This window comes from Numenius arquata, chromosome W (genome assembly GCF_964106895.1).
Source record: "Numenius arquata chromosome W, bNumArq3.hap1.1, whole genome shotgun sequence".
In the NCBI taxonomy this organism is placed as follows: domain Eukaryota; kingdom Metazoa; phylum Chordata; class Aves; order Charadriiformes; family Scolopacidae; genus Numenius; species Numenius arquata.
Window position 1 is genome coordinate 7018057 of NC_133615.1, and position 72089 is coordinate 7090145.

General features: G+C 43.1%; 1 protein-coding gene and 1 pseudogene across 2 annotated transcripts; one reads left to right on the top strand and one right to left on the bottom strand.

Moving 5' to 3' along the window:
- Positions 1-32766: 32766 nt before the first annotated feature.
- LOC141476749 (serine/threonine-protein kinase NIM1-like) lies at positions 32767-34788 on the top strand (annotated as a pseudogene).
- A 187-nt stretch (positions 34789-34975) lies between these two features.
- LOC141476629 (hydroxymethylglutaryl-CoA synthase, cytoplasmic-like) lies at positions 34976-47721 on the bottom strand. 2 transcript variants are annotated; one of them, XM_074165408.1, is made up of 9 exons: positions 47270-47721; positions 46805-46930; positions 46116-46280; positions 45222-45390; positions 44948-45118; positions 43387-43493; positions 42916-43041; positions 42475-42638; positions 34976-38564 (listed from the first exon to the last, which is right to left on the bottom strand). In XM_074165408.1, the coding sequence occupies exons 1-9, from the start codon at positions 47715-47717 to the stop codon at positions 38472-38474; spliced, it is 1569 nt and encodes a 522-aa protein (XP_074021509.1). In that variant the 5' UTR covers positions 47718-47721; the 3' UTR covers positions 34976-38471. The 2 variants fall into 2 exon arrangements, with proteins under 2 accessions (XP_074021509.1, XP_074021510.1); XM_074165409.1 differs by lacking the exon at positions 46805-46930 and having other exon boundaries at positions 38472-38564; positions 47270-47717.
- Between the last annotated feature and the right edge of the window lie 24368 nt (positions 47722-72089).

Below are 72089 nucleotides of genomic sequence, written 5' to 3' on the forward strand. Positions count from 1 at the left end.
GAATCTTGGTTTAATCCGTCACCATGGCTGACTACCTTAATTTCTACTTTGGCGGGACCCCTCATAATGTTACTATTGGCTCTGACTTTTGGACCCTGTGTCATTAATAAACTTGTAACCTTTTTTAAAGGCAGGTTAGAAAAAGTGCAGCTAATGGTGATGAAGCAATCAGAACTGGAAATGAAAATTATACCGAACGAAAATCCTGAATTAGATGCCGCTTGTGAGGTATTGTCTAGGTTTGATCAGCAAATCACTTATAAATAAAAGAAGGGGGGATTGTAATAAGTAACTAAGGGTAATTTGCTGATCAAACAGGTTAAGCAAGAGGAACGAACCCATTGTAGCAGTCTTGAGAACTTCCTATTTAACCAGAAGATACACGTCCACAATGTTCTCTGGCAACACCAAACATGGGAACACCCTGTTTGACAAGAAAGGCTTAACCACAATGTCATCAGAATGTGTTACCTTGAGCGAATGTTAAACCGTTAATGTCTTGCTAACGTGCGCCATTGTACCAATCAACCCTGAAAAGAATAGATTGTATAAGCTGATTCTGTGACGATATCTTATCGAAATTGCCCCAAGCAAGAAGCCCCTCGGAAGAAGCCGAGGGGCGTACCGAAGATGTTGCAATCTTCACCTCTGTGAAGATAAAAGGAGTCGTTTAGCTTGCCTGAATTTGCGAGTCTTTGGTGGAGCTGCGACTCCCCGGCCGCCCAGCGCTGCTTTTGCTTTCCTACCTTAATAAATATTTAATAAATCTATTTCGGACTCGATTTGTCTTAAAATTCAACTATAACAATGAGTTCTGGGAAATGTAATGACTATGCATATTCTGTATAGATATAAATCTCTGTGAATCTCACATTCGGTGGACATGTTGGGTGGAGAGATCCCCCATGTCCCCAGCACCGAATAAAAGAATGCCTGCTTCTTAAGACTACATTGGTGTTAAGGAGTTTATTCCCGATTTCGGTGACATTCTCAGGAGTCTAGGTGTGACTGGATCCAATCCTAGTCCCAGACTTGGTCAACAGTTTATGTCTAAAGGATTATATGTGCACAATCACTCTAAAATATAATCTTAGTGAAGCTTCAAAGTTTAGCATGCTATTAGTCACTTACCAAGGAGCTGTTGCAGCAAGGAATCTCTCAACCTTGAGTAACCTTGAGAGGCATCCCTACCCAAGGGGAGATCCTGGCATGCAGCCCGATGTTGTTCAGGAGAGCTCAAAGGGCTCTTGGGCTGTTCACTATTTCTGGGGGTAAAATGACTGACTTATAGTCATATTTGCATATTGACCACAGTACCAGTATTGTGGTTAGGTGAGCACATTGCTCAAGTTAGCCCTTAGCTATTGTGTTGTTATCTGTCTTCCCCCAAATCCACTTTGAGCCGGATGCAGCCATCATGATTAGATGCACCCATTATGACCACCACTGGTAGTTATCACTTGAGCAGGATTATGGGAGATAAAGGTCAGGTTGGGGGATGGGGGGAGCACACCGTCACACTGTTATATAAAGGTTTTAATGACTTTCTTCCTCTGTCTGCTTAGGAACACCATATGGCAAAATTTTGAGAATGCTCAAAGCATTAAAGAAAGCTCATCTAAATAAAGGAGGGTTAACATGACATTGCAGTTACATAATCCTATTTTGTCCTGACGTGAGACTGCAGGGATACTGAGATGAAGAATTTCTTTTGCCTGGTGCACAAATTATGCTTTTCCTGTTATCTTCCAGGATCAGTTGCTTTGTTAAACCCACCATGGGAAGGAACCAGAGGGGCAACAAACATTTTACAGCAAGGCTTCAGGGCACAGTGCCATTTCCAAGTGAAAGGAAGCCACCTCTGAATCTTGTACATTGTGATTAAGCGTGCTTTGAGTTTGCCTTGATGACCCTACTTAGCAGATGCATTGTTTAAATAATTGGTCTTATGACTATGCAATTAGTTCTGGGAATAGGTGTGATTTTTGTTAATGATTTCAGGGAAAACGAATGAATATGTAATAATTTTGTAACTATAAACAGCTCAGAATAGCACCATTGCTGGGAGTGCTCATGGAAGAGAATCCCCAGCGCAACCCCAGCGCTGCTAATAAAGAATAGCGACTTAACAGTCCCATTGGCTGTTGAGTTCATTTCTTCGTTTCAGTTTGGCACCCCAGATGGGACATCCTCTGCCCAGCTGCAGGACCCGTTGAGAACAGGATTCCCTAGGGCGCCCCCGGAGAGTTTTCTGGAGGGACTCCTTGCCTCAATCGGATCACTGCGGGGACAGACAAGGACCATCTGGTAAGAGGTATTCTTTTGGGGAATTTTTGTTTTGGAGACAATTGCAGCCTTAGGCCAGCAAAACCAGGGACCTCCGAGACCTCCTGGAGGGGGAGATAGAGGAGGATGTGCAAAAGGGCACGGAGGGTTCAGACCTCACTAAGATCTAATCAATGTGCTAATTGTGGAGGATTTGGACATTGGAAAATGTCCAAATTTCACAGGCTTCACAGGCTGGAGAGGTGGGCCCAGATGAACCTCATGAGGTTCAACAAAAGCAAGTGCAGGATTCTGCACCTGGGAAGAAACAATCCTCAGTATAAATACAGACTGGGGGATGAGGTATTAGAAAGCAGCCCTGAGGAAAGGGACTTGGGGGTGCTGATTGACGAGAAGCTGGACATGAGCAGGCAATGTGCTCTCGCAGCCCAAAAGGCCAATCACATCCTGGGCTGCATCAAAAGAAGTGTTGCCAGCAGATCCAGAGAGGTGATTCTGCCACTTTGCTCTGGTGAGACCTCACCTGGAGTACTGTGTGCAGGTCTGGAGCCCTCAATATAGAAAGGACATGGACCTGATGGAGCGGGTCCAGAGGAGGGCCACCAAAATGATCAGGGGGCTGGAGCACCTCTCCTATGAGGACAGACTGAGGGAGCTGGGGTTGTTCAGCTTGGAGAAGAGGAGGCTCCGGGGAGACCTCATAGCGGCCTTCCAGTACCTGAGGGGGGCCTACAGGAAGGCTGGGGAGGGTCTGTTTACAAAGGCCTGCAGTGACAGGACGAGGGGCAATGGTTTTAAGCTGGAGAAGGGGAGATTTAGATTGGATATTAGGAAAAAGTTCTTTACCATGAGGGTGGTGGAACACTGGAACAGGTTGCCCAGGGAGGTGGTTGAGGCCCCTTCCCTTGAGATATTCAAGGTGAAGCTCGACGAGGCCCTGGGCAACCTGGTCTAGTTGGGGGTGTCCCTGCTGACTGCGGGGAGGTCGGACTAGATGACCTTTGGAGGTCCCTTCCGGCCTGGACCAATCTATGAATCTATGAATCTATGAAAAGGGAGTGTCCAAAATTAGAACAATTGAAATCTGCAGCATTGGCAGAACTTGAGTGACGGGGACCTGGGGAATCTACTTTAGCAGATCCACTGGTTAAAATAAAGCTAGGGAATCGGGGTAAAGAGGTCGAATTTTTGGTAGATACGGGAGCCTCTTACTCAGTATTGAATCAACAGCTAATACCCGTAGATAAAGATTTTGTGACTGGTAGGAGCCACTGGCCAATCCGAGAAAGCCTTTTTCATGCAGCCAATTAAATACAAATTGGGAAAACAAATTGGAACACATAAATTTTTGTATTTGCCCGGATCTCCAAAATCTTTGTTAGGGAGATATTTATTGGAGCTATTGGGAGCAGAAATTGTCTTTGGTAAAGAGGGGATTGAATTTAAAGTAAAAGAGGACCAATTAATTAAAATTTTAAGCTTGTCTTTAATACAATGTGGGCTTCCAGAGTACCAGGTAAGGCTAAAAAAGCTGAACCAGTAAAGATAAAACTGAAACCAGGAGCTACTCGGGTAAGAGTCAGACAATATCCCTTACACTTAGAAGACTGGAAAGGGATAAAAGAAATCATTGATAAATTTTTACAACACGGCTTGTTAAGAGAGTGTGAATCAGAATATAAGACCCCAATCTTACCAGTAATGAAACCGGATGGGAAAAGTTATCAATTGGTACAAGATTTGAGGGCAATAAACAAAATTGTGGAGGATTTGCATCCAGTGGTTGCAAACCCTTACACTTTATTGACTAAATTGAAAAACGATCAGGTATGGTTTACCGTACTGGTTTTAAAGGATGCCTTTTTCTGTTTGACCCTGGCTAAAGAAAGCCAAAAGTTATTTGCATTTGAATGGGAAACCCCAGAAACTGGTAGAAAAACACAATTAACCTGGATAGTATTACCTCAAGGTTTTAAGAGCAGCCCAACCATCTTCAGGAACCAGCTGGCTCAAGAACTGGAGACCTGGAGCCCTCCATCTCAAACAGGAACCCTGTTGCAGTACGTGGATGACCTGGTGCTATGCAAACTAAGGAAGACTGTGTGCAGTGGACCGTAAGTTTATTAAACTTTTTGGGATTGAGTGGGTATCGAGTCTCTCAACAGAAAGCCCAGCTCATTCAACAACAAGTTACTTACCTCAGATTTGAAATCTCCGGAGGACAGAGGGAGCTCGGGACAGACTGGAAGGAAGCCATTTGCCGCACACTCATGCCAGAAACGGTAAAAGAACTCTGAACTTTCCTGGGAATGACAGGTTGGTGCAGACTGTAGATATATAATTATGGAGTTCCGTTAAAGCCATTGTATCAACTATTGAAGGAGAACCCGTCGAAATTAATCTGGACAGGGGAGGCGAAGAAAGCCTTTGAACAACTGAAGAAAGAATTTATGAGGGCCCCAGCTTTAGGCCTCCCAGATATATCCAAGCCATTTTGGCTATTTTCCTATGAGAGACAGGGAATAGCCTTGGGAGTGCTGGCACAACAACTAGGCCTCTATAAGAGGGCTGTAGCCTATTTCTCCAAGCAATTGGATGATGTAAGGGATGGCCTGGATGTTTACGGGCAGTTGCAGCTGTAGTTCTGAATATATAAGAAGCTCGTAAGTTCACTATGGGCCAGAAAATGACCCTAATGGTGTCACACACAGTCTCAGCGGTGTTAGAGCAGAAAGGGAGTCATTGGCTCTCCCCCTCTAGAGTTTTGAAGTATCAAGCAATATTGGTGGAACAGGATGATGTAAATATAGTCACCAGTAACATTGTGAATCCAGCATCTTTCCTTAGTGGAGTAGCTTCGGAACCAATGGTGCATGACCGCTTGAAGACAATGGAGACAGTATATTCCAGCCACCCAGATCTAAAAGAAGAACCGCTTACAGATGTGGAAGATTCCTGGTACACTGACGGAAGCAGCTTTGTGAAGCAGGGACATCGCAAGGCTGGGTATGCTGTGACTACCACCAGAGAGGTAATTGAGGCCAAACCATTACCTCCAGGAACATCAGCCCAGAAAGCTGAAATAATCGTCTTAACTCGAGCATTAGAATTGACAAAAGGGAGAAAAATTAATATTTGGACAGACTCAAAATACGCCTTTGGAGTCATGCATGCTCACAGTGCTATCTGGAAAGAAAGCCCAAGGGAAACACATTAAACATGCTGCGGAGATCTTGAAGTTGCTGGAAGCCATAAATCTTCCAGAAGAAGTGGCTATCATGCATTGTAAAGGACATCAAAGAGGTAATACTGACCAGGAAATTGGTAACAAATTGGCAGATCTTGAGGTCAGGAAGACCGTGGAGAAGGCCAAGGTAGTAGCAGCCTTGATTCCAAAAAGTAAGCTCCAAATTCCCGATTTTGATTTAAAATTAGACAGATACTTGAAAAAAGATAAAAGTTTGATTGCTGATATGGCAGGTAGTGAAGGAAAGAATGGATGGTTTTATGTTCCAGATGGACGGATAGTAATACTATCAGGAGTACTATGGAAATTGGTCTTAGATGAGCATAGAAAAACCCATTGGGGCCAGATGCTCTGTATAAACAATTAAGTAAGAAATTGGTGACTTGAAATTTATATACTATAGTGAAGCAAGTCACACAAAGATGTGAAAATTGTCTAAAGAATAATCCAAATACAACAAACAGAACACACGTTGGAGTAATTGGAAAAGGTAATAGTCCGGGGCAACAATGGCAAATAGATTTTTCCAAACTCACAAGAAAAAGGGGGTATCAGTATTTGCTGGTATTGACAGACACTTTCTCGGGCTGGCCAGAAGCTTTTCCCTGTAGAACAAACAAAGCTAGAGAAGTCACAAAAGCATTGTTGAATGAGATCATACCTCAATTTGGAGTACCAGCAGTAATATCATCAGATAGAGGTACACACTTTTGCACATGTGTTGTGCAAAAAGTCAGTAAAATTTTAGGGATTGAGTGGCAATTACATATGCCATATCGACCACAGGCAGTGGTCAAGTGGAGAAAATGAATCATTTGATAAAGCAGCAATTGGCTAAAATTTGTCAAGAAGCTAATTTATATTGGTATCAGGCCCTCCCTTTGCCCTTGCTGAGGATTAGGACTAAACCAAGGTCTAAGGAAGGCTTTAGTCCCTTTGAAATTTTGTATGGGAGGCCATATCAATTGCAGTATACTGGGGAAGACATTACACAATTGGGTGAAAATTATCTACAACAGTATTTGATTGCTTTGGGAAAACAATTGGACCTAATTGGTAAATCAGTCTTGGCGGCACGGGTCAGAGATCTAGATCAACCTGTGCATCCCTTTAAACCTGGGGATTAGGTATATATTAAAGCTTTTACAGGTTAGCTGTCAGGAGAGAAGTGGAATGGACCATACCAGATGTTGCTGACAACCTTTACAGCGATCAAGATTAAAGAGCAACATGCCTGAATTCACTACTCCCGAGTGAAGAAAGCGCCTGAGAAACAATGAATGTCGGAACCTGTGGGACCAACAACCTTAAGATTTCTCCAATGTTAATAATAATGACTCTGATAAGTATAATTGTTGTAACAAATGCTTTTACCCCAAGTTGGCCTTTAGTGAAGCGGGATAACCTTGCGCTATGGAAAACACAGCAAATTGTGAGATGGGGACAGCTTGATATGGCTAATAAAACTTGCACTCATCACTCTTGGGTAAAAATCAAAGGCCAAAATTGCAGTTGGTATTGGCCTAAAGAGAGAAACAGTCCATTGACAGGGTTTCAAGGAAGTTGGTTTCTAAAATGTGCTAATATCACCTCATTGAAAAGTGAAACAAGAATAACCATAAGATGTTGTTTAATGACAGGAGTCACCTTAAGTGGAGTATACTGTAGACGGAACCCCTCTCTTGGAATTCTGGTCAAGCCAGACAAATCATTACAATTAACATCTTTTAATTAAACTTGGGAATCCATGTTTTGTACTAGCGCTGCTAAAGTCAAATATTTGGCTGGGCCATGGAGTCAGATGATCACTATTGAATCCTAAACCTATTGTCGGGACTGAGCAAATTCAAAGGTTACCCTCAACCTGTATTAGTGTAGCTCAGCAACGCCAAAAGCACATTTTGCAATTCAATATTACATTTCCTAAAACTCCACCCTGTAGAGTTAAAAGAGCATGGTATGATACACTTTTAGGTGGAGTAGGAACTGGCCTATTAAATTCAGTAGATTTGAAAACAATCAGAAACAAAATTGGCCGGACTGGGTTTGATGTTGGACAATCTATTCGAATACAAGCTGATTGGATGCCTACAAGTTTAATCCCACAATTTAGGATTTTGGATTATGACAGCAGGTTTTTTCAGTTGTTTAATCGAACTGTGATTGCCTCCTTACAAATTGGTAAAAACATTTCTATGTTGTTTGATTGGACAGTCTGTACTATGCAAACTATATATCAAATTCAACAGAAAGACAGAGTGCAGTCATATTTGATGAGTAATAATGTCTTCGCTATTTTCACATGAATATTGGATTCCCCAATTTCAAGGAAATTTTGTGGATACACAAAGTAGTGAAACAGAAAATAGAAGGATTAACCATGACAGGGACGTATATCTCAACCTTGGAGGGGAGGAAAGAAAACAAAGAATTGCCCAATTAGCGGACATGGGCCTCAGCCTTGAAAGAACACTTCGCAGGCAAACGGGAACATCCCGACCGATAACAGGAGAGATAACAAGAAACTTTACGACCCCTGTCAGACCACTCAGAAGACAAACGGAACATCCTGATCGATTACAGGAAGATAGCAAGAGGCTTTACGGCCTCTATCAGCAAAACAATCGATGGGAACCGGCTCAGTGACTGTGGAACTTACTCCCTGAAATGCCCCCCCAAAGAAAAACATCAGGAGAAGATACGCACATGCCTGGAGGAGGAGACTTATTATAATGAGGCCCTGGAAATAATTAACATAGTCACACCTATTCTTAGAACTAATTGTATTAGTCCATCCCATAGTTTGCATATGTATGATTTACCTTATAAGTAACTACGGGTTCAGCATAAGGGTGTGCAAGTTTGGAGGAGCGATCCCCCTTGCACCCGGCGCCGCAATAAACATACCTGCTTTATAACTCTCTGCGAATTGTAGGGTTTGTTTCCGCGCGTCAATTTGGCACCCCAGATGGGACCCCCTCTGTCCGGCTGCGGGACCTGCTGAGGACGGGACTCCTCTGGGTACCCCCGAGATTTCTCGGGAGGACTCCCCCACTCATCCAGATCACCGCAGGGAAAGACAAGGACCATCTATTGCGGACCAGGTATGTTTAGAGTTTTCTTAGGGGGGACCTGTAAGTCGTAAGTAGACGTCCTACGCGTGGTAAAGAGTCGGCGTACTCGCCCCAGGGTATGCTCAAGCTTGGGCTAATGGTTGGGTTATGCTTGTGTGGGATCCCTCGGTTTTGGGTTTTGTGTCAGTGTGTGGAATTGTAATACTGTTGGTTACTTGTTGTATTTGTCATAAGGTACCACTACCGTGTTATTGTCTAATATAAGGTGGAAATTATTGTATGAGTGAAATGAGTGATTGAGACGCGGCACTGCTGCGGAGCGAGTGTGGAGTTCTGATCCGCGGTTCCATGTTCTCCGCGAGGAGAGCGGCCGGAGACGAACGAAGTGTATGACAGACTGTAAAGAAACATTGTGTGAACCAAATATTGAGAATATTGAGTGGCAGTGTCTTGGACATTCAGATAACGTTTGTGATCCTATTTTTATCTTAAAGTGCTTTGCTTGTAATACGGAGGTTTGGGTAGATCAGGAGGATGATTTTTGGTGTCCACAGTGTGGTAGCTGGACTGAGTGGGAAAAGATCGAGCGGGCGGGAGAGTTGAAACAAGTAATCTGTGGAGACATAGCCTACCCCTGGAGATAAAGGTAGCGACAGGGATATAGCTGTACCATTTCCCGGGAGGGAAACAGGAATAACACTTAGGTGACACACGGAGATCAGGGTCACCTCTTAACCAAGGGGGTAAGGAGGACATAAAATGGGCAATAATCAAGGAGGCGAGATACTGAAAAAGAGTCCCCTAGGGTGTATTTTAGCACACTGGAAGGAGATCGGAGGCTCACCGGGTGGCAGCGTGGACAAGAAAACCTTAATTAAATATTGTAATCAATGGTGGCCCCTTTACAAGTTAGATGATCAGGAGAAATAGCCCTTTAACCGGACCCTCAATTACAATACTATATTACAATTAATGCTATTCCTTAGAAGGGAAGGAAAGTGGGATGAAGTCACATATGCGGACATGTTTTTCACCCTTCGGAACCACCCCAAATATCAGCAGGACTGTGGACTAGTGGCTCCACATGACCCAATAGTGTAATAAGAAAGAAGGAAAAGGAAAGTTGAAGAGATGTTGCAGCAAGTGATATCCGGAGAGAGTTGAGGCTGGCAGAAAGCAGAGAAGCATGGAGAGTGTTAAGACGGAAGGAAAGATAAGTGAGAGTTAGTAGCGGCGCTACAAGAGAGTAAAGGATTTGGAGATATGAGACCTAAAAGGCCTCTGAGAAGGGAAGGATACAGGTCCAGGCAAAGGGGGACTGACGGGGACCTGGGGAATCTACCCTAGCGGATCCACTGGTTACTCTAAGGCTAGGGAAAAAGCAAAAGGAAATAGAATTTTTGGTAGATACAGGAGCAATGTTCTCGGTCTTGAATCAAGCCCTGATCCCTATTGATACTGATTTTGTAACAGTAAAGGGAGCCACTGGCCAGAGTGAAAAGGCATATTTTCTCAAACCTCTTAGGTTCAAATTGGGAAAACAATTGGGGATACACACATTCTTATATATGCCAAGCTCCCCGAAACCCCTGCTAGGACGATATTTATTAGAACAATTGGGAGCAGAAATTAAATTCAAAAAAGAAAAATTGAACTTCGGATAAGAGGAGATCAACTAATTGAAGTATTAAGTTTGGCCCTGATAGGAACTCCCATTACTCCAGAAGTGCCCGAGGAGATTAGAGACCAAATTTATCCAGGGGTATGGGCCTCGGGAGTGCCGGGGAGAGCGAAAAGTGCTTCCCCTATAGTGATAAAACCCAAACAAGGAGCACGACTGGTGAGAGTCAAACAGTACCCCCTCAGGATAGAGGATAGGAAGGGGATCCGACAAACTATAGACCAGTTCATCGAGTATGGGCTGCTGAAAGAATGTGAATCAGAGTATAACACTCCAATATTACCTGTCAAAAAGCCGGATGGTAGCTATCGCATAGTACAGAATCTCAGGGCTATCAACAAAATTGTTGAGGATTTACATCCGGTAGTAGCAAATCCATACACTCTCCTAACTAAATTGGTACCTGAATTGGCATGGTTTACCGTCTTGGACCTAAAGGATGCCTTTTTCTGCTTGCCTCTGAGCCCAGAGAGCCAACTTTTATTTGCATTCGAATGGGAAAACCCAGAATATAGAAGGAAATAGTCCAACACTTTTTGGAAATCAGCTAGCCAAAGATCTAGAACAGTGGGAACGCCCGCCTGGGACAGGACTAGTATTGCAGTATGTGGACGATATATTACTAGCCACTGACACAAAGGAGATATGTATAGAATGGACTGTAAGCCTGCTGAATTTTCTTGGACTCAATGGCTACAAAGTCTCTCCACAGAAGGCACAGATAGCCCAGCAGCAAGTGACCTATCTGGGATATGAAATAACCGCAGGCCAACGGACACTAGGGAAGGAGAGGAAAGAGGCTATTTGCCAGACACCTCGACCACAGACGTCTAAGGAACTTCAGACCTTTTTAGGAATGACAGGATGGTGTCGTCTCTGGATATATAACTACGGACTCTTGGTAAAGCCACTATACGAGTTATTAAAATCTAACTCAAAGAATATTGTGTGGAATAAGGAAGCGGACAGAGCCTTCCATCAGTTAAAAAAGAGGTTAATGGAAGCACCTGCCCTGGGATTACCCGATACTACTAAACCTTTCTGGTTGTTTTCCTATGAAAAGCAAGGAATGGCCTTAGGAGTCCTAGCTCAGAATCTGGGACCCTATCGAAGGGCGGTGGCATACTTCTCTAAACAGCTCGACGGAGTAAGTAAAGGGTGGCCTAGCTGTCTCCGAGCAGTGGCAGCAGTGGTAATAAACATCCAAGAGGCCCGTAAGTTCACCCTAGGCCAGAAAATCACAGTTATGGTTTCACACACCATCTCAGCAGTACTGGAAGTAAAAGGAGGGCATTGGCTTTCACCTCAGAGGTTTCTCAAGTACCAGGCTATCCTGATAGAGCAAGATGATGTAGAAATAACAGTAACTAATATTGTCAATCCAGCCTCTTTCCTCAGCGGAACTGCAGGAGAATCAGTGACCCATGACTGCTTGGAAACAATCGAGGCTGTGTACTCCAGTTGACCAGATCTGAAAGAGGAACCATTGGAAGATGCAGAGGATTCCTGGTTCACCGACGGGAGCAGCTTCGTTCAACAGGGGATACGCAAAGCTGGCTATGCGGTAACCACCACAGAGAAGGTAATAGAGTCCAAAGCCCTGGCCCCAAATACATCAGCCCAAAAGGCTGAGATAATAGCACTAACCCGAGCGCTGGAACTAGCCAAAGGGAAACGAATAAATATCTGGACAGACTCTAAATATGCTTTTGGGGTGGTGCATGCTCACGGGGCGGTCTGGAGAGAAAGAGGACTCTTATCTACACAAGGGAAACACATCAAACATGCTGAAGAAATTCTCAAGCTCTTAGATGCAGTATTACTGCCTACCAAAGTGGCTGTCATGCACTGCAAAGCTCACCAAAAAGGGAACACCGCTATGGAATTGGGCAACGCACTGGCGGACCGAGAAGCCAAAAGAGCAGCAGAGATGGGTAATGCAGAGGTACAATCCTTGGTCCCAGATGGTAAGATACTAATTGACAACGAACCTAGATATTCTAGGGGCGATCACAAATTGATCAAAGACTTAAATGGGAAAATTGAAGGGAAATGGGCCAAAACCCCACAGGGAAAAACAATAGTGCCTTTCTCGTTACTATGGGCTGTAGTCATGGCAGAACATAGGAAATCCCATTGGGGAACAGAGGCACTTTACAGATACCTGAGTAGGCTAATATGTGCTCGGAATCTATATGCCACTGTCAAACAAGTCACTCAGCAGTGTGAGGTATGTCTACAAAACAACCCTAGGACAGGTCCCAGAGTCCAGTTTGGCCAAATAGGGAAGGGAAACTATCCGGGACAACAATGGCAAATTGATTTTTCAGAACTTCCAAGAAAAGGGGGGTTTCGATACCTATTGGTATTAACTGATACCTTTTCAGGATGGCCAGAGGCATTTCCCTGCCAAACCAATAAAACAAGAGAAGTGGTTAAAGCATTGTTGCAAGAAATTATACCAAGATTTGGGGTTCCTGCAGTGATTTCCTCGGACTGAGGATCTCATTTCACTGCAAAGGTTGTTTCAAAAGTAAGCAGATTATTGGGTATAGATTGGCAACTTCACACCCCATACAACCCACGATCGAGTGGTCAGGTAGAAAAGATGAATCACTTAATCAAAACGCAGATCGTGAAGCTAGGCCAGGAAGCTAACTTGGCCTGGCCCCAGTCATTACCATTAGCCCTTCCCAGGATAAGAACAAAACCCAGAACCAAAGAAGGTTTGAGCCCCTTTGAAATACTATATGGGAGACCATATAGTGTACAAGATGGGACATCCACAGAGTTGGGGAATGAAATATTGACAGATTACATGATAAATTTACAAAAACAGCTCCGAGGGGTAGAAAAACTGGTTCTGGGAACAAGAGCTCGTGGGCTGGATGGACCAGTACACGAGATCGAACCTGGGGATTATGTATATGTCAAGTCTTTTACAGATTCACCACTGAAGCCAAAGTGGGAAGGTCCCTTCCAGGTACTGCTGACCACTCACACAGCCATAAAGATTAAGGAACAAGCTGCCTGGATCCATTGGACTTGAGTCAAGAGAGCTCCAGAACCCCAATGGACATCAACGCAGGCCGGACCCCTGAAACTTCATCTCCAACAAAAAGATGGACACTAATGACATTAATAGTCATCAACATGCCAGGACTTTGTATTTCAGGGGGAGGGACATGGGATATTAATACATATTCACGAAATCTAGAAACATTGGTAAGGGCTAATAATGTGCCAGATTGTTGGGTATGTACTACCCTACCCAAAGGAGAAATGAAATTGCCTCTATAAGGGGTGGCAGCAAGTGATTGGAACTGTGCCAACAGAACCTGGCCCAAATTTTGGGCAAGAGGGGGAAATGAGTTGAACGGGTATTGTGAGTACGATGATAATATCTACCCCTTAGGACCCAGATTTGATTTACAAGTGTTGAAAAAAGAGCTTGCTGTGTTAATTAGCAGTAACAATTGTACCTGGGAACACGGGGAATATAGACGCAGGGGGCTGGTGAATAGGACAATAGCCTGGGGATGGAGCAAGTTCATAGCTAAAACTCAGATTTTGCATCAGACTGCGCAAGATGACACCACATTCAGGTTCTCAGACTTTTGGGAAAAGTTAACCACATGGTTACCTAATCTGGCATGGCTTAGACAACTGTTTATCCTTTTAGTAGCAATACTCATGTTAGGAATTTTAGTATGTGTATTAGCTAGATGTTTTATGTGTTGTGCCATGGGGGCCAAAGACGAATACATTCAATGGAAGAAGCATCAGCTCCGTGAGTGGAGTCAGGGAAGTATTTTAGAAATCAGATGGAGAAGGAAAGTGTGTTATAGGCAATTGTAAAAGAATTTACAAATGAACAAAGAAAAGGGGGGATTGAAACAGAAAATAGAAGGATTAACCATGACAGGGACGTATATCTCAACCTTGGAGGGGAGGAAAGAAAACAAAGAATTGCCCAATTAGCGGACATGGGCCTCAGCCTTGAAAGAACACTTCGCAGGCAAACGGGAACATCCCGATTCATAACAGGAGAGATAACAAGAAACTTTACGACCCCTGTCAGACCACTCAGAAGACAAACGGAACATCCTGATCGATTACAGGAAGATAGCAAGAGGCTTTACGGCCTCTATCAGCAAAACAATCGATGGGAACCGGCTCAGTGACTGTGGAACTTGCTCCCTGAAATGCCCCCCCAAAGAAAACATCAGGAGAAGATACGCACATGCCTGGAGGAGGAGACTTATTATAATGAGGCCCCGGAAATAATTAACATAGTCACACCTATTCTTAGAACTAATTGTATTAGTCCATCCCATAGTTTGCATATGTATGATTTACCTTATAAGTAACTACGGGTTCAGCATAAGGGTGTGCAAGTTAGGAGGAGAAATCCCCCTTGCACCCGGCGCCGCAATAAACATACCTGCTTTATAACTCTCTGCGAGTTGTAAGGTTTGTTTCCGCGCGTCAGTAGGACTCATGACTTAACCTTGTGTGAGTCAGCTATAGATGGAACAGTTTGTAGTCAGCAATCTATGAGAGAGAACCTTGCTTTCTGGAATAAACCATTAATATGTGCAAGTGGTCAATCTTGACGATTTCAGAATTGGAGATGTTTATTGAAGTCAATGCCAGGCATGTGTGCCTTGTAACAAATGAGAAAAGAAGTGTAGAGGAATTTGGACTAAAACCACCATTTGTAGGATGTCTGAGAAACATTACCCATCTGTTTTGGAAAAACAGTACCTATACTTTCTACGATACAACAGAACTAGCCTTATTCTGGCATTACGAATCCCTGAATGTAAGTAAAGTCGGGATCTCCTTGAACAAGTGTTGTGGTGGGATCTCCTTGAACAAGTGTTGTGGTTTGGCCTCAGACAGCAACAAAGAACCATGAGGCAGCCACTCTCTTGGACCGTGCCCCCCCCCCCCAGCACAGCTGCAAGGGGAGAATCAGAATAAAAAGGCAAAACTCATGGTTTGAGTCAAAGGCAGTTTAACAGAACAGCAAAGGGAAACAAAGAAAACCAAAATAAGTTAAAAGAAATCTCAGGACAAATGGAGTCAGAAGCTGCTCATCATTGGTGGGATGTTTTCATCAGCCACTAAAATATTAGACATACTAATTCATCCCTTGCTTGTGTTGTTAATAATAATTATAGTCCTGACAATAGTGAACTTTGTCTTTTGGTGCAAATTAAGAAATCTAACTAGGAAAATTTGGGCATTGCCCACGATAATTAAACATGAACAATATGAAATGCTTTTTTGCTAAGTTTGTCACAATGTCCTTTATGTGCAGGATTGCATATTCATACAGAATTATTTAATTTAAACTCCTTATTGGGACATCCTGTTAAATGGGGACATGCTTACCCTAAAGACTATGACAACAGGATATGTGAATGGTGGAGGTCCTGGAAAACACTCCTATGCCAGGTGGCATCATGAGGACAGCGGAGAGGATGACAGGTGCCTGGAGGGCTATTGAGATGAAGAGGGCAGGCAGCACAGGCTGATCCCATTTGAGAAAGTAATGCAGGCTATGTCCCAGAATGACAAAGTGGTGAAAGAATTAACCCTGGTGATAAGATAAGAGTGTCTCCACAAACAAGGAAGTTAACTGAAATTGCAGAAGTGAGATAACCGAAAAATAGGGGAATTAACTGAAAATGCAAAAGTTAGACAATTGAAAAACTGCAAAAGTTAAACTTTTACATAATTGGCAGATCGAGAAGTCTGTACCTTCCAAGTGCCTCAGCCAATGGGGAAAGGAAGAGGGTTACATGCGGCTGGGGAATTAGGATAAAATGGAGGCTGCGTCCTCCGGCAATTTGAGAGACCCCACAGGGATATGCCCCAGTGGACTCTCCCTTTATTCAAATAAAGTCTTTGCAGGGCTCCTCTGTCTCCTTTGTGAACATCGACCTCTGACATAAATGGGGACTCTTCTGGGATCCTTCCAGGGATGGCAGGCGACAAATGGAGCTGACGACACGCCTCACCAAAACTTCGGTGATCAGCTCCCTTTGACGGCTGCCGGTGCTGGACAACTGATTGGATACCTGAGACTGTTCAGAAGACAGACAAGCGACGGACCCCTGCGGTCCATGAAGAGGTCTGAAGGGAGAGACTATTGAAAATCTCACTGGTGAGTACTAGGGGAAATTCGGGGAGTAAAAGAGGGAGGACGCCCAGGGAAGGCAGTAAGGGAAAGTCGAGAATGGGTCTCAACAACTGGGATGACAATACCCCCGGAAAGTCCCTTGGGGAGAATGTTAAAATCTTGGGGAGATCTACACATTCACCCAGAAATAACTAAGGAAACAATGGTAAAGTTTTGTTATTTTATCTGGCCTGAATATAATTTGCAAAAAGGTTTTAGACGGCCTCCTCTTGGGTCAGATGATGTTAGTCTTTGTCAATGTTTATGCTTATACTTGAACGACACTGAGAAAGGACTTATTGAAAAAGCATGTGGGGAAATATGGTTAAGAGCGCCGCCGACAGGAATTTGTGTAGTCAGAGGGAGAAGAAATAAGGGAGAGTCGGAAAAAGGGGGGGGGAAGGGGACAGAGAAGGAGATGTGGGATGTGAGGATTGGGAGAACAGGTCTTTGGACGAGTTGGTTAGAAAGGCACAGCAGGTGTATTTAAGAAGGGATGAAGAAAGGGCAAAGACGAAGGCAAGAGTGATGGCACAGCTTTTACAGCCTCCAAAGGAAAAAATGCGGGGACCCCCAGGATCGAAGGGGAGGGGGCAACTGTCAGGATTTAACGGAAATGTGTCTTCCTTGGTGAGGAGTGGCCAACCCAGGCCTCGGTTGGGAAGAAATCAGTGTGCTATTTGTAAGAAAGAAGGACATTGGAAGAGAGAGTGTCTGCGGAGGCAGGTGGATCCTAATGAGGAGGAAGTCCACCAGTTGATGGAAATGGATTGTTAGGGGTGTCAGGGGCTCCCACTATTCCAGGGACCTGAAATAAAGGGCCTTGTGATTATTAGTGAATCTTGATAAAGTAGTTAATAATTTGCTTATCTGTTGTAAGCTGTTGTGTGACTGTCAACATTCTAAAGTTACCACGTGATTGTTAGACAATGGGGTAACTAGTCTCGCCTATCATAAGAAGAACTAGAAAACAAGATAGAGGGAGCTCAAACAACAAGACTGGAGAAAACTGGCTTGAAGCAAGGCCAGCTACCAAGTCAGCAAGAAAAGGGAGCACAACAACCCAAGTTCATCTAGGGGACAACAGATGAAGAGGACGATACGCCCACCAGATGAAGTAAACGACCACCAGTGACTGTGGTTCCTGAAAACAGTCAATAAATGGCAGCAAAGACCGTTGTCCCGGTTTGAAGTAAAACTGAACCAATTTTCTGTTCTGTAATTTTACATGTTAGCTAGGCCTCCTCTAACTCTCTGAAATTAATGGCATATTGTGGAGAAAACTGCTCGTTCTCAGAATGATAAGCCCAATGTTTGTGCTCCATGCCAAGGAATGGTATGCAGAGAGGCCCTTGCTTATACTTATTGCTATAACAACCAAGGGCAGCCAATTTCGTTATTTGCCCCCTTAGAGGGTCGGAAACGGAAAAACGTAAAGGGGTCACATCTGTAGGGAGGAGCGGACAGGACAGGTGACCAACTGGGGTATTCCATCCCATCTGCCCCATGCTCAGTATAAAAGCTGAGGGATCAAAGGGTCAATGCTCTTTCTTCCTGCAATGGCCGACATCCGGAGAAGACTCTGTCTGTTCATCTGCCTTTGATCCCGATCTGTGTGTTCCTGACTCCAGAGCTGGAATCCAGTTCCCATTTGTCACTGAGTCCATTCTGGGACTTCCCCAGTGCCTGCCGGCGACGTGACTGTCATCCTGGGAGCTTGATACGGTTTTGTATATATTGTATCTATTTCATTATTTTCTTCTTTATTTTTATTTTAATATTAATTCTTCATTAAAGTAGTTTAGTTCATTCTAAACTTCTGAATCTCCTTATCTCTTTCTCTCCTCTCTCCTCTTTTGGGTGGGGGGAGAAGGGGGGGGAAGGGTCATCTGTCATTCTGGTTTTGGTAAATTTGGCCGAAACCACGACAGATTTATTGGCGCCCAACATGGGGCACGACGACTGTGGTATGATAAGATTGCCTGAATAGTTTGAATTCTGGCTTGCTCAGGGAGAACCGACAGCTTACATCATGTCGTACCTACAGAATATTGTATATGGTATTTTTAGAGAGCTTTGTATGAAGTTCATTGACACAGTGGTGTTAAACTGGCCGAATATGTTGAAAGGTTTATTTGGTTTTTTTGTGTTTGGATGCGGTGGGTCAAGCGTGCTGTATTCGTGTGGATGTGCCTCCAGATGTATAATGTGATCAGTTGGATTGCTATGCTACCTGCATATCTTGGGCACCATGTGATGGATTCTGTTGCTAATCACACTTTGGATTTTCGCTGGGGAAAGTTTACCTTGCCTCTTAGTGATTATCCCAGAGTGATACCAACAGAATTAGGGGATGAAAAACCTGTGGGCTCTTTGGAGAATTATTGTGATTATTGTTACGGTCACTTAATCATGATAGTGCTGTCGATTTCACTGAATGTAATGCAGGCAGTATTTACTATGAAATATCAGTGCAGAAGTGAGCGTTACGTGGCATGCACTACTGCTACTCAGACGCAAACAGAACCAGCCCCAGCTCCGGCTCCAGCCCAAGCCCCGGCCCTGGCCCAAGCTAAGCCAGTGGCACCGGCCAAGGCCACGCCGACACCAGTGCCAACGGCATCAGCTGCTCCCCCACAGCCACTGGCACAAGCCAAGGCTCCGGCCCCGGCGAAAGCCACGCCCCTGGCCGTGCCAACACCAGCCCCAGCAGCATCGGTCGCCCCTCCACCGGCTCCAGCACCAGCCAGGCCCAAACCTCCACCAACACCGGCTCCGGCTCCAGCTTCAGCCCAAGCTGCGCCCCAGCCCGTCCCGGCCCCGGTCACTCAGCAGCCGGCCGTAAAAGTTACTCCGCCGCCTATACCCCCACATCTCCATCGCCAGCCCCTCCCACGCCTGCAGCTGCATCGGCTGCTCTGGCCCCGACAGCCAGCGCTGTCACTGCTCCAGCTCCCAAACCGAGCACTGCTGCTACCCCAGCGCCAGCAGAACCGGTGCAGGTTGCTCCAGTGACCAGGAAGCAGAAAAAGAGGTCGGCTCGGTCCCCTGCCCCTTACGACAAGGACATGCCCAAGCTAGAGAGCTCGGGAGAGGGTTCCTCTGATGAAGATCAAGGAGAGGGTCCTTCTGGTGTAGATAAAGGAAAGCAACCCCTTACAACACAGTCAACAGCTCCTTCTCAGGTAGATAGGGGAGAGGGTCCTTCTCAGCCAGCCTCGATACAGGATGATGCCTCAGATGTAGATGTAATTATTAACTCTTTGTCCTTAAAGGATTTGCGAAATCTGAGGAAGGATTTTACTCGTCATGATGGGGAGCCACTTCTCTCTTGGTTGCTCCGATGCTGGGACAGTGGAGCTAATTCCATAGACTTAGATGGTAGAGAAGCCAGCCAGCTGGGAAATCTGGCCAAAGAGGGAGATATTGATAAAGCGATTGGGAATAAGGTAGATGTTCTCAGTCTCTGGAGGCGACTGTTATCAGCTGTAAAGAGCAGATATCCCTTTAAGGATGATATCCAATGCCGTCCAAGGCAATGGACCAGCATGGAGAAAGGTATTAAATACCTGAGAGAACTGGCTATTCGAGAAGTGATTTATGGCAATTGGCAAGTGACTATAAATCCTGATGAAATGCCATGTCAACGACCTTTGTTGAAAAAGTTTGTGCAGAGTGCACCATCAGTGTATTCCCACGCTTTGTCAACAATGGTCTGGGGAAGATCTGATACTGATACACCAACTGTAAATGAGGTTGCTGATAGGGTGCGACAGTATGAAGATAGTCTCTCTCGTCCCATCGGTGTTGCAGCAATAGAAAACCTGACTAAGAAGATGGCTGAACAGAATAAGACACAGACTGAGACAATAGAGAACATAGCCAAGACACAGAATGAGACAATGGAGAAAATGACCAAGGCAATAGTTGAGCAAAACGAGACAATTTTTCACAAACTGCTTGAAAAACTCTCTGAGATTGGGAAAGAATCCTACTCTTCCCCAGCTCAGACCCAAGTTGCAGCTCAGGCTCAAATTCCTGCTCAAAAGCAAGGTGTGTCTAGGACCAAAGTCGCAACCATTAAGAAAAAGCAACCTCCTATGAGACCGACCAAAGGGAAACAGGACTCGCTCCGAGGTTTCCTGTGGCTTTGCCTCTGCAATTATGGAGACGACATGAGGAGATGGAATAAAAAACCTACTTCAGCCCTACAGGCACGGGTACTTGAGTTGCAAGGTAAAGTAGACAGAAGAAAGGATTGTTACAGGAACGTGGCTGCTTCAGTTCAGAGTATGCACTGCCCCTGTCCAGACAGGAACTCACCTTGCAATTGGAGATGCTGTCCTCAGCATTAGGGTTGCCCTGCCTCCAGCCAGCAGGAGGAGAGGGATAACCGAGTTTATTGGACTGTGTGGATTCGATGGCCTGGCACATTAGAGCCACAAAAGTATAGAGCCCTGGTGGACACTGGTGCACAGTGTACCCTAATGCCATTGAATCATAAAGGGACAGAATCAGTCACTACTGCAGGAGTGACAGGAGGATCTCAAGAACTGACTGTACTGGAGGCTGAAGTGAGCTTGAATAAGAATAAATGGGAGAAGCATCCTATTGTGACTGGCCCAGATGCTCCATGCATCCTTGGCATAGACTACCTCAAGAGACGGTATTTCAAAGACCCGAAAGGGTATCGGTGGGCTTTTGGTATAGCAGCTGTAGAAAATGAGGACATTACACAGCTGTCTACCTTACCTGGCCTTTCAGATGACCCTTCTGTGGTAGGATTGCTGAAGGTTGAAGAACAGCAGGTACCACTTGCTACTTCCACGGTGCATCGACGACAGTATCGCACTAACCGTGACTCTCTGATTCCCATTCAGAACCTGATTCGTCGGCTGGAGACCCAAGGAGTGATCAGCAAGACTCGCTCACCCTTTAACAGTCCGATATGGCCAGTGCGCAAGTCTGATGGTGACTGGCGTCTAACAGTAGACTACCGTGGCCTGAATGAAGTCACACCACCACTGAGTGCTGCTGTGCCAGACATGCTAGAACTGCAATATGAACTGGAGTCAAAGGCAGCCAAGTGGGATGCTACATTTGACATTGCTAATGCCTTTTCCTCTATTCCTTTAGCAGCAGAGTGCAGGCCACAGTTTGCTTTCACCTGGAATCGACTGCCCCAGGGGTGGAAACACAGCCCTACTATTTGCCATGGACTGATCCAGACTGCACTGGAGAAGGGTGGAGCTCTAGAACACCTGCAATACATTGATGACATCATTGTGTGGGGTAATACAGCAAAAGAAGTTTTCAAGAAAGGTAAGAAAGTAATCGAGATTCTTCTGAAAGCAGGTTTTGCTGTAAAAAGAGGTAAGGTCAAGGGACCTGCACGAAACATCCAATTCTTGGGAATTAAATGGCAAGATGGCCGTTGCCAGATACCAATGGAGGTGATTAACAAAATAACAGCTATGTCCCCACCTACTAACAAAAAGGAAACACAAGCCTTCTTAGGTGTTGTGGGTTTCTGGAGAATGCATATTCCAGGTTATAGTCAGATTGTGAAACCTCTCTATGAAGTGACTCGAAAGAAAAATGAGTTTGTGTGGGGTCCTGAGCAACGACAAGCCTTTGAACAAATTAAACAAGTGATTGTGCGTGTGGTAGCACTTGGACCAGTCCGAACAGGACAGGACATTAAAAATGTGCTCTATACTGCAGCCAGAGATAACGGCCCTACCTGGAGCCTATGGCAGAAAGCACCAGGGGAAACTTGAGGTCGACCCCTGGGATTTTGGAGTTGACGCTATAAAGGCTCTGAGGCCAACTATACCCCAACTGAGAAAGAAATCTTGGCAGCGTATGAAGGAGTTAGAGCTGCTTCAGAGGTAATTGGTACTGAAGTACAGCTCCTCCTGGCACCCCAATTGCCAGTACTGGGCTGGATGTTCAAAGGTAAAGTTCCTTCTACTCATCATGCCACCGATGCTACCTGGAGTAAGTGGGTTGCCTTAATCACACAGCGAGCTCGAATAGGAAACCCAAATCGTCCAGGAATTGTAGAAGTGATCACAAAGTGGCCCGAAGGTGGAGATTTCACAATGCCACCAGAGGAGGTGGTAACACGTGCTGAGGAGGCCCCACCATATAATGAACTCTCAGATAATGAGAAACAGTATGTTTTGTTCACTGATGGATCTTGTCGTATTGTAGGAAAGCATCGAAGATGGAAAGCTGCTGTATGGAGTCCTACACGACGAGTTGCAGAAGCAACTGAAGGAGAAGGTGAATCGAGTCAATTTGCAGAGGTAAAAGCTATCCAGCTGGCCCTAGACATTGCTGAACGAGAAAAGTGGCCAATGCTCTATCTTTATACTGACTCATGGATGGTGGCAAATGCTCTGTGGGGATGGTTAAAACAATGGAAGCAGAGCAACTGGCAGCGCAAGGGTAAACCCATCAGGGCTGCTGAATTATGGCAAGATATTGCTGACCGGCTAGAGAAACTAGTCGTGAAAGTACGCCATGTAGATGCCCACGTACCTATGAGTCAAGCCACTGAGCAACATCGAAACAATCAGCAAGTGGACCAAGCAGCTAAGATATTTCAGACAGATTTAGATTGGGAACATAAAGGTGAATTGTTTTTAGCTCGGTGGGCCCATGACACTTCAGGTCATCAAGGAAGAGATGCAACGTACAAATGGGCTCGTGACCGAGGGGTGGATTTAACCATGGACTCTATTGCGCAGGTTATCCACGACTGTGAAACATGCGCTGAAATCAAGCAAGCTAAAAGGTTAAAACCTTTGTTGCATGGAGGTCGGTGGTTGAAATACAAGTATGGGGAGGCACACTCCCTCAAACCCGCCAGGGTACACGCTGTGTGCTTACAATGGTGGAAGGAAGCACCGGATGGTTGGAAACCTATGCTGTGCCCCATGCCACTGCCCGGAATACCATCCTGGGCCTTGAAAAGCAAGTCTTGTGGCAACATGGTACTCCAGAAAGAATTGAGTCTGATAATTGAACTCATTTCAAAAACAATCTTATAAGTAGCTGAGCAAAAGAACATGGCATTGAATGAACAACCGTGGAAAAACTCACCTCCTGAATATGTAACTGGTTCTAAGAAAGGTGGACTTATGTTAATCATGTCGCAGAAAAACTATGATTATGCAAAACTTTTGTAAATATAAGCCTGTTGAAATCGTGGCTGAGCGGGAGCACCTTGAGGAAAAATCCTGGTGCGACCCCAGTGCTGCAATAAAGAATACCGCTTGATAGTCACATTGGCTATTGAGTCCAGTTCAAAGTGTCTTTAATACAGGTGGAAAAAGAAGCGCCCATACCAGCAGAAATTCTAGAACAGGCTTATCCAGGAGTATGGGCTTCTGAAGTACCTGGTAAGGCCAAAAATGCGGAACCAGTAAAGGTAAAACTGAAGCCAGAAGCCACTCCTGTAAGAATTAAACAATATCCATTACGATTAGAAGATTGGAAAGGGATAAAAGAACTTATTGAAAAATTTTTACAATATGGATCATTAATAGAGTGTGAATCAGAATATAATATTCCAATTTTTCCAGTGAAGAAGCCAGATGGGAAAAGTTACAGATTAGTTCAAGATTTGAGAGCTATAAACAAAATTGTGGAGGATTTGCATCCAGTGGTTGCAAATCCTTACATCTTATTAACTAAATTGAAAACTGATCAAATATGGTTTACCGTACTGGACTTGAAAGATGCCTTTTTCTGTTTAACTTTAGCTAAAGAAATTCAAAGGCTATTTGCTTTTGAATGGGAAACCCCAGAAACTGGTAGAAAAACCCAACTAACCCGGACAGTATTACCCCAAGGTTTTAAAAACAGCCCAACGATCTTTGGAAATCAGCTAGCGAGAGAACTGGAGACCTGGGACCCTCCATCCCAAGCAGGAACTTTGTTGCAATACGTGGATGATCTTCTAATAGCTACATAAACCAGAGAAGACTGCGTACAATGGACAGTAAGTTTATTAAACTTTTTGGGATTAAGTGGGTATTGAGTTTCTCAACAGAAGGCCCAGCTCATCAAGCAACAAGTTACATATCTTGGATTTGAGATCTCCGGAGGACAAAGAGAGCTTGGAGTAGACCGGAAAGAAGCCATTTGCCGCATGCCCATGCCAGAAATGGCAAAGGAGCTCAGAACTTTCCTGGGAATGACAGGTTGGTGTAGATTATGGATATATAACTATGGACTCTTAGTAAAACTACTATATAATCTACTAAAAGAAAATGCTTCAAGACTAATGTGGACAGGAGAAGCAAAAAGAGCACTTAAGTTGTTAAAAGAGGAACTAATGAGAGCCCGGGCTTTAGGCCTCCCTGATGCGTCTAAACTCTTTTGGCTATTCTCACATGAAAGACAGGGAATGGCTTTGGGAGTGTTGGCACAACAATTAGGCCCATATAAAAGAGCCGTAGCTTACTTCTCCAAACAGTTGGACGACATAAGCAAAGGATGGCCAGGATGCTTATGAGCAGTTGCAGCTGTAGTTTTGAGCATACAAGAAGCTCGTAAATTTACCATGGGCCAGAAAATAACTGTTATGGTATCACACACAGTCTCTGCAGTATTGGAGCAAAAAGGAGGCCACTGGCTCTCCCCCTCAAGATTCCTGAAATACCAAGCAATTTTGGTAGAGCAAGATGATGTGAACATAGTCACCACTAATATTGTGAATCTAGCATCTTTCCTTAGCAGTACCGCTATGGAACCAGTGGTACATGATTGTTTGAAGACAATGGAAGCAGTACACTCTAGTCGTCCAGATCTAAAAGAAGAACCGCTTGCAGATGCGGAAGAATCCTGGTACACTGATGGAAGCAGCTTTATGAAGCAAGGACAGCGCAAGTCTGGGTATGCTGTGACCACTCTCAGGGAAGTAATAGAAGCTAAACCATTACCTCCAGGAACTTCGGCTCAAAAGGCTGAAATTATTGCCTTGACTAGGGCATTAGAATTGGCAAAAGGAAGGAGAATTAATACCTGGACAGATTCCAAATATGCCTTTGGAGTTGTGCATGCCCATGGAGCCATCTGGAAAGAAAGGGGACTCCTCACCGCCCAAGGAAAACATATTAAGCATGCGGCAGAGATCCTGAAGCTGTTGGAAGCTGTGAACCTCCCAAAAGAAGTGGCTATTATGCATTGTAAGGGACATCAAAGAGGTACTACTGATCAGGAAGTAGGTAACAAATTGGCAGATTTAGAGGCCAGAAAGGCCACAGAAAAGGCAGAAGTAATATCAGCCCTAATTCCAGACAGTAAGCTTCAAATTCCTGACTGATTTAAAATTTGAAAAGTGTTCAAAAGAAGACAAAAATCTGATTGCTGATATGGCAGTTAGTGAAGGAAAAGATGGATGGTTTTATGTAATGCAATAAAGAATACTGCTTGATAGTCACATTGGCTATTGAGTCCAGTTTCTTTGTTTCAGACCCACCACTTGGAGCCCTTGATAACCTGTCAGGTGGGTCCAAATCAGGAGGAGGTACACTTTTTAGTGGATACCGGAACCTCTCGATCTACTTTAAACTTCGTGCCAAAGGGAGGACAGTTGTCAAGAGAATCTATAATTATCCAAGGAGTAAGTGGAAAGAATGAAGGGGTACATTTCATCCAGCTGCTATTAATAGATATAGGAGATAAGTTTGAGATGCATGAATTTTTGTTCGTCCCTAATTGTGATTGTAATCTATTGGGGAGGGACCTGATGGCTTTTTGGGGATGCCCACTTACAGAGGATAGTAAGCAATATTTTGCCTTTGAGTGGGAACAAGAAGAAGCAGGGAAAATAGCGAAGCAACAATTGACGTGGATTAGGTTGTTGCCTATTTTTCTAAAATTGGATCCTGTGGCAAGGGGGTGGCCCCATTGTTTACAAAATTGTGCAGCCACGACTTTAATGGTAACCAAGGCTTGAAAACTGACAGCAGGGGGGAGCTCTTGTTGTTAAAGTATCACACCAAATTAAATCCTTGTTAACTGAAAGATCTTCTAAATGGATGACCAGTGCTAGGTTATTACAGTATGAAACTTGTTTAATGGAACAAGAGGATTTAGAATTAAGAAGCAGGGAAGGGTTTAATCCGGCCTCCTGTTTAGCTGGTCCTGAGGGAGGAGATCTGGAGGAAATTCATGACTACGTAAGTAATGGATCTTCAAACCCGGGCTAGGGAAGAACTAAGGGATATCCCTTGGCCAAATAGGGGAAAATGTGTTTATTGACGGATCCTCAAGGGTAATAGAAGGAAAACGAGTTACAGGATATGCTGTGGTAAAAGGAAGAGAACTGCAAGAAGGAGGGAAGCTACCCTCCACATGGTCAGCACAGACCACAGAACTGTATGCCTTAATAAGAGCCTGTGAATTGTATCAAGGAAAAACAGTAAACATATCTACAGATTCAAAATATGCATACGGGGTGGCTCATGCATTTGGAAAATTATGGGAGGAAAGAGGGTTATTAACCCGTAGAGGAAAAAACATTAGCTCTCGAAGGTTTAATTACTCGCCTATTGGAGGTGGTGAATTTACCAGAGAAAGTGGCTATAATACATGTCAGGGGACATCAGACAGGATACTCAGAAGAGGCAACAGGCAATCGAATGGCAGATGAAGAAGCTCGGAAAGCAGCACTTCTGCCAGAAGTATCTAGGATCCTCTCTTTGCTCCCAGTGATTCCACCACTGCCAGAGAAAATGTGTTTTCCATCAGAGGAGTTGGAGAGAATTAAAAATAGTGGAGCAGAAAAAAAAGAGAGAATAATTGGTTTACAAAGAATGGTAAACAATGGGTACCGAAGGCCTTGGCCCTGCAAATATTAAAAGAACTCCATGAGGGGAGTCATTGGGGTTCTCAAGGACTAGCGGAAGCCTTCCTCAAAATGTACGCTGCATTGGGTCTTTTTGTTTTAGCAAAAAGAGCAATTGAGGGTTGTTTAATTTGTGCTAAGATCAATAATCGGGTTACAAGGGAAGCTGCTAGAGGAGGGCGACCTTGGGCTGTACGCCCGTTCCAACGATATCAGGTGGATTTTACTGAAATGCCCTGAGCAGGAAGACTTAAGTATCTTTTGGTAATAGTATGCCAGCTAACCGGGTGGCCAGAAGCATTTCCAGTTGCTTCAGCAACTACAGGATCAGTTAGTAAAGTGCTTTTTGAACAAATAATTCCTAGATATGGAATAGTAGAGGCAAATAGACTCAGTTAGAGGAACTCATTTTACTGGAAAAATTCTTCAAGGGGTTATGGTGGCCTTAGGAATACAATGGGATTGACATACTCCATGGAAGCCTCAGAGTTCAGGGAAAGCAGAGAAGATAAATGGGGAAATTAAGAAGAATCTTTTAAAATTAGTTTTGGAAACCAAAATACCATGGATACATCTTCTACCATTAGCTTTAGCTAGAATACGGGCCAAACTCAGAGGAGATATTTAATTATCCCCCTTTGAATTAATGTTTGGAATCCCTTACCCTGCTAACTCTCGACCTAGTGGGGAGGTAGCAATAAGTGATGTATACTTGAAACAGTATGTGGCCAGGATACTGTCTCTTGTGAAATATCTTCAACAGGAAGCTCAGCTGGCACAGACCCTGCCTTTGGACTTTGCTGTCCACAGCATCCAACCAGGAGATTGGGTCCTAATTAAAGAGTGGAAAGAAGCACCATTGGTGGCAAAGTGGCAGGGACCGTACCAAGTGTTATTAACCACGGAAACAGCAGTTAAGACAGCTGAACACAGGTTGACTCATCATACTCAAGATGTCCAAGGCTCCGGAAAACTGGGCTTTGGAGCTAGAGGGAAGAGGAGGGGAAACTGCGGCTAACCTTCCGTAGAAAAAAACTCAATTAGTAGTATTTGATAAGTTAAAATCAAGGGCAAAACTGGATTGACCTCTGTGTTTGCCACAAGAATGTGGAGGAAGAAGCAGCTGTGGATGTGGACCTGGGGAACAGCACTGATGACATCCTCGCACTGGTGGGCAGAAAACCATGGGAAGAGTAAACGGAGCAGCCAGTACACAGCTCCTGAGAAGGACGAGCAGGCGACATCCGCGTTGATTTGGAGAATGAATGGTTAAACATAGTTAGTGTAGATTTAGTACAGCTCGGCAAAGAACAGAGCTCGGAGCCCAGCATTCCAAGATAAGGAACTGGCCTTGTGTATAAGATAGCGGGAACAGCCTGCATGCTAAGGAGGAACCCAATTGTCTGGGTGAAGTGTCCATCTGGTCGGGACCAGTTTCGCGGTTTGGGGTCCAGCCAGCCCAGCATTCTAAGCCAAAGGTAAAAGTACACAGTGAAGAAGACTATGAGCCTTCCTCCAGAAGACCCCGGCCCACGACCACCGGACGACAGTACGCATGTGGCATGGGGAGGAGACTTATGATAATGAGTTCCTAGAAATAATTAGAATAGTAACGCCTTTTCTTAGAATTAATTATAATAACCCAGGCCATATTAATGAATATGTATGCTTTTTATCATAAATAGGCGCTTGTTTTACGACCCGGTGTGCAAGTTTGGAGGAGCAAGCCCCCTTGCACCCGGCGCCACAATAAACATGCCTGCTTTATAACTCTTCGGGAGTTGTAGAGTCTGTTTCCGCGCCTCAGCATGCTGTCTTTGTGTATACCATATATGGAACATGTTGTGAAAACTATGATAAGGTAGTAGCAGTGGGAAAGTACCAATGTGTTTTGTGAGACTAGGGAATGGAATAATACTAGCTGTGTGTTGAAAGATATATAAAGAGCTTTGTGATGCCAATAAAGGTTTTCACTTCACTCTCCGGCGGAATCCGTGTCGCTAATTGCCATACAAGAAATTCTGAACTCTGCTACTAGCTGCAACCCAGTAGGTGTTGAGCAGTGGAAGCACACACCATACCAGAATTTGATTTGAAAAAGTGAAAAATTGAAGTTTAGGATGGAAACTAAAACTAACTCTTACAAGGAGTGGATCAGACCAGCAGCCATCGGGTAGACCTCGGGAGGAGTTCCATGTGTCTACCCAAAGGATCTACGGTATAGATCCATAAGGAAATGAGTTCCCTTATTTGAACTTCCAGCAACTGGTGAGCAGACACTAACTGAATTGTTTCTGTATATTCACTTGCCACATCAAGTGTAGAAAGATAATAAGCTCAAGATGAAATTTTTAGTAATGATCATGTTTCTATATTATTGGCAAAATCGAAGTCTGGGATGGGAAAACCGATTTTTGACTCTAGGGGAAGAGGTAGCCAAAGCTTTTAACCTCAGTAATTGCTGGGTCTGTGGAGGTCCAGGAGGAGCTGAAGATTGGCCATGGGTAGTCCAGCCTGTCCAGCCTAAATGGTTGGTGAGTGACTTAAGTATAGTGCATAATGGAACTGGGTTCTGGAAGGAAGACGGAGGTACATGGAAAATACAGTACCCAGGAAAAGGAAATTACTGTCTGAATAGAACCAAGCCGGGAGGGAAAAATATAGGGAAAAGTGAATGTGAGTGGACATTGTCACCAGGAATGGATTGTTATGATCCTTACTATAGACCTCGGCATAGTGGATGTAAAGCAGTTGCTAGAGAAATTATGCAAAAAGGGAGGTTTAGAGATTCTTTATTCCTGGCTTGTCAGCGGGACAATACCATTAGCAAAAATCATGTAATAAGGGTTTATCAATGGGCCTGGCAAAACTCAAATGGAACTAGAACCTATTTTAGAAAATTTTGGTCAGCGACAAATCAAACTAAGAGTGATAGGGGATGTAACTGTAAATGGCACCCGGATGCGGGAGCCTTTGAATGTGATTATTGCGATTCCTATGGTGTTTTAAGTATAGCAGGAAGACCGCTGGGATCAAAAGATACTCTATACTATGAAATACCACATGATAATGAAACATGGGAAGGCCCATTCGCTAATGGGACTTGGGCTTTGAAGGGCCATTACTGGATTTGTGGGCAACGTGCCTACCGAAGGTTACCTCCAAATTGGTCAGGGATATGTTCTGTTTTTGAAATTATAACTAACCAGACATCTGAGGCTCTTGACCTTCTTGCAGACCAATCTACTCAGATGAGGAATGCAGTTTTCCAACACTGAATGGTCCTAGATTATTTGCTAGCAGAAGAAGGGGGAGTTTGTGGAAAATTAAATGAATACAACTGTTGTTTACAAATCAATGATAACGGGAAGGTAGTAAAACAGATAACAAAAGGAATGAGAAAACTAGCTCATGTGCCAGTTCAAACCTGGAAAGGATGGGAATTAGACACGTCCTCATGGTTGCCTGGTGGACACGTTTTTTTTTTTTTCTCTCTTTGTGAAGTAGCGGCTCTGATTTTTGTACCATGTATGATACCTTGTTTTATGCAGCTCATTCAGCATGTAGTCAGAAGAATGCAAGTAGTAGCTGTGCCCACTGACCCAGAATTAGCTACAAGGAGAGAAAAGATGATGTCTCCGCAAATAGTTCCAAAACCAAAAATAAGTCAAGAAGGAAAGATTTTATGCCTGCTTTACTGACTCATTAACATTAAAAAAAAATCTGAAATGGGATATAGGTGTGGGCTGAGCAGGTGCAGGAAAATGAGCAGGGTAAAAGGTTTTGGTGAACTGTCAATTATTTTTCTTTTTGTAATTAGAGAAAAGCATCCTATATGCTGCTTCTAGGAAGAACTAGAAAGGCTTGGTAACTGCAGCAAACACTTCAGTTATAGGTATAACTAAGAACATGACTTCATCTATCCTGTTCTTCTGCTTCTGTCTGGCAATAATAGAAACTGTTCTTGTTTTCCCTCAGGGATGACTAGTTTTTCCCACATCTTTGTACACTACTATCTCCTGTTTTTCTCATAGTCTTTCCTTTCCAATTTCATTGCTTCTCCTTTTCTCCATCATCTTAACAGGTGAGAGAATGAGATATGCCCCAAAGCCTTCATGCCACATTATCTGTTGTTATTTTCTCTGACCACCTCTTTCAGCCCAGACTGCAGAGGTGTGAAAGCTCACATTTAACCTCCCCAACACTCCCCTCCCTCTGATACTCTTTTGTTTACGTGATAAATATGCTACCAGTGTGACAAGGATTTTAGTCTTTCTCCCCTATGGTCAGCAGTCAGAGCTCTCCCAGGATCAGCTCATGTGCTGTTACCATTCAAACTGCATTTCCTTCCAATTCACCACGCCACCATCGGCTCACTAGAAAGAATTAAATGGGTCAGAGAAAAGCAGCGTAGGGAAGACTGCCTTATACTCTGCACAAGCTCCTTCTCAGTGCATCAAGGGATAATTCAGTACCTTTTACAAGAATCAAATTTGTTTAGATTATCTGCTGCACTCTAGTAGGGGGACCAATTTATGCATTTTTGTTACTAAGAAATGTAAATATACCAAACATGGAGTTGTCTTGATCTGTACAGAGACATATGCATATGTATCTATAGCACTTCTAGAAATGGTGAAACACTAAACTTGAGTTAAACAACTTTAAGTAAAAACATCTTGAATGCTTTTATACCAAAACACATGTACAAATGTAATGGCCTTCTTCTCTAAAAGCAACAAGTAAACAGTACTGACTTCTTTTTTAATTTACCTCCATGTGCTAGAAACTGAGGTGAAGTCCTTTTCTAAAAGATTTTATAAAAATGATTAATTGTTAAGAAATCTGTGAATGATTGACTAAGATATTCTTGGGAAAAAAAACCCAAAGTTTTTTCCCAGAAATAACAGGGTTTTTTTGCCATGATCCAGTTTAATTTTGCTGTCTTGATAAGTTATACAAAGCCACTGTAAACCTATTTTAACCAGACTAATCCTTCAAATACCACCTGTATTCAATAGAGTGAATACAAAAGCCATAACCTACCAGTTAATACAGAAATATAAGGGCAATTGTGATTGACCTATTCATACTGCTCTGAGCTACTCTGGTGATGGGGTGCAGCTGCAAATGTATATCTGTGTTTTGTGGCCCTTGACTTCACTGTAGATATGCTACAGCTACTTAAAACAATAGCATAAAAACCACAGGAAGACTGTTCTACAAGTTTGAGAAGTAAAACTAGTATTTGTTAAAGTTGGCTCAGGGTGCCCTCTGGGAGCTCATATTCTCATATGCCATGTGATAGCCTTGGACTTTAAGTCAAAAGCAAGAGTGTTCCCAGGTCAGGTGTCTAGAAACTACATTACAAACTACTCGTGGTGTGTGTAAACAGTATGCATTTTTTGAATGTATTTTGACAAAATGCTCAGATGTCCTGTAAGTGATAGATTAGCTTCAACACCTTTTCCACAGGGCAGATATTGAGGAGCTACTGGAACTTACATGTCAAGATCACATCTATTTCTTAGCATTAAACCTAGACTGCCAAGCTGACCAAACTCAACGCATCCATTCCTTCTAGTTATTTCAAAGAAGAAGCTAAACCCTTACCTAATTAAGACATATATCTCTACTAAGCAGAGCAAATTCAGTTTGAGTCCTTGACTACTACTGCCATTTTCAAGGAAAAAGAATACAAGTTACATTAGATTTCTAAAACTTGAAGACACCACTAAACTTGGTATCCCGCAAAGATGTGAAATACCAAGTCCGTAGTTCTTTTCTCCTGCCACAACCAGTTCTTCATAGGACATTTGTCCTAGTTCCGGCGAGGATAGGGTTAATTTTCACAAGAAGATGGGACAGAGAAAGGGGTATTCAATAGCATATGATGTCATGCCCAGTATGCATCGGGGAGCTGGCCGGGGGAGGGGGAGGAAATCGCTGCTCGGGAGCGGGCTGGGCATTTTAGGTTCTGGTCGGTGAGCGGTAGTACATTAATTGTGTTTTGTATGTTCCTCTATCAGTATTATGGTTGTTTTCCTCTTTCCTTTGCTGTTCTGTTAAACTGCCTTTATCTCAACCCAGGAGTTTTGCCTTTTTCTTTCGAATCTCCTCCCATCCCGCCGCTGGGGGGAGCAAGAAGGCGGCCGCGTGGTTCTTTGTTGCCGGCTAGGGTTAAACCACGATAACATTAGATCACACAACAGAATTGTAGCCACTTTCTTACTTTATACGTGATTACTTTCACTTCATGGTCTTAGTAAAGTAAAAGCTTTCACTAAAAAAAAGATTCCACGTACAAGAAGAAGAAAGAAAAAGAGTCCACATACAAGAATGGAAGTAGTTAAAATTTTGTTGCTTACACCATTACAGAAATGCAGTAATTGCAAAAGCAAGTGTTCCAAACCCTGAAAAAATAAAATACACATATTTTACACATGAAGATATCTAGTCTTGTAGGATTAGCCATGATGCCATCACAAATCTTCTTAATGAAAAGAGTTGATATTAATTAACAAGAGACTGCTTTTTTTTTTTAAAAAACAACATTCTCACCTTTTCCATCTACTCTATTGGTTTTGTATCAGTAGAGAAGTTAAATTTGTTTAAATACTTTAACTTCTCAACTTCATTGCAATGCTTATTTCTCACTTTGTCTAAGGTAATTCGCTCTCTCCTGTGTAATTAATTGATTAGATGTAGTTACTTGAGAACTTTCCTGTGAACAAGCTAATACCAAGTTTTCCTCTTGTTCTACAGCATGAGAATAATATCATTCACCAGGACTTGAAAGCAGAAAATGTATTCTGTACCAGTAACACCTGGATTCAGCACAGTAAGAGACAAAACTTTAAATGCTTTCTGTGGCTCTCCTCCTTATGCTGCTCCTGAACTCTTCAGAGATGAAAACTGTTAGTATTTACATAGCTATCTGGGCACTGGGAATCCTATTATCATGCCATTTCAGGCAGATACAGTAGCCAAACTGAAGAAGTATATTCTTGAAGGGACATACAGTTTGCCTCCCTGCCTCTCAAACTTGAACAGTGAGTGGATGAAAGGGATGCAGTACCCCAAACCTTTACAGCTGTTTAAGCTGGAACCAGAGTATTTATCAGAGGTCGGTACACTCAAAAAGGAAGAAATTGAAATGAAAAAATATTCTGGAAGATCTGGGAATCACAGACCACCACATTCAAAATAACCAGGGAAGACACAAACAGCTCAGTAACAGGGGTCTACAGCATTATTTTGCACCAAGTATAGAAGAAAAGTGTACTTAAATGTGTTCCTATCATGTCCCATCCAGACCGTAAAGAACAAGACTTGAAGAGAGGAATCCGTTCTTACAGTAAGATGAAGCACACATCCAAGCTGTGTTGTTTTATAAATCACACTGCAGGCTTTCTACTCTGCACATTTAACAAAGTGTTTTATTAACTTTTCACAAGTTTTAGTGTTCCTTTTTTTGTAATTTTTAAGGAAACCAAAAATGCCTCATCTCCTTTGTATTTCTCAAGTCACACAAGCACTCAAATGCAGAGCTCTTTTATACACTTGTTGTTTGCCCCTTGGTCCAGAAACTTGGTATAACCAGTGCAAGAACTCAACAGGTAAGTTACCATTTGTGGATATGATCTTTATTAGAAATCAAATAGTATTGCACTTAACATGCTTAGGAGATTCTCAGTACAAACATATAACAGTTTCTTGAAAAGTTTTACCTTCGCTTGATACAACTTTACCACTGCAAACCAGGACAGTTTTTTGCTAAGAACTAAATTTAAGCAGAAACCAGACAGCCTAAACAACTGCAAATTCTTCTCTAAAACTTCTTCGGCAAATTAAACATGGTAAGATGTATACTAGAGCCTTTATTTTTAAATTTTGTTTAAAGAGACAGCAATGCTGTTGTTGACTATTGTTCCTGATTTGTCACAATTCAGAAAGGCAAGTTAGGATATGCTGTTTTAACCCTGCACATAGAATCATAGAATCATCTAGGTTGGAAGACACCCTTGGGATAATCAAGTCCAACCATCTACCCTACACTACAAAGTTCTCCCCTATACCATATCCCCCAACACCACATCTAAACGTCTCTTAAACACATCCAGGGATGGTGACTCAACCACCTCCCTGGGCAGCCTATTCCAATGCCCGACCACTCTTTCTGTGAACAATTCTTTCCTAATGTTCAGTCTAAACCTACCCTGTTGGAGCTTGAAGCCATTCCCTCTCGTTCTGTCATTAGTTACCTGTGCGAAGAGACCAGCACCGACCTCTCTACAGTGTCCTTTCAAGTAGTTGTAGAGAGTGATGAGGTCTCCCCTCAGCCTCCTCTTCCTCATACTAAACAGTCCCAGCTCCCTCAACCGCTCTTCATAAGATTTGTCTTCCAGGCCCTTCACCAGCTTCGTTGCCCTCCTCTGCACTCGCTCCAGCACCTCAATATCTCTCTTGGATTGAGGTGCCCAAAACTGGACACAATACTCGAGGTGTGGCCTCACCAGTGCTGAGTACAGGGGCACAATCACCTCCCTATTGCTGGTCATGCTATTTCTAATACAAGCCAGGATGCCGTTGGCTTTCTTGGCCACCTGGGCACACTGCCGGCTCATATTCAGCCGCTTGTCAATTAGAACCCCCAGGTCTCTTTCTTCCAGGCAGCTTTCCAGCCACATTTCCCCAAGCCTGTAGCGCTGCTTGGGGTTATTGTGGCCCAAGTGCAGAACCTGGCACTTGCCCTTGTTGAAACATGTGGTTGCAGTTCCCAGTGCATAGATTGTTAGGCTACTATCTACTAACCTACTAATACCTTCCATTACTTGTATGATTCTGACAGTCTAGAACTGCTTGGACTCCCATTGCGCTCCAAAAAAAGATATAAGCATACTCCAAAACTCATGTAGTTTTAAATTCTTGCTTTAACGCTAGGTATTAAAGTAAGTTGAATACAATCAGTAACAAAATTCACTTATATACTGAGCATTACAGGCTTGTACTAACTTCTGCCATACTACTACTGCCAGCACAAAGCTGATTTTGATACTTTTGACCACTGCAAGTGAAAAGTTGGATAGCCTGACACATCCAATTGTTCTGCGCATCATCAAGATGTGGATACTCCTACCTTCAGTTTTATTCAGGTATTTTATACTTTAATTTTCAATATCATCAGCTCCAATGCAAACAGTGGAAGAGTACAGTAGCTGTCTTTCTCTGAACAGGCACAGTTGAAATGCCTAAGCTAATAGGAAGAGCCTATATTTTAGTTAAGGCAAGTAAACCAATACAAGGTTTAGAGAGGTACAGCTGGTGCTTTCAAATTTAAGAGCAGGGATGCCTTATCTATTATGGAGACTGATGAGATGATCAGTTGACTTTAAAAGGAATAATTAATATGTGATCAACAGAATGACTCTGAAAAGCCCCCCGGGAATCTGGACTCAGTGAGTCTCAGGTAAGTACAAAGCAAGAACCAATCCCCTTCCACAATTTTTTTTTTGTGAGAAGGGGATAAAACAATACCATCTTTCATAAGACAGTAATAAGATGAATTGTAGCTTGTCCACCACCAGCAATGGACTTTGTTCCATGGATATATTCTTTTTTTCTGGTACCAATATAAGTTTCACAAGAGCAACCTAAAAACATACTTGCAAACACTATCTTCATGCATCATTGCTCCATCATTTTCAGCAGAACAAACTGATTAGTATTCATCAATTTATAATAAACAACTACTTTACAAAAAGGGTTGACTGTACAAATAGTGTTCTCAAATTCTAGTGAGCAACAGCATTCTCAAATCCTAGTGACATAATACAAGCACTTAATTGTACACAAAAAAATTGTAATTTAACAGACAAATAATTTTGCTACTTTATATTATAGTTTTGTAGAATTAGCAAAGAAATAAAATTCAACAAAACTTCATTCTGTACATTAGTTCAATCTAAATATATATTACTAGCTTACAAGGCTCATGTCTAATCTGAGTTAGTTCATTTCTAATCTGAGTTTAAAAAAACTACCAGAAAAGATGCCCCATTGGCATTGTATATATACCACTTGCAAAATGGATAGCTTTAAACCCCACTCCTACAACATTACCAATAGTGAGAAGGACCTCTAAGTACGAGCTAAATTCAAAGTTAGAAATAAGTCTTAGAAATGTATTATATCAATAGCAAGTCCAGAGTTCCAGACAGTTATCTTTCTCCCTTCCTTAGTTTGCCAATTTAAACAGCTCCATAATATCCAGAAGCTTTATTTGAAAATTCTGCTGCCTTAAATACTTCGATTACAGTTAAACAATCCTGAAAGGTGCCAAATCAATGAACCCAAGAAATATACCCTTTTTGTTCTTTAGAAGAGAAAAACTACTACACCTCCCTCCTTGTTCCTCTTTCCTCCCAGGCTGCTGTGATTTATAATGCAGGTATAAAGCAGGTAATATGGATGTTAGGAAAAATCACATAGTAACTAACACAGTAGGTCAGAGTTTCTTGGAAAAAACACACCTGTCAGTCTAGCCATTCTTGATCCAGTCATTTTGACAGAGGAGAGAGATTCTATTCCAGTAACAAATGTTACTTGGTTCTATACCTTTCCCAAAGCAATGGTGCGATAGGAGGTAAACTGGGAGAAGAAAGGGAAGGCCATAAAGGGAAAGACAAGTGCAGTATTCAGAAGATTGACTGGTTACTGTCAAGGCACCGAGAACCCCAGCATTAAAAGCTTGGACTACTTTGCCACCCACTTTTGAGTACAAATAGAAAAGTTAACAGTGTAGGTTTCAAGTAATTTTACATAGAAAAAAATATCTTGCTTTTAATAGGTTACAGCTACTATGCAGCAATTAAATTCAGACACATTAAGGAATCCACAAAGCCCCTGGCAAGTTCCTCCATGTCCAATATATTAATAATTTTAGTGTTCTGAAAATACTATCAGCACACCATAATACGGCAAATCTTTTCAAGAAGTTCAAATATTTTTTTTCCATGCTCCAATTAAGTATTACTATACACCAAAATTTCAGTACTACTGCAATCCTTTTTCTCTCTCTCTCACCCTACCCTCACACCTTTCTTCATTCCCCACCTCACAGAAGTATCTTAATGCTCCCCATTGGAAACAGCAACAGTAACACCTTCACATTCTGTTGTTGCAGGGATTCTCAGCACTTTCTTAGCAGGGCTTGGGATCTGCTAAGGGGGGGAAAAAAAACAAAGCATTAAATATGGTTTTCTAATTCACAAACATTCATACTTCATAGCTAGTCCAACTCTCAAACATTCATGCTACACTGGACAGCTTGGTCTTAAGTCATTCAAATCTGTCATACTTCATGCAAAATGATTATGTGAAAAGAGCTGGTTTGTTCTTGTTTCATTCTTGTGCAGTTTTGTTCTTGTTATGAAATATATTTTCTTAAAATCCCATGCTCTTTATTTTACTTCTGGCTTAATGTTACATATTTGAAATACTTGATATAACTTGTTAAACCACTTATGTGGGAAACTTTTTGGAAAGCAACGGACACGTTGAACTGATGAGCTTATGAACTTTGTGTAACAGAAGAGATACTGAAATATGGAACGAGCTAGTACAGTCTGAAGGTCAACATGAAGGAGGAAATCACACGCTGATACTGAAACTGCTACTCCTCAACAGATGCTGAATGTGTGTTAGTAAAAGATTGACTTGGCATAAACAGTAACATAGTGTAGATACTAAGTTACAGCTGTGTTTAACCAATAATAGTTTGTGTGTATAAGTTTAGAAGCCAATGAGCACAGAACACGGAGCTAACCCACATTGTAGTAAAGCATATAATGGTTTAAGTATTTAATTAAAATGGCTTCAGCATGATCATATTGGTCTGCGTCTGACTCCCACTGCAATTGGCGCCCAACGCGGGGCGGGGGCACCACGCAATTTCTTCCTGAAATTGGCAGTTTGCGATTTAAGAAGAAGAAGAAGAAGAAGAAGAAGAAGAAGAAGAAGAAGAAGAAGAAGAAGAAGAAGAAGAAGAAGAAGAAGAAACCGGCTGCGAGACGAGAAGCTTTTGTTAATTGTGGCCACGAGGAAAAAAAAAGGTGAGCAGCCGAACGCGATTTGGGTCATACATTATCATGGGTAATAATTTAAGCTATGAAGAGCAAGCTATCTTGAAGCTTTTGCAACATTTCCTCTCTACGAGAGGGCTTAAGTATGACGCTGATATTTTAAAGAAATTGCTTTTATGGGCAAAAGAAACGGGCATAGTGAAGGACGCCCAGGATATTTTCCAGAGGGCTATATGGGATAGCCTTGGACAAGAGTTATGGAAAGATATCTCGTCTGGAAAAAAGGATCTGACGCCTCTAGCAATATTATGGAAACTGCTTAAAGATACAGTAGCAAGTATGCAAGTGGAGAAAAATGTTACATTGCAAGTGTGTGCGGCTTTTTCGGATACCGGGCAAAACCAGGACGGGGCGAGGGATGTACAAAAGGTAGTGTGCCGTAAGGTCCGCATGTTTGATGACCCCCCTCCACCCCCCGTGCCGATGGCCGCGCCGCCGCCTCCGGCCCCGTGCGCGCTGCGGCCGCCCCACCCGCCGGGTACCGCGCCAATGCCTCCGGCTCCTCCTGTACAAGGAAAAGAGCCGCCTATGCAGCTGCCCGCTCCTCTGCCAGAACCAATGGCACCTCCGTTGGAGGGTTTTCCTGACGATACTCCGGAGGTACATCCTCCGCCGCCCTCCTCTCTAGAACTTTTGGAAAAGGACTGGCATATTCCGGTTCAAAATGAAGACATAGACAGACAGTTGACAAACTTACAGCGACGCTTAGAACGATTGACGATGCCGCAACAAAAGAATGTTAATCCCTGTAACATTCCATTACCTGATGATTTACCTCTTCCACCAAAAGGCAAGCCGTCGGCAGATAGCGCAGCTGCCCACCGTTGGAAAGGAGTTATAAAGGACGCTATGATAGATGGGGTTATTTTGCCTCTTGATTTGCCTCAGGCTTTTCCGGTAACGATTAATGCTCAAGGGCAAAGAGTATTGCAGAATTTAGACTGGAAGACTTTAAAAGAACTGAAAAATGCTATTGCACAATATGGGTTGACATCTAATTATACACAGCAAATGCTTGGTGCAATGTTTTCTACTGCACTTTTGGTGCCTAATGATTGTTATCATTTAGCTAAGATCTTGCTTACTCCTTCCCAAGCATTACATTTTAAAAGTGCCTTTGAAACTTCAGCAGATCACGCTGCAGATGATAACGTGAATCGTGGGGATAACGATCCGTTACGTGGGGTTACATATGACATGCTGGTGGGTCGAGGTCGGTTTAGCTCAGAAAATGCACAAATGCACATGGCTGTTGAAGTTTTGCAGCAATCTCAGGAGCTTGCTTTGGCAGCTTTTAAAGCAGTTCCTGAAGCTGGAACACCTACTCCATCTTATGTTTCAGTTAAGCAAGGACCAAATGAATTGTATATGCAATTTGTTGATCGGCTTACTGCAGCTATTGAGAGAAATGTGGATCTGGCCCCCGGAGCAAGGGAGTCAGTGTTGATGTCACTTGCAGTAGAAAATGCTAACCCAATTTGTAAGCGTATTCTGCAGGTTTTGCCGAAGTCGGCGGGATTGCAAGACATGATGGATGCATGTGCAAAAGTGGGAACAGCTGAAGAGAAGGCTGGGTATCTTGCCAATGCATTTGCCGCTGCCGTTAAGCCGCTGCTTAATCATGGGAGAGGAGCCAAAGGATCCTCCTCTAATGTACGCTGTTACAATTGTGGTAAGATGGGGAGCCTTGCAGCCAGGACTACCTAGTCCGGTCATGATAACGAAAGAATGGAATGTGTTGATAATTGATTTGAAAGATTGCTTCTTTACCATACCACTACATCCAGACAACTGTGAAAAATTTGCCTTTTCCGTACCAGCTATTAACAAGAGTGAGCCATCAAAGAGATATGAGTGGGTAGTCTTACCTCAAGGGATGAAAAACTCTCCTACTATTTGTCAACTATATGTTTCTTGGGCTCTGCAGCCACTATGGAAACGGTTTAGCACCTTTGTGATTTATCATTATATGGATGACATTTTAATTGTGGGAAAAGAATTAAATCCTAACACTGTTGTACCTATTTTTCAGCAGGAGTTAGCAAAAGCTGGATTGGTTATCGCTCCAGAAAAGGTGCGGCAACAATCACCATGGAAATATTTAGGTTGGATCATATCTGGAACTACAGTTACTCCACAAAAAGTAACTCTAAATGAGAAAATAGAAACACTATCTGATGTCCAAAAATTGATGGGTGATATCCAATGGGTGCGTGCAATATGTGGCATCACTAATGATGACCTCGCACCACTTATGCCTTTGCTAAAGGGATCTCCCGATGTGGGAGAACCTCGACAGTTGTCTCAAATGCAGAAGGCGGCATTACAAAATATTGTTGATAAAATCTCTATGTCCAAAGCCAGCCAATGGAACCCTGAGCTACCAGTTCAAGCCTTTATTTTTAATGGTGGTATTCAGCCGTTTGCTATCTTGGCACAATGGGATGAAAAACAGGTTGATCCTTTATGTATCATGGAATGGATATTTTTGCCATATCGATTGTCAAAAACCATTGTAACTAAGGTGGAAGCTATTGCCCAAGTTATCATCCGTTTAAGAAAACGATGTCGAGACATAGCCGGTTTTGACCCTGCTATTATCTATGTCCCTATTACAGCGGAATACTTTAATTGGGTATTGCAAAACGATTTTGTGTTAGCCCTGGCCTTGAATGCCTTTATTGGAGATCTTACCATCAATTACCCAGCTCACCGACTAATAAAGTTTTTACTCCGTTATGGTTTTGAAATTATTCCAAAGTTCTCTAAGAGACCAGTTAACGGACTGACCGTTTTTACAGATGCTAGTAAGAATAGCCATCAGGCTGGCTATGTGTGGCATCACAATGGGCAATGGCATTCACAACGCTTGATGGGTGAAGTCTGAGTCCCACTGCACACTTCCTCTTTTAACATATGCAACACATGCTAAGGCAAACACAAACTGTTCCACCATTTATATCAAACTAAAAAGAGTGCTGAGTGTTACCTCATGAACAATGCCTGGGTGAACAACTTCAACTCCTGCCTCCAGAGGTCCATCACCCATGAGTGGGCGCCGTGCATAAGTTCTTCTGTGTTTTTCGTCCACATGCACAAGGTACCATGTTCCTTCAAAGAGATCTTCTATTGAAGACTGTGGAATATAGTTGGCTGTAAAAAAGCCAACAACATACTGTTAGTTGGTTCCTGGTGAGAGTTTTATACAACACAGGCCTTTGCAGTTTGGAAGTAAGAGAGGAAAACCAAGTCTGCATTTTCATTTCAACCATACTGGGCCAACAAACATAAGCTACAGAAAAGCACTTCACAAGCTATTAAAGAGTTTGATATTTCCTTTATTCTACACCTTAATGATTAAGTCATGCAAATTAAGCAATGAATATTTTGCTGTAGGACTAGGAATTATTTTTATTTATGACACTCTTACCCAAATTATGTGTTTCCTGTCTAATCTTCATGCTTTCAGCAAAGACATCAGGTGCAATGCATTTTCTTGAGTCAAGTCTTGTTTTAAGATCACAAAGGCTGGCAGTTATTTTGTTCAGTGCAGAACCTAAAATATAAAACCATCAAGTAAGGTAGCACCAGTACTGAGAACTGCACACTAGCATGTTAGTATTTCAAGCCCATTCAAAATATTTTTGTATTAGAGAAGCTAGAGTTTCAGTCATTTAAAAATATTCCCAATTACTCAAGCAAAATGCTTAAAGCATTTTAAGAACATTGTTTATTTGCCCAAAGAGACACTTAAAACATTCCCTAGAGCTTGAACATCTTCAGTTTAACACTACTGTCATTAGGCATCGTTTTGCAGGTTTACTTATGCTGGTGGGCATAACAAAGCATTTACAGGTGAGCTGTGCAAGGGAGTTAATTAACATCTCTTCCTTTCACTCACCAGGAGTGGCATCCTGTGTAACTCTGATGGAATACAGCGTAGCAGCAAAACCAGAGCCATATGAGAACACACTAATTCTCTGTCCTGCAAGTTGCTCTGCTGAGTACCTACAAATCAAGCAACAGTTGTTTAAAGTGAGAATTAAGCCAAGGTGCCAATTTTAAATACCTAAAAAGCATAGTTAGCTTAGAAAAAGCAGCCAGCAGAATTATATTGACTACAGTACACATTTAGTGTGCTAAACATATAAACGATGACTTTTAAAAACAGTATTTCAAACACTACAGTTACATGAGGATTTTCAAAGCTACCTAAGCAAAAGAGAACAAAGAAGTGCCCAGAATATGATTATCTACAAGGCAGCCATCTTAAGTGATCTGAAGCCTAAAATGAACCATCACATCTTAGAACGCAAAGTCACAATAAAGAAAAAAAAGACTTAAGAGAAGTGGTTTCACAACAACAACAATTCATTAAGGAAATAATTTAATTTGACTTTGCTTATTATTGCTGGGCAATGACTGAATTGAGAGCAGCCCTGCAGAGAAGGACTTGGGGGTGTTGGTGGATGAGAAACTCAACACGAGCAGTGTGTGCTCACAGCCCAGAAAGCCAACCACAAGCTGGGCTGCATCAAAAGAAGTGTGGCCAGCAGGTCGAGGGAGGTGATTTTCCTCCTCTGCTCTCGTGAGACCTCACCTGGAGTACTGCATCCAGCTCTAGGGTCCCCAGCATAAGAGAGATGGATCTGATTGAGTGGGTCCAGAGGATGGCCATGAAGATGATCAGAGGGCTGGGGCATTTCCCCTATGAGGACAGGCTGAGAGTTTGGGGTTGTTCAGCCTGGAGAAGAGAAGGCTCCGGGGAGACCTTATAGCAGCCTTCCAGTACCTAAAGGGGGCCCTACAGGAAAGATGGGGAGGGACTCTTTATCAGGGCGTGTAGTGATAGGAAGAGGGGTAATGGTTTTAAACTGAAAGAGGGGAGATTTAGATTAGATATTAGGAAGGAATTCTTTACTGTGAGGGTGGTGAAACACTGGAACACATTGCCCAGGGAAGTTGTGGATGCCCCATCCCTGGAAGTGTTCAAGGCCAGGCTGGATGGGGCTTTGAGCAACCTGGTCTAGTGGAGGTGTCCCTGCCCATGGCAGGGGGGTTGGAACTCGATGATCTTTAAGGTCCCTTCCAACCCTAACCATTTTATGATTACAGTGGAACAGAGAAGACATCCAGATTCTCTTTTCCACTGTAGTGTTTGGGGGTGTGTGCATGTGTGTGATGAGGCTGGGAAAAGATATACCACCTTACAAATAAGATTCTGCTTTGGAAGGCATTAAGCTGCTGTTTCAGATCAGCTTCTGACACAGAAATTTTCAATCTGCTTGTTACTTGACCCGATCGTGTATGCAGAATGATTTTCTAATTTTAGTCTTGCTACTTAAGGCAATCTAGTAGGAAAAGGTTTTCTAGATGGTGCTTTTACAAAATGCCTTCCAAAACAGAAACTTTTTATGCGCTTACATATAAAAAGCGATGACTTTTTCCAATTTTATGCTTACTGGGCTAGAAGAGAGGCAAGGCAACCATAGACTGAAGGGGTATACATATTTCCATTCTGATTGGATATGAGTAACGAAGCTTTGGTTTTCTGATTGAAGAGCTCTGTACTGGCTTTCATAAAAGCTTTTTCCACATCTCTGTCAAAATATGTATCTTCAAGTTTTACATCCCTATTAAAAAAAGGTTCAGAAACAATTACTAAAATGGCAAGGAAAAACACTGTGGATGTTTACCAAATTAAGACTGAATAAAGAAGACAGCAGCCATTCTCACCTGAAAGCTTCCAAACCACTGAAAACACTGTTTGCTTTTTCTAGGTTCTGGTCACAGAGAAAGTCATTCAGCAATAGTCTAGCCACAGATTTCTGTACCAGTTTACAGTAGGGAGAATGAAAGATCATGAATCCAAAGTCATTCAAGGTGAAATGTCTGTCTGTCCCCTCTGGAAGTGGCAGAAATGTTGTGTTACAACTTATATTTAGTACCCACTTCAAGTATTAAAATAAAATGGAGTGGTGGCAAGATACCAGTCATTATAACATATCAGCATGCAAAAGACAACTGTAAGACTAACTATTGCTGCCAAGTTCATTTAACACACTGCTGCTACTTCTATTTAGAAATTATTATCTTACTGATCTTGTGCATCAGCTAGAAATGGTTGCCCTTTTTCTTCTAGAAGAAAGTTATAAACTTAACAGAATCTCAGTATTTCTACCCAACATTTTGAAATAAGAAATAATCTACTTCATCTAACTACCTGATCTTCAAACCTATACTTCCCTAATATGGGTGAAGCAATTACTAAACATGAGGGTAAAAAAATAATAAAATCAGTATCCTTATACAACATGTAAATATTAACCTCAATATCTTAAGAGCCTTGGTAGAGGAGTGAATGACACACTTAAGATATTATACATTACACCAACAAAAGCTTGTAGAGACTACTGCTTATTAACTATCAGGTACTTAGCCATACCAGAACAGAAATAAGACATTTCTTTATGTGAGAGTGCAAACATTTCAATTGTCTCAGAACGCACAAACACAAAGAGACCATGTACTAATCTTTAGATTAGATGCCAAAACTTGAAAATACGTTGCCTGTGTAGCTATACATTCCATTATCTGCCAGATCTTGCAATATCATGTGATGTTACATACCCTTTTGCCACTGGGTGTGGATTTTGTTGCGATAGACAGTATAGCAGCGATCTAATGCACTGAGGTAGCACTGTATAGATAGTTTACCATCAACTACAGGATATTCAGAGGCCATATCTGGTTTATAGAAGTCATACACATGCTGCATGTGGGTTCCACGCAATCCTGATAGAAAGGAATTGACAGAAGTTGAAAATTACTTTAATTCAGCTACTTTGAGTCAGTTTGAACACATTGCTTAACACATGGAAAACAAGTAATATTTGGCCTCAGGCAAGCAGGTTTTCTTAGCACTTCAGGCCCTTTAAGGTAAGGTTTCACACATTTCTCAATCATCTGTTACTCAAGTACAGTAGGACTAAGCATGACAAACACCAGTAAAAAATTATTTTTATTTTTATCATTTCACCTTGAAAGTAGAGTGCTGTGTTATTTAGCTCTAGTCCACTTTATCAATTTTGTTGGAGAATCCCCAAGGAAAAAACTAGATAGAAGCATCTCTAGTTGTTTCTTGCTCCCTCCTGTAACAGGATTTGGCCAAGTTAGCCCAGAGCAAGAGGAGACAAAGTACAATTTCTGACATTAGTGAGAGTTAATCCAGCCCTCCAGCAACCCACAAAAACAAGGGACAGGCTTCAGAATGGATCCAGTATCTGGTTGAACAGTATTTGTTTTCTCATAGGACTAACCTCTCTCAAAAATTAAAGGAGCATTTGGACCAACTAGCATAGCAACAGCACCAGCTCCACCTGTTGGCCTGGCATTTCCAGTGGCATACACAGCTATGTCTCCAGCAACAACAATTGCATAACGTCCTGTGAAAAACACAGAAATAAGTATGAAAAGTAGCCCAAAGTCTAGCACATTTTAGACTTTGGTTATAGAGGAGATGACTCCAGGATTAAGGGGCTCTTCAATCCCGGCAGCCACCAAAATTTACAGGAAAAGATTAATGATGATTATCCATGTCATTATTTTTTGCATGTAACTGAACTAGTGGCAAACACCCAGAGCATTTAAGAAAAATACTTCAGAAGCATACAAGAGTTTACCCTCTGGGTTTTATATGGTTAAACACGAACACTGTAATTGCAAGGCAGGCTATTCAAAAATAGAGACTGACACAACTTTTCAAGAAAATACCCTGAACTTACCATCCCAAGAACTGGACTCAATCCAATTAATAGCATTAAAAAGAGCAGCGGTGCCTCCATAGCATGCATTCATGGTATCAATTCCTTCTACATCCATATTACCAGATTCTTCAAAAAGTTGCATCAGGACAGTCTTTACAGATTTTGATTTATCAATTATTGTCTCCGTTCCAACTTCTAGTCTCCCAATACAATCATAGGAAAGGCTGTTCCTCTCCATGAGCTTCTGAACCACAGTCAAACAGAGAGAATTTATATCCTCCCGGTCAGAGCAGAATCCCATCTTTGACTGGCCTAACCCAATGGTGTATTTGCCAACATTCACACCATCATATTTCTCCAGCTCTGTCTGGTCAACATACTGAGAGGGAAAATATATTTCCAGTGCAACAATTCCCACATCTTTGGGCCAGCAGGATTCAGCATTCACTGGAAGAGACCCAGGCATCGTGGCAAATCTTTAAGAAAAAAAAAAAGAAAACCACAAAACCCAGCTGATTTATTCACATCCATTTTTAGAGACCTTCATACATAACTTTTTCTATAAATCTACAGAAAATTAAAGTAAATTTTAGGTATTCTACAAGTTCATTTGCAAAAGGCAAGCCTTTGCCACCAGGTGAAATGTTGATCTGAGTATACTGTAAACATCATTAAAAGTTTTATAACATTTTATATTAAGATCTTTTAAGCAAAAGTACAATTTCAGCCCTGGAAGTTTTTTTATTTGTTTTTTTTAAGTATTGCTAGTGGAGACATCAAGTTAAAAATTTATACTTACCAGGAAATTTCAGCCTTAAAACATGCCAGGATTTTTCAAAATTGTTTTTATTTTTAAACTAAGTGGTCTAAGTTGCTTCATTTAGTTTATACTTGCAACAAAGATACAGTTTTTTTGGTGTGGTGTTTTTTTGGTTGGAGTTTTGTTTGTTTGTTCATTTAAAAAAAAAAAAAATCACAAAAGCATACGCTGTTTTGGCATTCCTGAACACTGGAATATTTCCCAGGCTGAGATGAACACACAGGGATTCTTCCCGATAGACCAAGTTTTCTTGTTACCCATGACTTTGCAGCATGGAGGCAAATCCCATAAAAAGTTGAAATAAAACCCACCATTCCTGGGTTTGACAGGCTACCCCATCCTGCAGGCACCTCACCCCTCTTGGCATTTAAAGTTTCTCAAATGCTTTTAAATTGCACCTTCTTGCATGTTGAGAGAATAGTAGTTTAGCTTAAGTTTTAATTAGAATAAATTACTTAGGATTATAATATGGTATGATTTATGCTGTTTGCTTAGCTTTACTTAACATGAGTAGCTAGATTTGCTGAAGCCTTTAGGCCACAGAGTTAATTTTCTTAGTAATTTTCCTAGCAGCTGGTACAGTGCTGTGTTTAGTCTTTTAGTATGAGGAAAAAGTTGGTAACACACTGGTGTTTTGGTAGCGTTTCCTTAAGTGAGGGAACTGAAAAGTCCCAATGTTCTACCAGCAAGCGCAAGTGCACAAGAAGCATAAAACAAAAGATAAGGAGGCTACAACCATCAGCAGAGACCGCAAATCAACAAGATCAGAGCAGTCAACAGCCTGCCTGGACACAAAAAAAGAATCCAAAAAGATGTTAGAAAACCCCAGACCAAAAAATCACCATTGGACTAAAAAAGCCACATGAACAGTGCGTGAGGAGGGACAGGTATATAGGTGACAAGGGTATAATTGCCCAGGGATTTCTTTGTTCAAGGTCCCTCCCTTTTCATAGAATTGCCTAGGTTGGAAGGGACCTTTCAGATCATCTAGTCCAACCATCAACCTAACACTGACAAAAACCATCACTAAACCATGTCCCTAAGCACCCATCTTTTAAATACCTCCAGGGATGGTAACTCAACCACTTTCCTGGGCAGTCATGTTCCAATGCTTGATAACCCTTTCGGTGAAGAAACTTTTCCTAATATCCATCCTAAACCTCCCCTGGTGCAACTTGAGGCCATTTCCTCTTGTCCTATTGCTTGTTACTTGGGAGAAGAAACCGACCCCCACCTCTCTACAACCTCCTTTCAGGTAGTTGTAGAGAGTGATAAGGTCTCCCCTCAGCCTCCTTTTCTCCACACTAAACAACCCCAGTCCTCTCAGTCACTCCTCATAAGACTTGTGCTCTAGACCCTTCACCAACTTCATTGCTCTTCTTTGGACACACTCAGCACCACAATGTCTCTCTTGTAGTGAGGAGCCCAAAACTGAACACAGTACTCGAGGTGCAGCCTCACCAGTGCTGAGTACAGGGGGACGATCACTTCCATAGTCCTACTCACCACACTATTTCTGATACAAGCCAGGGTGCTATTGACTGCCTCGGCCACCTGGGCACACTGCCAGCTCTTACTCAGCTGGCTGTTGACCAACACCCCCCCGGTCCTTTTCTGCTGGGCAGCTCTCCAGCCACTCTTCCCAAAGCCTATAGCATTGCATGGGGTTGTTGCGACCCAAGTGCAGGATGCAGCACTTGGCCTTGTTGTACCTCATACTACTGGCCTCAGCCCATTGATCCAGCCTGTCCAAATCCCCCTGCAATGCATTTCTACCCTCAAGCAGATCAACACTCCCACCTAACTAAACTTACTGGGGGTGCACTCGATCCCCTCCTCCAGATGACTGATAAAGATATTAAAGAGAACTGTCCCCACTACTGAGCCCTGGGGAACACCCCTCGTGACTGGACGCCAACTGGATTTAATTCCATTCACCAACACTCTCTGGGCCCAGCCCTCCAGCCAGATTTTTACCCAACAAAGAGTGCTCCCATCCAAGCCATGGGCAGCCAGTTTCTCCAGGAGGATACTGTGGGTAACCATATCAAAGGCCTTACTAAAGTCCAGGTAAACAACATCCACAGCCTTTCCCTCATCTACCAAACAGGTCACCTTATAGAAGGAGATCAGGTTAGTCAAGCAGGACCTGCCCCTCATGAACCCGTGCTGGCTGGGCCTGATCACCTGGGCGTCCTTCATGCTCTGCATAATGGCACTCCGGATGATCTGTTCCATGACCTTCCCAGGCACCGAGGTCAGACTGACAGGACTATAGTTCCCCAGATCCTCCTTCTGGCCATTCTTGTGGATGGGAATCACATTTGCTAGATGCCAGTCAGCTGGGACCTCCCCAGTTTGCCAGGACTGCTGGTAAGTGATGGAAAGTGGCTTGGTGAACACTTCCGCCAGTTCCCTCAGTACCCTCGGGTGGATCCCGTCTGACCCCATAGACTTGGTTATATCTAGGTGTTGGAGCAGCAGGTCCCTCACCACCTCCCTTTGGATTACGGGGGCTTCATTCTGCTCCTCACCCCGATCTGCTAGCTCAGGGGTCTAGGTACTCAGGGAACCAATGGTCCTACTACTAAAGACTGAGGCAAAGAAGGCATTAAGTACCTCAGCCTTCTCCTCATCCTTTGTCACCATGTTACTGCCCCCATCTAATAAAGGATGGGGATTCTCCTTAATACTCCTTTTATTACCAATGCATTTATAGAAACTTTTTTACTGATCTTAACATCCAAAGCCAGGTTAAGTTCTAGTTGGGCTTTGGCCCTTCTAATTTTCTCCCTACGTAGCCTCACATCATCTTTGTAGTCCTCATGAGTGGCCTGCCCCTTCTTCCAAAGGCCATAAACTCTCCTTTTTTTCCCCTGAGTTGCAACCATATCTCTTTGTTCAGTCAGGTCGGTCTTTTCCCCCCGACAGCTTGTTTTTCAGCACATGGGGACAGCCTGCTCCTGCACCTTTAAGACTTCCTTCTTGAAAAACATCCAGCCTTCCTGGAATCCTTTGCCCTTCAGGACTGCTTCCCAAGGGACTCTGTCAAGCAAGGTCCTGAAAAGACCAAAGTCTGCCCTCTGGAAGTCCATGGTGGCAGTTCTGCCAATCCCCCTCCTTGCTTCTCTGAGAATCGAAAACTCTATCATTTCATGGTCACTGTGCCCAAGACAGCCTCCAACTGTCACATCCCCCACAAGTCCTTCTCTGTTCACAAACAACAGATCCAGCAGGGCTCCTTCCCTAGTTGGCTCCCTCACCAGCTGTGTCAGGAAGTTATCCCCAACACACTCCAGGAACCTCCTAGACTGTTCCCTCTCAGCTGTATTGTATTCCCAGCAGACATCTGGTAGGTTGAATTCCCCCATGAGGACAAGGGCTAGTGATCATGAGACCCCTCCCAGCTGCTTGTAGAATATTTCATCTGCCTCTCCATCCTGGTTGGAGAGTCTATAACAGACTCCCACCATGATATCTGCCTTGTTGGCCCTCCCCCTCATTCTTACCCATAAACACTCAACCCTATTGTCACCATCATTAAGTTCTAGACATTCATACCACTCCCTAACACATAGGGCCACCCCTCCTCCTCTCCTTCCTTGCCTGTCCCTTCTGAAGAGTTTATAGCCATCCATTGCAGCACTCCAGTCATGCGAGTCACCCCACCATGTATCCGTGATGGCGACTACATCATAGTTTTCCTGCTGTGCAATGGCTTCCAGCTCCTCCTGTTTGTTGCCCATGCTGTGTGCGTTAGTGTAGAAGCACTTCAGTTGGGCTATTGGTTCTGCCACCTTTTTGCTGGGAGAAGCCTGAACTCCTATCTGTCCATTCCCAGGTGCTGCTGTAGTTTCTAACCCATCAATGACCCTCACATCTCTGCTGCTGCATGAATCTCCATCCCCTGCCTTCCCTGAGTCAGCAGACTGAGGGACCTCACTAGCATCCCATCCCACAGACTTTGGCGCACCAAATGTCAGAGGCACCCAGCCCAGGCTGACCTCGCTGCTGTACATTTCAATTACTTTTTTATAAAACCTGATGCCCAACACTCTGTAGGAAACCTAGGGTTGAGCTTGAAGGAACACCCAAGAGTGCATGTGTGAGGAGTCAAAAGGGGCAGGTACCTGTCAGCCCACTGGGGTCACCCACTGCAAAGAGACCCTGGTCCTAGCAGTTAAAACTCAGGTGGGGTGTGTGTGTGCGCGCGCAACTCCTTGAATGGTGTGTGAATGCTCAGGCAGCAGCTTCTCCTTTAACATCGCACACCATGGCAGTAAGGGCAAGCAGTACCACCACTCTTTTTGAGCTAGGTGGACTACAAAAAAAAGCAAGGAAGACATCCCAATATCTGCCTCCAGGAAGCTGAGCCTGGTGGGCAGGATGAAGGATTTGTCATGGCACAGCAGCAGGCTCACACTGCTAGAAACAGTGGCAGTCAGCTTTCTGAAGCCACAGCCAGGAAAGGGAGCACAGTGGCCTGGAGGCCCCCCAGAAGCTGCCGAGGCAAGTTTACATCTCCTCTCAGCACCACAACTAGCAAGTTACACACCTCCTGGGGACAAGGAGCAGCACTGAGCTTCAGACCTGGCTCCAAGAGCTGCATTTTACTCCAAACCTGCACAGGCACTAAAGAGAACAAGGGTGGCTTCCTGCTCTCTGTATGAATGCAGACACACTACTGACAGATTCCCAAGGCCCCAGCTGGGAAAAAGACTTTGGGGTCCAGCCCTCTTTGTGGTAGAAAACACCTCCCTTTCTTTGGAAGTGGACAAAAAGGAAATAGAGACTGCTACCAGGAGGCTTCAGGCAGGTCCCAACTCAGCATAGTGTCTGGCAGCCACCCTGAGGCTGAGCCTTCTACCCATAGCAGAGCTTGGTTCTGCTCCAAGAGCCAGAAAGATGAAAGTTCGAGGCTACAGAGACTCTTAGATACTTAAGTTTAATTAAGTTATATACTAAAAGACAATACATGACAGCACATAATCAACATGACTTGTAGCAGCCATGGAACAAGAGTGGTTTTAACCAGACAGTGAATTATTAGGAAATTCAGTATGCCAAAAGATTTGCATTATTGGTGAGGGCTGAGGAAAACTCTGCTCTGTGCTTGTTCATTACAGAACTTTGAAATCAGAACTGGCATTTAATTCCAGACTAATAGATGCAGTTCTCAGAAAACTTTTTGCAGAAGACAACTAAAGGCAGACTTTCTATTGTATTCCCATGGCTCACCAAATATAGCAGCAGTCAGGGCTATCAGGTTATACTGCAATGAAAAATATTGCTTTATAAGCTTTGCTCTGATCACTTAAGAAAATTGGACATATGACATCTTAAGTCAGTTAGTCACTACAGGGCAAAAAAAAAAACTTTACTTGATGCAAAACAAACAGCCTTTTGTCCTCTTAGTCAAACTGCAAACAAAACGCCATCATTGAGTTTTTAGTGAAAATGAAAGAGTACTCAAAATTACTATTTCTTTTAAAACACTGAGAATCAAAACCACTTTAATATAAAGAAATGAGAAGCCTGCTTTTTTAAATCCCCTTAAGATTCTGTAGGGAATGATAAGCAGCATAAGACAGCCACTACTTTCTGCTAGTGCTTCCAGATACCAAAAATATGTTCTCCCACAACTGGTAGCTTTCATTGTCTTTAAGAATTTGAAACTATTCTGTCAATTATTTTATTTCATTATTTCTTAATTAAAAGTTTTTAATTCATACAAAACACTTGACTGAAAGTTAGAAAATAAAACCCAAGCCTGTTTGCTACAAGTAATACATTTGACAATTCCCTTTGGCTTTTTATTTCTGGAGGACTTGTAGAACAGACTTTGCAAAGCCACTTCAGGCTGTTTTTCAGAAGTTAAACAGTGATGATCTGGTAGCTTCTGTTACAACATCATTTAAATAAATCTAGTTATTCCCACACAACTAAAAGGTTTATAGGTATTGAGTGCAAGTAAATGCATGCAAAGCACTTGTCACACCACGAGAGATCACTGCTTTTACCCAGATTGCTGCGATTTACCACGGCATGGACCATGCATGACAGTGGCATCACCATGTGCCCCGCTCACCTCTGAGCCAAAAGAATGAGACTAAGTGAGAAACAAGCAAACAGCGTAAAAAATCCACCAAACTGCAGAAGACAGTATCTTGAATTCATTCATAAAGATCTGAAGTGTCTCTCCCCACGAGGGTCAGCATGCCGCAGGGATCTGAGGCACCCTCCCTCTGGGTTCAGCCCCGAGCACATCCAAGACCGAGACTCCATTAAGCAACACGGGTGGGCTGACAGGAAGCCCACACCTATGCAACAAATGCTATTACGAAAGAAAGCGACGACATCCTTGGGGGCAGCACCAGGCTGCCTTTGCCCCGTGCGATGAGGGGGATGGCACGCCCGCCCCGCCGTCTCCGGTGTGGGTGGGCGCCTCTGTCGCGACACAGAGACGATTAAGGGACAAGCCTAGGGCGCCGTCGCTTTCAGGCTTGGGGGGCACTCCGCAGGCGGGGGAAGAATCACAGAATCATCATGGTTGGAAAGGACCTCTGAGATCACCGAGTCCAACCATACACACACAAAAGAGCCCGGAGGAGCCCCACAGCAACAGCCCGCGGAGCCTCACTGCGCAGGGCAGCGGCAGGGACGCACCTTCCACAGCTTCACCCAGCCGGGGTGCTTCTTTCAGGGCGGGGGGCAACACGCGAGACAGCACCCAGGATCCTCCAACAGCGGGGCTACGGAGTCTTTCACGATGCATTTTGCCTCGCCAGCTACACCGGGCGAGAGCAGCGCCGCACGCAGCGGCCGCGCCACGGGTACTGCTCGATGATGCTCCGGGAGCACCCAGCACCATTTGCAGGCCGACACCTACCTTAAGTGACACTTAAAAACGCCTCTTCCCCCCCCCCTTTTTTTTTTCCCTCCTCTTGCTGTACTGCAAACACTATTTCAAACGCACTTACATCCACTGAAAACACCACTCCCAGCTATGCCAACCTATCCGCACGCCCCGCGAGCGACTCCAGCTCCACGCGATGCTGCAGCCACAGCCTCAGCCTCCCACGCGGCTCCCCTCTCCCGTCCCCCGCAAGGAGAGGCAAGGGACGCCGCCCAGCCCAAGGGTTTACGGGAGCCGAGCCGCCCTCACTTATCCGATGTGATAGCTCCCGATGTCGCTTACCACTCCACACCTTCGCCCACATACACGGAGACAAAACTCAGTATGCTAACGCGCGGCGGCTTTAAACAGCCCCGCCTCCCGGGCTCTGGCCAGGACCCTGAGCGGCAGTTTTCCCGGCCAATCACAGCTGCCACCGCCCAGATCCCGCCCTCCAGCCGGCCCGCATCTGGCGGAGAAAGCGGAGGGAATGGTGTGAGAAAGTGACGCAGAGTGGCCAGAGGGCAGCGCGCCAATGAGGACGCGGCACTGGCGGTGGGCGCTCAATAGGAGCCGAGCGCAGCGCGGGGGCAGCCAATGGGAGCGCGCTGCCGACCGCGGGTGAGAGTAGGACGGCTGCCGGTCACTGGCGAGGTGAGGAGGCGGTCGCCTAGCAACGGGAGGCGAGGCCCACCCGGCCTCGGTGAGAGCCGGCTGTCGTGTCGCCTCAGGCTCGGCCCGGGGGCCCCAGAGCGAACAGCGGACGGATCGGAGGGCCGCGGGTGAGGGGCTGGGAGGCAGCAGCGGCGGGCTGAGAGGAGCTGTGGGGCTGGTGCGGGCAGGGCGCCCGGTGCCACCCGGTGCGGCAGCCTGTGACATCTCCCTTGCCTGTAAAACCTACCCTCCGTCCTTCCCCTTGATGGGCGAGGGCGAGGACGAAGCACTTGGGGCACGCACGGGGGCTCTGCCAGCAAAATTGCTTCACAGAGGATGTGATGTCCTTCCTACCTGCCCCGAATCCTTCTGTAACAATCTCTTCTCAGCTTGTTAAATCCACAGCATAATTCATGGCATTATTGTTATTTGGTAAATTCACAATTAACTAATGTAAGGGTTTCACATGCCAACCTCTGTTGGGCCCCATGATGATTTATATCCAGCTTATCCATTGTTGCACAGGTTCCAGAGCATCCCCAGAGGATTCGTTCCTGCTGGTGCTGGGAGTACAAATGTTTGTTGCAGATAGGGAAACTGCTCAATAAATTCACACACAAATTTTAAAGCCTGGATAATTTGGTTGTAAAACACCACTCAAGTTAAAGAAATATACTCCCTTAGCAACTGATGTCATGTTCTGTGACATCTAATTGCTACAGCTAGCGGAAGACACCACCTTGCTCACCTCACACAGTATCAGGGCATTACAACCAGGTTATTTCCACCATCTTAGGGGCAGGTAAAAATAATGCAAAAGAAAGGGAAAAACTTTAATTGAAAGTCTTAACTCCTATCCTGTAAGTTCAATTTGTTTTGAACTTGTAACCAGTCTGCTATTGTCATGTAAAATCACAGATTTGTTGTAGTCCAAGGATTGAAAAATACTACTGAGAAATTCAGAGAAGTTTTGTTTGTGTGTATTACCCTGCAGTCTTCTAATAAGCTTATGCCAGGCTGTGTACAAGATAGTTCCATTTGTAATTCTGAAAAAACATGTTGACAATGCAAACTCAATAGACCATGGCATAGTTACATCATGTAGACACACTGTATGTTCTGTGCCTACAGACCAAACAGACTTCTTGTTAGAAAAATTGAACTTTTTCTCTGTGAATCTAAAACTTCAATTCCTCCTTCTTTTCCCTTCCTACTACCAAAAAGAAATAAATCAAAACCCAAACCCATAACTGTGTCCTTGTTCTAGACTTCAAAATAGGTTCCTAATACCAGTCTCTCATTATATAGTTTGGTGGCATAATGTTTCCTCACATCGGAGTACTTTGACTGTTCTGGCTTTAGAGAAGAACAGGCACTCAGGAAGCGATGAAACAGTCCATCTCATTGAATTTGCAGGAGCTTATGTTAAGGCTGCGAGTGCACCCTGAGACTTTGCAACCCCTTGCCCGCTCCCTGGGGTCTTAGCTGCTTGTGCATGAGGCCAGCTCCAATACAACGTGCTCAAGTAGCCTGGGATGGGGCTGCAGTGAAAAGAGCTGTGTGACAAGGAGCTATGAGAAGCCTTGGTGGCCTCTTCCCCTTCACTTGGGAGCTACGTTCAAACTTGGGCCCTTGCCTGAGCGGCGCCGTGGGTGTGCATGTGACTGGCTACCATCTCTTGCTGATCCTGACCCACTGACTTGACTTCCCAACTTCACCTCTGACCTGCCTCATCACTACAGACTTGTCTGAAAATCTGGACTATTGACTGACCCTGCTTGCTGTCACTGGCCCTGCTCTGCTTTTTTGTTTGGGCACTGTGAGAGTGTGTCCTTGTCGGCAAGGTCACTGCCCTGCCTGTCGTCTTGTCACGTTCTGGCTCACCCTTCCTTGCAGAGCAGCCTGCCCTTGCTGCTCCCTGACAGCTTAAATGTGCTTGCCTGTAACCCTGTACTTACATGGTTGGGTGTTTACTTTTTCTGATACATGTTGGTTTTGCTTTCAAAATGGTAAAGGCAGAATTGGTTTTTGCTGTGTAGTCAACAATATATGCAGATGTAAATAGCACTTCTGATTTTTATTATATCTTCACAGATCTGATCAAAAAAGGTGCTAAAATGACTAAGATTAGCTTGGGGACATGATCCATTATTGCTTTCTTTTCCATGGTACAAGATGATGAATGATATTAACTGTGTTGTAGAAGATAGTATGACACAGACACGCATGAAATCATTGTTATTCATTTAAAAATAATGTATTTGCAAAAAAATACCCCACCAAATTAACCACCTATAGCCAATAGAACTATAACCATGTTCTCCTGTTGTGCCGAGACCTATCGGTCTCGGTCCGATTGGTCTGGGAGGGGTTCGTAATGATTCCGAGGGAGACACAAACGAGGTCAGATGCTGTTTGCTGTAGCTTTACTACTGTTACCTTAAAATAATGCTAAATGGCGATAGAGAAAAGGCAGAGGTATAGGAAAGAAGGAAAAGAGAAGGAGTATTACAGAGAAAAGCAAGAAAGGTCACCACCAGCAGGTCTGCTTTGGTCCACTTAGGTCCGTGCTGCGTGACGACTTGAAGGTCCTCCGGAGTCAACAGCGTTCCGTTGATCTGTGATTCTCAGGTCTCTCAAGTCGTAATGATGGTGAGGGTCAACGGTGGTGAGGGTCCCGTTTGCCGTGGGGCACAATGGTAATTTATAGTCCCTGTTGACTCACAGTTTGACCAATCAATGTGACAGTTACCTGTGCTCGTCCAATTATTGTCTGACACGGTTGCTATGCAAGCCCCCCTTGCCTCTGCCCCCTGGATCAATTTCCCACTCTTTCCAGGTTTGAAGAGGGACGTGGGCTAACTTTCTTATTCCAGAGGTTATTTGTTTGACTGCTTGGCCATTATCATCAATTTTTAAGCAACAATGAGTCATTCAATTTACCACAGACACCTCCTTCTTCAGCTAGCAGGTGGTCGAGAACCATGCGGTGTTGCAAAATTGCAGTTTGCATTTCTGTGGCCTGGTCTGCCAATAGATCTAGGGCACGAGCAGTTTCATTAGTAATGATTTTTAAAACAGCTTGAAGGTGAATTATGCAATTTAGGTTGTAAATGGGTTCTCGAGCACCACTAATTAACTCATTAGGATTCCAGGTGGCTGGTCCATAATATTCAATGATTTTTTGGGGAGACCAGTCATCTTTTCCCCATTTTTGAGCACTTCCAGATGTCACAATAGTGTCAATAGATTGCTTGTTCCATGTAAGGGCATCATACAGTTTAACATTTAGATCTTTACCACCATTTTCGGGAAGGAGGAAAAACAAAGGGTGGATTACTCCAACATAACATGTTCCTGTCCAATTTGCTGGTAGCATTTTGTATGCATGGTGTCCACAGATCCAATAGTGGCTTTTTAGTGCTCTGGTGCCATTTTCAAATAAACCAGTAGGAGTGTAAGGCACTGTCATGGTTTTGACCAGATTAACCAATCAGAATGACAGATGGCCCCTCCCCCCCCAAGGAAAAGAGAGGAGAGGAAGAGATAAAAGAGATTTATGAGTTTAGAAAAAACTAAACTACTTTAATGAAAATATTAATAAATAATGAAATAATAAATAATTAAAAAAAGGGGAAAAAAAAGTATACAGTATATACAAAACCGTATCAAGCTCCCAGGATGACGATCATGTCACCAGCAGGCACAGGGGAAAAGTCCCAGGCTGGACTCGGTGATGGACAGGAGCTGGATTCCGGATCTGGAGTCAGGAATGCTCGGATCGGGATCAAAGGCAGATGAACAGACAGGGTCCTCCTCAGATGTCAGCCATTGAAAGAAGAGAGCTGACCCTTTGATCCCTCAGCTTTTATACTGAGCATGATGCAGATGGGATGGAATACCCTGTTGGTCAGGTTTGGGTCACCTGTCCTGTCCGCTCCTCCCTACAGGTGTGACCCCTCTACGCTTTTCCGCTTCCGACCCTCCAATGGGGCAAATAACAAATTTACCTGACCTTGGTTGTTATAGCAATAAGTATAAGCAAGGGCCTCTCTGCACACCATCCCTTGGTATTATCAGGTCTTATCACTATGAGAGCGAGCAGTTTCTGAACAATATGCTGTTAATTTCAGAGTTTAGTTAGAAGAGGCCCAGCTAAAAAGGAAAAAATACTGAACAGAAAATTAGTTTTGTTTTACCTCAAACCAGGACATTCTACCCCTTATTCCATACCATTTGCATCGTGCTCTGATTATCATTACATCTTATCCATCAAATACATACAAATATATATACATATGTTCCTTATTTATGATTTATCTTTATACACAAAAGTTCATTGAGTTCTTTTAGTCCATAATTGCAGGTTTTTGTCATAGTAGACTCTCATGGCAGAAAAGATGATATGAAATTCATTGTGGTCCATATCCACAGGTAGCATGTCCATTTTGAAGAGTTTGCTGGACATCACTTGAAGAAGCTAGCTCAGGTTTCACCACCACTATTTATCCTGAAAAACACTTATTGGATAATGTTAGTATTATATAACAATTAACATCATACAGCTCAGAATTGATTATTCTCACACAGGGTTAAATTTCCTTGAGGTACACATTGAACTTCTCCATTCTCCAGCATCATTCACCAAGCACATCCAGGTCCTTGGGCAAAAACAGTCCCACGAATGGGTTTGCCTTTGCCTGAAGGAGGGAAAACCCAAGCAGTTTTCCCCAACATATTCCTGTCACGCACCACAGGGACTTTATCCCCTTCTACTGTATGTAAAAGGTCTGATTGAGCAGGACCACCTTGATTGATGGATCCCCTGGTGTTAACTACCCAGGTAGCTTAATCTAAAGGCTCATCCCAATTTTTAAAGGTTCCACCCCCCATTGCTTTCAGGGTGGTTTTCAGTAATCCATTGTATCTCTCAATTTTTCCAGAAGCTGGTGCATGATAGGGAATATGATATATCCACTCAATACCATGTTCTTTTGCCCAAGTACTTATAAGATTGTTTTTGAAATGAGTCCCATTGTCTGACTCAATTCTTTCTGGAGTACCATGTCGCCACAAGACTTGCTTTTCAAGGCCCAGGATGGTATTCCGGGCAGTGGCATGGGGCACGGCATAGGTTTCCAACCATCCGGTGCTTCCTTCCACCATTGTAGGCACATAACGCTTACCCTGGCGGGTTTGAGGGAGTGTGATGTAGTCTATTTGCCAGGCCTCTCTGTACTTATATTTCAACCATCGTCCCCTGTACCACAAAGGTTTTAACCTCTTAGCTTGCTTGATTTCGGCGCATGTTTCACAGTCATGGATAACCTGCGCAATAGCGTCCATGGTTAAATCCACACCTTGGTCCTGGGCCCATTTGTATGTTGCATCCCTTCCTTGATGACCTGAAGTGTCATGGGCCCACCAAGCTAAAAATAGTTCACCCTTATGTTCCCAGTCCAAATCTGTCTGGAAAATCTTAGCAGCCTGGTCCACTTCCTGATTGTTTTGATGTTCCTCAGTGGCTCAACTCATGGGTACATGAGCATCTACATGACGTACCTTTACAATTAGTTTCTCTAGCTGTTCGGCAATATTTTGCCACAATTCAGCAGCCCAGATGGGTTTACCCTTGCGCTGCCAGTTGCTCTGCTTCCACTGTTTTAACCATCCCCACAGAGCATTTGCCACCATCCATGAGTCAGTATAGAGATAGAGCATTGGCCACTTTTCTCGTTCAGCAATGTCTAGGGCCAGCTGGATAGCTTTTACCTCTGCAAATTGACTCGATTCACCTTCTCCTTCAGTAGCTTCTGCAACTTGTCGTGTAGGTCTCCATACAGCAGCTTTCCATCTTCGATGCTTTCCTACAATACGACAAGATCCATCAGTGAACAAAACATACTGTTTCTTGTTATCTGAGAGTTCATTATATGGTGGGGCCTCCTCAGCACGTGTTACCACCTCCTCTGGTGGCATTCTGAAATCTCTGCCTTCGGGCCATTTTGTGATCACTTCTACAATTCCTGGACGATTTGGGTTTCCTATTCGAGCTCGCTGTGTGATTAAGGCAATCCACTTACTCCAGGTAGCATCGGTGGCATGATGTGTAGAAGGAACTTTACCTTTGAACATCCAGCCCAGTACTGGCAATTGGCGCGCCAGGAGGAGCTGTGCTTCAGTACCAATTACCTCTGAAGCAGCTCTAACTCCTTCATACGCTGCCAAGATTTCTTTCTCAGTTGGAGTATAGTTGGCTTCAGATCCTCTGTATCCCTGACTCCAAAATCCTAGGGGTCGACCTCAAGTTTCCCCTGGTCCTTTCTGCCAGAGGCTCCAGGTAGGGCCATTATCTCCGGCTGCAGTGTAGAGCACATTTTTAATGTCCTGTCCTCTTCAGACTGGTCCAAGTGCTACTGCACCCACAATCTCTTGTTTAATTTGTTCAAAGGCTTGTCGTTGCTCAGGACCCCACACAAACTCATTTTTTCTTTCGAGTCACTTCATAGAGAGGTTTCACAATCTGACTATAACCTGGAATATGCATTCTCCAGAAACCCACAACGCCTAAGAAGGCTTGTGTTTCCTTTTTGTTAGTAGGTGGGGACATAGCTGTTATTTTGTTAATCACCTCCATTGGGATCTGCCGACGACCATCTTGCCATTTAATTCCTAAGAATTGGATCTCTCGTGCAGGTCCCTTGACCTTACCTCTTTTCACAGCAAAACCTGCTTTCAGAAGAATCTCGATTACTTTCTTACCTTTCTTGAAAACTTCTTTTGCTGTATTACCCCACACAATGATGTCATCAATGTATTGCAGGTGTTCTAGAGCTCCACCCTTCTCCAGTGCAGTCTGGATCAGTCCATGGCAAATAGTAGGGCTGTGTTTCCACCCCTGGGGCAGTCGATTCCAGGTGTACTGGACACCCCTCCAGGTGAAAGCAAACTGTGGCCTGCACTGCTGCTAAAGGAATAGAGAAAAAGGCATTAGCAATGTCAATTGTATCATACCACTTGGCTGCTTTTGACTCTAGTTCATATTGCAGTTCTAGCATGTCTGGCACAGCAGCACTCAGTGGTGGTGTGACTTCATTCAGGCCACGATAGTCTACTGTTACACGCCAGTCTCCGTCAGACTCAGATGCTTTTCCCATTTGTTCTTATTCAAGCTCACTTCAGCCTCCAGTACAGTCAGTTCTTGAGATCCTCCTGTCACACCAGAAATAGTAACAGATTCTGTCCCTCTATGATTCGATGACAATAGGGTACACTGTGCACCAGTGTCCACCAGGGCTCTATACTTTTGTGGCTCTAATGTGCCAGGCCATCGAATCCACACAGTCCAATAAACTCAGTTATCCCTCTCCTCCTCCTGGCTGGAGGCAGGGCACCTCTAACGTCTATAATTGGCAGATGAGTTTCTACCTGGACCGGAGATCCGCCCCCTACGAACTGGAGCAGCAGTCCTCCTGGAATGATTCTGTCTTCTATCTGCTTTACCTTGCAACTCACTCGTGCCTGTAGGGCCGAGGTAGGTTTTTTATCCCACTTACTCATGTCCTCTCCATAGTCACAGAGGCAAAACCACAGGATATTTCGTAGTGTGTTCTGTCTCCTCTGAGTCGGTCTCATAGGAGGGCGTCTTCTCCTGACAGAAAATTAGTTTTGTTTTACCTCAAACCAGGACATGTCACAATTCAACTGTGTTATTTCTAATTTGTGGTCTTCCTCTTTGTTTTTAATTTCTATCATAAATTTCTCAATCTGATCTTTATATTACTGTGAATGTACAAAGCTTCATAAAAATCTTGAGGTTTCTGTGCTACTTAGAAAGCCTTCTGCAAAGTACAACATTAATGTCAAAATGTACAGTACTCTATAATTCAATACTTGTTTTATCCTTGATCTAGTAAATTCAAAATGCCCAGTTACTTCTTACACAACCTGTCTAAAGTCCACAGATGAAAAATGCAGCAGATTGCATTGTATTACATCTAACAGTTAATATAAAATTAGAAATAGTTCTTATTAGAAGAATGGGAAAATGGAGAGGTGATATTTCTTTCTCTGTAATGGTATTTTAAGTATGTAATTTTGTTAATATTGCTCATACCAAGGTTTCCCTGACTTCATACTGGCAGCAATAGAAACATCAGTGGTATTAGTGGTAGTGATGCTGGTGACACTGATACTCAAGTAAACAGTTTGAGCACACCTATTATAAGTTTGCTCCAATAAGTACTCCAGAATTATCAAGGAATTGGCTTTAGTTGCCAGTGTAGAGGTGCTTATTCCAAAGCTCTTGTCAGAGCCTTCAGCTGTAGGTAGTCACTCAAAAAGGCAGTTACTGATTGGTGGTAACAGCGTATATGGACATAGTCAAGTAAGTGCCTTCAGAACACTAGGAAGCTCCACCATGTACATATACATATATAATCATAGTTTTCTCACGTCTTTCAGTAGGCATTATTTATTTTATTCCCAAACTGTTGAGATAACAGCTCTATTGGAAGAAAAAGTTAATATAAACTCATGGTTAGTACAAACACAGGCAAAGAAAATCAGTGAAATTCCTAATCCTATACAGGTAACAGATGTGCAATTTTAACAGAGAACTAACACAACTTGTGGCTAGCCCTGCTGGTGTTACCTCCTTTCCAAAAAAGAGTGGGATAGATAGTAGAGAAATGGTAAATGGAATTTATTGAGAGACACAGGAACCTATTCTCTTGTAGCATTTACTCTCAAAGAAACCATAGACAAAATTCAGATTCTCTGGCAGTAGAGCAGCTATCTTGAATATAAAAAAATTATTTCCACTCAAAAATGTATATTCACACAAGGGTTTATATTTTAGAATGTAAAGTTGAATTTAAAGCTAAATACAGCTAAAAAAAGAGTGCATCTTAGATTGAGCCAGAATTCTCAGCACTTAGTAGTTTTGACCTCTTAGTTTCTGTTACACGTTCTCATATTGATACTTTCTTGAGAATAACTTTTCTCTTTTTGCACATGATAAACTTTAGGAAAAGTGCAACAATAATGGGATCAGTAGGAAACCCAAGAATACAAAGACATATGAACTACTACAACAGAGACAGAATATTTTTCCTCTACCTAAAGAATGATCATTTGTGACAGACCTGTTCAGAAGTCTTTAATTTCTCTTCCAAGATGTGAATGGTATCCTTCAGGCTATCATTTTCATCTATGTAAATAAAAAAATGTATGATACACTAAGAAGTACATTTTGACAGTATAAGTATGAAAGCAGAATACGTAAATTACGTCCATTTTTTGACTTATCTGAACTTTAGGAAACTTTTTTGTAGACAATTTTCATTTACAGAGCTACATAATCTCAATCTCCATTTTTTTAACAAGACAGTTCATAGTTTAATCATAATATTTGTCTTGTATTACTACTTTGAATTGGTTTTAGCCTTCTGATAACTGAGGCAGTCAAGAAAATCTAGATGCAAAGTTGTTTGGCTAAGAAAATAACATTATTATCATGTCTACAACAGTTTAGAATTAGAAGATGCAACTGGACTTGTTTCCAAAAACGAGGAAGTAGCATCTCAAAACCATAAGTTAGAAAAAGCAGGTAATGTTTTTTTATTATTAAAAGTATTTTTGAGTATTGAAAACATCTATATACTTCCAGTTTTTAGAGGTTTATTAATATTTATGCTAATATGCTTTGAACACAATGGGTATAAAATTAAGTATATGGTGTACATCTGAACTGTGATATAAAGATATAACAAAAATTTATATATTTTATTTTAAAATAGCAATGGTTAATTCTCAAGTTGTCCTGGTTTGAGGTAAAACAGAACCAATTTTCTGTTCAGTAATTTCACTTTTTAGCTAAGCCTCCTCTAACTCTCTGAAATTAACAGCATATTGTTCAGAAACTGTTCACTCTCACAGTGATAAGACCTGATTATACCAAGGAATGCAGAGAGGTTCTTGCTTATACTTATTGCTATAAAAACCGAGGTCAGCTAACTTTGTTATTTGCCCTGTTGGAGGGTCAGAAGCGGAAAAGCATAGAGGGGTCACACCTGTAGGGAGAGCAGATAGGACAGGTGACCCAAAACTGACCAACAGGGTATTCCATTCCATCTGCATCATGCTCAGTATAAAAGCTGAGGGATCAAAGGGTCAGCCCTTTCTTCAATGGCCAACATCTGAGGAGGACCCTGTCTGTTCATCTGCCTTTGATCCCGATCCGAGCATTCCTGACTCCAGATCTGGAATCCAGCTCCTGTCCATCACCGAGTCCATTCTGGGACTTTCCCCTGTGCCTGCTGGTGACATGATCGTCATTCTGGGAGCTTGATATGGTTTTGTATATACTGTATATACTTTTTTTTAATTATTATTTTTATTATTATTTATTATTTCATTATTTATTAATATTTTAATTAAAGTAGTTTAATTCTATTTCTAAACTCATAAATCTCTTTTATCTCTTCCTCTTCTCTCTTTGGGGGGGGGGGGGGGAGTTGCCAACTGTCATTCTGATTGGCCAATCCGGCCAAAACCACGACACAAATATATATGAATAACAGCTAAATTTTAATAACATTACACTGAGAATTAAGACTCTGGTAAAAACTACATGTAAATGCTTTAATAGACTACAGTCCAACAGTCAAATGATACTTTCTTGCTTTTTGTAAAATTACCTGTGCTACGCTGAAATAAATTTAAAACCCAACTCCTGATTAAAAATCTCACTGAGACAGAATTTCTTTTACATGTGAATTCTAAGCAGGATAATAGCAATAGACATTTATTAAGCACATAGACCACCAAAATCTGCACAGGGTTGGTTTTAGATACATTTTGTTTCCTTTCTGTTTGGCTGCCAGTGAGTTTCTGCAAGTAAATATAAATGAAAAATTTAAATGCCTACTCATTCTAAATTACAGTACAGTATATATAAGAAAATTTTTGCTTTTACCTTTCACATTACAATGGTTTGTGTTAGACCCTTGATCACATTCTGTAGTTTATTCTAAAATAAGTGACAAATCCAGTATTTCTGAATAATTTCTTCACCATTTTAATTTTGGAATTCATTACAATTGAAAACAAATAATAAACACCATGTTTAAGTACTATTTTTTAAACTGCACTCAAAAGTGTAAGAGAATAACATACATTTTTAATAACAGAATTTTAAACATAATCCTTCTTGGTCTTCCAAGAACATTCAACCTATTTTTTTCAATAGTTGGAAAAATATACTGCTTTGCCCACTGTAAAGATAACTGAAAATCTTGCTTTCCAAATGGGGGTGTGTGTTGTTTGGGGACGGGTGTTATTTTTTATTGTGGGGTGGTTTTTTTTTAAGGATTTAACCTTATTTCATTCATGCTGTTGTTGAACTCCTGCTGGCAACCAGGACCATGCAACCACTCACTTCCTCCCTATTGGGATGGGGGAGAGAATCGAAAGAGGAAAAGTGAGAAAACTCGTGGGTTGAGATAAAGACAGTTTAATAGGTAAAGCAAAAGCCGCATGCACAAGCAAAGCAAAACAATAAATTCATTCACTATTTCCCATTGGCAGGCAGGTGTTCAACCATCTCCAGGAAAGCAGGGCCTAACGGTTACTTGGAAGACAAATGCCATCACTCCAAACGTCCCCCCCTTCCTTCTTCTTCCCCCAGCTTTATATACTGAGCATGATGTTATATGGTACGGAATATCCCTTTGGTCAGTTGGGGTCAGCTGTCCTGGCTGTGTCCCCTCCCAACTTCTTGTGCACCCCCAGCCTACTCGCTGGTGGGGCAGTATGAGGAGCAGAAAAGGCCTTGACTGCTTAGCAACAACCAAAACCATCAGTGTTTTACCGAAACTATTTTCATCCCAAATCCAAAACACAGCACTATACCAGCTGCCAGTAAGAAAGTCAACTCTATCCTAGCTGAAACCATGACAATTCATTACATAACTCTGGAGAAGGACATCTTTTGCAGGAATGACTTATGGACTATATTCATTTAAATCTCACTTTCACCACATCAATCAGCTTAAAGATTCCTAGCCTTCTTTTAGCAGACCACAAAACTTCAGAAAAAGTAAAAATGACTGGGCATTTAAAATAAGAATAATTTAAATTCTTCATATTTGAGATTTAGCTTATTTAGCAATGTTTTTATCCCAGGTTTCTGCTTTCATAGATGGACTTCAGGTAAGACAATGGCATGCAAGAGGAAAGCCTGCTGAGTATTTTGTTAGTAGCTATTTAAACAGCAAAAGTTTGGTGTGTATAGGAATTATAGTTTATTTTGGAAAGATGCAGTGAACACAGTGTATAGAATAGGGGTTTGAAAAAAACAAGCCAGTTGTTATTGGATGGATCTGTAAGTTTCCAGATAGTATATCAAACTCTCTGGAAATCTCCGTTTTACTCAGCAATTTATAAATGGAGGAAAACTGCAGCACTGAGAAACTTTGCTGTACAACAATATCTACAACTAAATGTTTTAATAAAGGAAATTTAAAAGCAAAAGAAATTACTTTTCTACATTAAATGAGGATTGTCTGCTGCAATGTTTTAGTTCTTCAAGGCTGTTGAAAATATCAGTGATGAAGACACACTTCCAGGGCCTAAATGTTTAATTTCTTAACATTTAATTAAATTTATTAAATTCTTTCCTATCTTAAAACATCTCCCTTTTGTAAAACCATTTGGATAGCTTACAAAATCTGGTTAAATACTGATTTTAAGACTTTCAAATTTAAGTTTTAGATACAGTGAGTATTATAAATTGATAAAAAGTGTATGAAGGTATGAAAACTAACAGTAAGTACTTAAAATAATAAGCTTACAATAATTGAATTGCATACCTAAAGGTAGTAAAAATGAACATGAAGAAAAAAATCCATTATGGACTATGAGAAATGGTGTTTTCCTAAAATGTCATTAGTTTTCATGTGTTTGCCCTCCTGTCACATGAATGGACATTATTGTCAAAATATTTATTCTTTAGAGTAGGAACTTTTCAGCTGTCAATGGATCTAGCCTCTGTCAACTATTTGTCTCACCTTCCCTCTGAAAATGTGGTCATTTCAGATTCAGTCAAGCTATTGACTTCAGAAAATCTCAGTGTGTACATGCTCCCTAGAGCCTTTTTACAACTGGCTACTAAATTGTCAAGACTCAAATCAACATCCCCAAAACTGAACAACTACTTTTTTTTCACCTATATGTTCAGTTCCCAAACTTCTGAAGCAATAACGGTTCATTGCAAAGCTCCGTCAAGTTCTTAATATACATAAGAACAAAGAGAGCTTTCCCACTGAGTTTCATTTTTCTCTCCTAAGTCTGCCTAATATGGTCAGAGGAGATGCTGTTAGGCTGCAAAAATGATAAACACTTTTGAACAATACTGTATTCAATTCCCTTGTTCCACTTAAGTCCTTTAATCCTGTTTGAGCTTTAAAAATGAACTGCTGGCCAAATCCTGAAGTCCTTATTTTATTTTTTAATTAAGAATTTATGTGGCGTGAACTAATAACTGTAGTGATACCTTTGGCTGTAGGAGGGCTTCAGAAGTTGGTCAAATGTGAAAAGATAATGCTGCATGAGTGAGCTGCATGAGGGAGCTGTTTTGTCCAAAAAGATATTCCTGTGAAGATTTGCTTTAGCTCCTCCCTCCTTTGCTCTTGGCCTTTCTTCCCTGGTGCTTATCCGGGACTTAGCTCAATAAGTTTAACTCATTGATCAAAAGAAGATAACTTCTGATATTTTGCATCCTTTATTTTCTCAGGTTTTAGAAAGTTGGATCAGCTCATGGAAGAGCACTGGCAGAGCGCACTGGAACTGGCACAGGTGAGAATAGTGGGAGCTGGAGTTCCCCACTGTGACGAAACGGGAAAAAGGACTTCACTGAGAGGTTCAAATTAACAATTTATTTGGACTTCACTCACAGGTCCAATACGTCACTATTGCGAGTTCTATGTGTACAATGGCGATTACACTATTGCAATTTAAAAGCAATTCGTGGAATACACTATTGCAACCTACAAGTGATCCCGAAGAGTAACAACACAAACCACAAGCGCACTAGATATTAATACCTTAAAAGAGTGCACAAATCACGATCTTAATAGCATGCCTTATACCATACGTATGTTTCTTAATCACTTACCGTTTCTCTCAGGTAAGGTCGCTCAATCCCTGGGAAGTTACCCTGTACAGCGTCCTGGACAAGGGCGGGACAAATCTCCTACAGGCCAGCTGTATCGTTGGAAGATTCCCCATTTTTCTCCTCAAACCTTGTGGTTTATATTTCCTGATTCTGTGGGGGTGCAGGATTATGCCTGAGTGGATTACACTATCTGGGATATTTACCTCTGGTGGTGTGATGGCTAAGTCTCTGTTGCCAATTTTGTGATGTCTAGCACTCAAAGTCATGGGACTAGTGGTGGGATGGGACTCAGGGCATTTTATTTGTTAAGGGAGTTAAGGCTCCATTCGGTTTCGGTTCTTATTGTGATGCAATCTTGAGACAACCCCGGGCTGAGCCGTTTTTGCAGCTCCCCCCAAGTTATCTCTGCATAGACAAGGCAAGGCAGGGAGATGAAGCTGAGTCGGATGCCAACTCCCTGCATCTCACCTATTGTGCTCTGAAACCGGTTTGGCTGGGTGCTCCCATACATTCCACCCTGTGACCTAAGTCACAGATCCACCACGGATATGTCATCATCACCCAATGTGTCTGTATAATTTTCATCTGAGTGTTTAAGTAGATCCAGGTATTCCCCAGTTTCCAGGTGGACCCTTACCTGAGAGATAGATTTTACAATAATTCTTTTGACACAACTAACGGCAATGCATACTACAATAATGCAAATTATGATAACAATAAATGTTTGCAACAAGTTAGTAATCCATCCAGTAAATACCCATCCTATTTTAGCAAAAATATTTCCCAACCAAGTGTCCTTCATTTGGTCCTGCAGCTCATGTGTCACTTCAGCTATCTTCTTCAGAGACCACGCGGACAGCGACAGCGGCAGCGGTGAGTGCTGCAGCTTTAAATCTCGAGCTAGAGGGGGCTTCCCGGAGACGGAGAGGCCGAGGGAAGGCGGAGAGGCCCGAAAGGACTCGGGAATCGCGAGAGGGAGCGAGAGGCTGACGTGCCTGGGGGCGGGCCGGGCGAGCCGCGGCAAGTTTAAAAGCGGCCATAGCGCGAGCTTCGCCCGGACCACGCGGACAGCGACAGCGGCAGCTAGCCGCAGCAGAGTCAGAGCGCGTGCCGGGTGCGCGTGAGAGCAAGGGCAAATATATGAGCGCACAGCGGGTGGGAGCAGCCATCAGTTGTCGATCCCCTCGTGGCTCTAGACAAGAACATGGCCCCAACACGTGCAAAATGCCCCACAAGGAAGAATGTGGAAACTCAGATGGAGGTCCCACAAAAACATGTGTCTGTGCAGGTCTCCGGCTGCAGTGAATGCCTCAGCCTGGCATGTGTTCCTAATGGAGCCAGAGACACCACATGTGTGCGGTGTGATCAAATAAACCACCTACTCAGGCAGGTGGTTGAACTGAAGGAAGAGGTGGATAGACTTAGAAGTATTAGAGACTGTGAAAGCGAAATAGATTGGTGGAGCCGTACACTGAGGCGTAGGAGTGGGGCAGAGGCTCTGCAGGATGTGGATGATCTCCCTTCTGCTTGTCACCAGGCAGAAGAAAGGAACCTAAGGGACAATGAGGAATGGAGGCAGGTCCCTCCTCGGAAGGGCAAGCAAAACTCCTGCCAGCCCCCATCACCCTCCCAGTTGCACTTACAAAATAGGTACGGTGCTCTGGAAGTCGAGGGCCAGGCATACGAGGATAGGGACAAGGATTTAGACAGTGAACTACCCAGAGTCAGCCAGCCACCCCCACGCCTTAGGACTTCAGCAACAAAAAAAAAGAGGAAGGTAATTGTGGTGGGCGACTCTCTTTTGCGGGGAACAGAAGGCCCCATTTGCAGACCGGATCCTTCCCACAGAGAAGTCTGTTGCCTCCCTGGGGCCAGGATTAAGGATATAAAGAAAAATCTCCCTGCCCTGGTCCGCCCCTCAGATTACTATCCATTATTGGTATTTCAAGTAGGCAGGGATCAGGTAGCTAACAGTAGTCCAAGGGCCCTGAAGAAAGACTTTAGGGCCCTTGGACAGCTGGTTAAGGGATCAGGAGCACAAATTGTGTTCTCCTCCATCCCATTACTTGCAGGAATTGATGAGGGTATAAACAGGAAGAGCCAGCAGATTAACTCTTGGCTCCAAGGCTGGTGTCACCGTCAGAACTTTGGTTTCTTTCATCATGGGATGATCTATAGGACATTAGACCTGGTGGCAACTGGTAGGGCAAGCCTTACCCAAAGGGAAAGAGGAATACTAGGACAAGAATTAGCAGGGCTCATTGAAAGGGCTTTAAACTAGGGTTGAAGGGGG

Coding starts and splice junctions, on each gene's coding strand:
- LOC141476629 (XM_074165408.1), bottom strand. CDS start 47,717: ATGCCTGGGTCTCTTCCAGTGAATGCTGAATCCTGCTGGCCCAAAGAT. Junction 45,391..46,115: donor CCACACCCAGTGGCAAAAGG/GTATGTAACATC, acceptor TGCCACTTCCAG/AGGGGACAGACAGACATTTC. Junction 42,639..42,915: donor ACAGGAAACACATAATTTGG/GTAAGAGTGTCA, acceptor GCTTTTTTACAG/CCAACTATATTCCACAGTCT.